A 72,089-nucleotide genomic window follows, 5' to 3' on the forward strand; every position below is an offset into this window, starting at 1 on the left:
TTTAGGTACTTCCAAATATCCACACACTCTGCTTTGTGGACGCCAAAATGTTTGGCTGAGGCAAACTTTTCCCTGCGATTCCCTCTCTATGGGGATAGACAGTTAGTCATTCCTACTCATCTCTTCCCACCAAGGCAGAGCAGTGGGAATGTGAGGGCAATTAACCATCTCCATGACAGAAGATAGACGTTGGAAAGCCAACCCAACAGACCTGGGTGCTGAAGGGACTTTGCAAAGTGACAACTCAGAAGGAATCATCCCTCCAGAAAGAGGAATTGTCATGCTCCCTACCCCCACCCCACTTATCTGCCCTCTTTCTCATACCTTTACAACAAAGGTCCGGAAGCTCTTCACACCTTCCGACTGGTCCAGAATGGTACACTGCAGGTCACAACACATTTCCTCAGGGACTTTTAATCCCTGTGGAATCCAGGAAGGCTGGGACACAATGGTGGCTCTCTGTCTGTGGGAACAAGGTTCTCTTCTGTAAAATGTGAGAGAATGCGCTGCTCTTTTGGCTTTTATACAAAGCCAATATTTACTCTTATCTATTTGTGTTTGTCCACTGTTTGTTAATTAGTTGTGTCTACTTCCTTTTGGCATCTATCTGCTCAGTGTGTCTCCCTCAGTAGAAAAGGTAGACATTCTCTGAGCGATGGTGAGTATAAAATTCCCAGAAATTAAGCCTTCACTTAGTGCTTTTTGATGACGGTGGTAATGATGGAAGATTGTAACAATGGGCTTCTATGGTTTATATACATATAAAGGTGATTTTATTTCAGAACAAGGTGTCGTTGATTTGCTTTTGTGCACTTTGTCTCTCAGTGCTAACTCCAACATGAGTAACAAGGTGACACATCAGTGTGAACAGCACAAGAGCTTTTCTTATGACACTTTATACCAAATTTAGCACTAAGATGGCTCACTGGCTAAGTGGGAAGAAAAATTACACCCAGTTCTGTTAAAAAGATCTCTATCTTCCAAGCATGTGTGAGTACTAGAAGCAGATGCAAAGTTTTCTGATACCCAATGGGAGGAGGTAACCTCACCTCAGTGCAAGGCAATGGGACTGAATAACTGAAAGATGGTTCAATTTGATTTTCATTCAGCACTTTGTAGACCGCTTAGCACATATCATGTCATCAATAAACATGTGCAATTAATCCATCTTTCTCTCTGTTGTTGCATAAGGGTTTAGTCCTTAAATGTGTCTCTGTGACTTGCCTGTACATGGTAGCCATGTCTTCCCAGGGATAAGTTCCTTAAATAAGTACCACACCCTCACATCTGCTATGATCTCCTTATAATGCTGTTTTTGAGAACATGTGATGGAAATCCCCTCAGAAAAGAAAGGACTTCTTTTTTACCCCTAAACACCATTCTGCTGACCACAGCTTTCTATCACAGAGTTCCAGAGCTATTTTCATTCCCTCCACAATAGTAACTGAGCTCTTTACATGCACTCTAGAGTCTAGACTGTGAGCTACTTAAGACAGAGACCACTTCTTATTTATCTCCTGGCTTTAGTGTTCACCACTTTGAGGACATTCGATGAACAATTGATTATGGACATATTGTTAAGGAAATCAGGTAGGATGGGAAAGGACTGAACTCATGTTTCATCAATCTAGTGACATCTATTATAAAACCTCAGGAACTCTGAGGAATAAATAGGCTGCCTTTCCTGGAAACAGGCAGGACAGAAAGATTGCCACTAGCAATGGATTCAGCAGTTATAGGGAAGATGGCTCTCCAATGTTCAATAGAGACAGTGTGAGAATAGTGGTTAGGAGTATGGACTTTAAGACCAAACACCTGAGTTTGTATGCTGGCTTATTAGTTTTATAACCTTAGAGAGGCTATGTAATCTCAGTGCACCTCAATTTTTTTATCTGTTAAGTGAGGTAATAATCATTGGGAAGAATATGTGAGTTCAAGTGAATTCTTACAGGTAAAGGGCTTAGACCATTACCTGACACACACTGAGTCTGCAAGATAATAACTAGTGTTCTTTTCACTAGGAGTGGGGCATCAACCACCATGGAGAGAATATTTTCTTAAACGTTTTGAACCGAATCCCATTTCTGGCTCTTTTCAGTTTTCTATCAGGTCTCTCTTCCTCCAGCCATGGTCTCCCCAGTACATGCTTCACAGTATTTCCAGGACTATCTTTCTAAATACAAATCTGACATATTTTCTTCAAGGACTCTTTATGGATCTCCTCCACAAGAATGTCTTTCAGCTCATAGCACATCACTCAACACCCTGCCTAGTTTGATCTCTGTCATGGCTCCACCTTTATCCTCCATCAATCCTCATCTCTCTCTCATAACAGGCTCCAGGGACACTTGGCTTTTGGTGCTTCCCATACTTGGTGCTATCTCATGCCTCACACCTACACTCCTCCTACTGTCCCTAGTGTCTTCTTCTCCACTCCTACTTTGCCTTCATCCTACTCGTGTGACTGGCAAGCTCCTATTACTCCTTCAGAGCCCAGTTGAGGTGTCACCTCATTGGTGAATCTGCCTTATACACTGTCAGGGGCTGAATTTTGTTCCCAAACTTCATATGCTGAAATATTAACTCTTAGTACCTCAAAATGTGACTCTGTTTAGACATAGGGCCTCTAAAAAGTTAAAATTTTAACTCAAGGGATCCCTGGGTGGCACAGCGGTTTGGCGCCTGCCTTTGGCCCAGGGCGCGATCCTGGAGACCCGGAATCGAATCCCATGTCGGGCTCCCGGTGCATGGAGCCTGCTTCTCCCTCTGCCTGTGTCTCTGCCTCTCTCTCTCTCTCTCTCTCTCTCTCTCTGTGACTATCATAAATAAATAAAAATTAAAAAAAAATTTAAAAAAAAATTTTAACTCAAGTTTTGATTAAGTCAAAATGGAGTCATTAAGATCAGACCTAATCCAATCTGGTGTTCTTATAAGAGAAGAAATTTGGACGTACAGAGAGACACCATGCATGTGTGCACACACAGAGGAAAGACCACGTGAAGATACAGAGTAGTGGCTGTCTGCAAGCCAAGGAGAAAGATCTCAGGAAAAACTAAACCTACCGACATCTTAATCTCAGACTTCTAGCCCTCAGAACTCAGAGAAAATGAGTTTTTGTTGTCTAAGCCACAGTCTATGATATTTTGTTATGGCCACGTGAGCAAACTAATAGGTTTAGTTTCAGTTTGGTTTTTTTAACATATGTGGCATTACACAGGCAGCTCTTGATAGGAGCTAAGAGACAGGGCTCAGAGACACTCTTTATTCTTCACTCCAAATCCCATGTGTCTACTGTAAAAATGTGTTAATAGATATTATAGTCAAGAACTTCTCAGTGTTTTTTACCAAAAGACCTGCCGGATGCACATGAGCATGCATTTATCATTGGTGCCTGGGGATATATTCTCCTCCAAAACTATATTATTTTTATATGTATATAAATGGTACCTTTTACTCTATTGAATGATTTGCTATAAAAATTCTTTAAATTTTAAATCCCTGGTCAAAATTCTCTAACTCAAGTAAAACTAGTTCTCTAAGGACATGTGTGTGCCATGGTATCAACTTAGTGCCTCCTGTTTGAGGACATGCTTTTGAGATTTTATGGACAAGTAGTCCCAGTGGGCAGGAAGAATGGAGGGGGTATATGCCAGGAACTGTTTTGGTTTTTTGATTTTTGGTGTTTGGGTTTTTTTGTTTTTGTTTTTGTTTCCTTGAGCCAGGAACTGTTTATGGACAACATAAAGTGGAAGGAGTCTAAAAACACCTGGAGACCAAGACTGATATACAGGACTATCCTGAGAAGTTGGGAAACCTGTGATTGGCAAGTACTGTGCTTGGGAATGGTTGCCAGAAAATGAAACAGAATCTTTTACAAATGGTGTCATGATACCTATGGATCTGAGGTACATATAAGCAATCTGTGACCAGGCAAAACTACATGTTGACCACTTAGAGTGAATGGCATTGCTAATCTGTAAAATGAATAAATTAATACTTATAGGGTTCTCTTAGAGTTAAGTGAAATGCATGTAAAAGGGCTTAGCACATACTAACTATGAAATAAGTAGAAATGATTAATATAAACATCATCATTATTACCCCATGAATATTCATCATTATTAACCCCACAAATACTCAGCAGGGAATTGCCCTACTTGAACTTACTGTGTTCACATATAAAGAAAAGAGAACTTACTATCTTTTAGTATCTTAGATCTTTTAAGATCTTTGGGAAAAAGAGCTTAGTATACTGAGCCCTGAATAACATGAACAGTAAATTTCCATCTTGAGCAGAAATGATTTGGGAAAGAGTGAAAGGGAAGAAAAATGGTGAAGACTGCCATCTGTGAAATGGCTTGAAATTTTCCAACACTTAGTTTCACAAATGAAATAAAAAATCCAGGTAATAACCATGGTTTTATGGGCACTTGTATTTGTCAGGCACTTTGTAAACATTTTCTTGTTCAATCACAAAACCCTATGAGGTAGGCATTACTATCCAAGAACTGTTCAGACCACATCAGAATCACTTCCTTTATCAACCCTCAGTAATTCACTCAGACTCCACCTTAGCAGCTGGACCTGGGATCCAAGCCCAACAATGGGACCCAAATTCAATAACAACCCAATAATTTCACCCCAATTTGGAGCAAAGAACCTCAGGTGGCCCACTTCCTCATCCTACTTTCTGTCACAATCCATAGAGCAATTTAGCAGAGGATGACTTAAATGACTAGGCTTTGGGTGAGACTCAGCCGGGGGTCCAGTGGCACTCTGCAATTTTGAAATAGATGGGCTACTTCATCTCTGGAAGCCTCAGTTTCCTCACAGCTAAATAAGGATGATAATAAGAGTAACTTCCACAGTTTACTTTTCTGTAGTGACATCAGACTATATAGTTGGCATATAAAATGCACTAAGAATCTTTAAGGGTAATTGTTATTATAATCTATGTGTATCCAGAATCACTTCTTCAGCATCGAGCTCTGCAATGAGCTCTCAGATCCAACGAGACAGCATTGCCAAACATCTTTGTGACTGCATGACCGTCACCACAAAGTGAGTCAGAGCTCATTTCCAGGTGGCTCCAGCTAACACCTATTTTAATTGCCTTTAGAGTAGATACCTCCCAGGTTAAAAGAGTTGCCTGAGATCCTACACAGAGTCCAGGGCCAGATATTGTTATGAAAGCCAGGTGGTGGATTACACAATTATTTTAAAATCTTGCTCACACTCCCTTTGCCTGTGGCAATGTTGAAGCTAGAAATATCACACAAGAGAACAGAAGATATTAACAAGAAGGTGTGAACCTCATGGTGACATTTCCTGTTTGTTTCTAAATTAGGGATTAAAAGCCATGCATCCATTATAGGCTTTCAGAAATTGAGAAATCCCCCTGGATATCCCTGGTACCATTACACAGCTCAATTCGCCCTGTTCCATCATTTACCATGTTATTTCTGGGCGCCTTTCTGTGTTTGTTTCCCCAGGTGCCATCTATCCAGTCAGCACACATGAGGGATCTTCAGAGGAAAGCAGGGCAAACAAAGGAAGAGAGGATGGATCCAGGGAACAAATTGACCTGTGCAAAAAGAAAGCCAAACAGAGACATATGGAGTTCATCATGGAAGAAGCAAAACTCCCCAAGCCATGTAAGTGTGTGTGAGTGCTGAGGGCACATCTGAAGCAACTGCGTTTCTGTGTGCCTTGCAAATTATTTTGTGGTTTCCGCAGACTTCCTTTTGGGTAATGGTGTTTAAGCACCACCTAAGCCCATCCCAGTTTAGCTCTTGGAAAGTGACATGGAGAGACATTTCTGCACACTGGAAGACCATCACTTCATATCAGTTTCACCCAAGAAATCAATACGGGGACAATTCTCATTGACCTGTTGCAATGAATCCCTGCACACTTGGATTGTCTCTACCGCATGGATCAGCCAGAAATTTCAGGGGGGAAAAAACCAAGCTAATAATTGGCAGTATGTAGACAAAACAGTTGATGGAGTTACTGTTTCTCTTTTTAACATCGTGTAAATCAGGTATAGTCTAAAGGCTTTTATTAAGTTGGTTCAAGTCCATTAATACTGTGCCATTGTGCCCTCAAAGAACAGACTGCAACGAAGGAGCCCCAAGTCAAGCACATGTTCACCTCACGAAGAGGGAGCAGTCGCCCTGTAATTACAAGCGTGTGTTGAGGGTGACTCTGGGAGTGACTGCTGGGCACCTTCCGTCTCCTTCCGTATATACGAATCCATCAAAAGTAATAAGAGAGGGAACACTGGCCAGCGAATGCACCAACACTCAACATTTTTCCTTTGAAGCCAGAACTCCTCTGACCTCAGGAGTCATTGATTTGCTGTCAAGCCACATAGGTGTCACACAAGGGTCAGCAGAGACGACTCCAGGGGAATGTTTTCTTACTTGGTAAATTTATCAAGACCGGGAAACTGAAACAATCCGAGAGCTCCACGTGGCCTTATGCATTCCCCTTTCACCTGCTTCCCCTTTGAAAGTAAATCTATAGCAGACATTAAATAGGTCCGTGGGTAGGGGGAGGGTTAGCCTGGGTTTCATCTCTTGGAACAGGTTTTAAGGACTTCTTAGCTAATAAAAAGGCTAAATTAGGAACCATTTTCCAGTGTAATTATAAAAGGTTCTATCAGGGTTTTGAAGCTAGGTTAGAGGCTCAGGCTGGGATACAGGTAAATATAACACAGCAAAATCTGGCCAGGAAACACACACACACACACACACACACACACACACACACACAGAACAAGTTGAAAGTGATCACATCATGGATTATCAAAGGAATCGCAGGTGAGGCAAGAACACCAAGATGCAAGCTAGCAGGAACTGCGTCACAGGAAAATGTGTGAGGAGTTGAGTAGGAAATCTCTGTGAATCCAGAACTGAAGTGCCTGAAGAAAATCCGTGCAAGTTTTGGCACTCTGACTAAGTGTTTCCAAACCTCAGATCGTAAATTGTTGTACATAGAAAACTTAAGACATGAAAAATAAGTCAGGAATGACCCAGACTAAGAACTACACACTCACTCTGCTCCCAGACCATATATAAAATTAAGCCCTATGGATTCCATTTAGTAAATCTAGAATCAAGTGCCCAGCACATGCACAAACCTATGTTACTATGGGGAACAATGGAAGAGGAGGTCTCTGACTCTCAGCCGTTTAAAATCATATCTCCACAGACTACCTAAGTGGCCATCTCAGAATAACAGATGCTGATGGAAAAGTGTTGAACAGGATTAACCTTCTAGTCTCAGAGCATCATTAAATTATTTCTGTAGCCTTAAGGTTTTAACCTTCAATATGAGAAAGTTACTCTTTAAAGGTAATAGTTCTCCCCCCCCCCCCCATCCTACTTGAGGATGTAACATCAAATTTCTAGTGTATGGGAGAGACCTGCCAACCCAGCTCTGAACTGGCATGGACTGCTCATCTGTTTAACGAAGGGGAGGCCCTGATTCCCAAGGAATGTCAATCTCTCAGCTTGAAGGGGGGGATGTTGCAAATTGGAGGAGTCATGTAACATCCTCCAGTAAAGCAACTCTTCCCAAATCATGCTCCATGGATATTTTGAAAAATCAGCATTCCATCATCAAATTTGGGAAACATGGGGTTAAATAAAGTTAAAAGTCTCTCAAGCATATGTTCTGAGTCCTTAATGGATATTGTTAATCTCCAAGCAGAGAAAGTAACATTTTTCAATCTTATTTAACCATGGAACTTTCTCCTCATAAAAATGATTTCCAAGGACAAGTGCTCCATGGAACACATTTGGGGGAATAGTGTGTTAGGGGCGCATATCCCAGCATATGCTCTCCTACAGACTTTTTGCATACATACTAAGGGTGGGCTTCAAAATGATTCCAGATGAGCCAGGCCCCTGGCAACCCTGTGCTACCATGAGTTTTCCTTATTATGAAAATGTCCGTGACTAATATTCATTATGTTTCCTCCAAATACTGTTTCTTGCAGTCACAAGATTTACTTTCTACCCAGACCTCTTGTTTGGGTGTGATGAGGAAACAGAGTTTGGTCTCCTGGGATCTGTCCCCAGTTCCATGTCGGCATGTTACTTTATGTCACGTTTAGCTGAGCTGGGAACAGTTTTTTCTTTTTCCTCTGAGGGGATGATATGGTCTGGGATGCAGATTCAGACCTTTGAAGGGCCACTATGCACAGAGAAAAACATGGCCCCAAGCCCCAGACTTCTGAACCCCCAGTTTTAAAGAGGAGGATGAGTTCCAAGGGAAAGACCACTGGTGACTCAGCCCCTCCTATCGCCACTCCTGGAGCAACTCCAAGGGCATATTCCAGACAGTGGTTCAGCATCTTCTGCGTAGGAGACAGCACATGAGGCTTAGTCAGCCTCCATCCCAAGTCTTCCTGCTGAAATGACAATGGCAATGGGAGGCAGGCACGCTTCTGGCAGAGAGCTGTGGCTCCTTCCCAGTTGGCAGCTGTGGTACTTCCATCTTCAGCAAGGTCTTTGCCAATATAAGAAATGCAGAATCAGGTCCCAAAGAGTCAGATGGGTTGACTCCTGGTTTCTATCATGCTCTTGGAAATGTGAAGGCTGGAAACCACAACCCATCTGTTTTTAAGTTTTCTTGTTTAAAACAATACCTTTTCCAAACATTAAGTGAGAAGAAAAGACAGCAACATGAATATTCTATAAGCCAGATATCTGCGAGTGGCTTGAACTCCTGTCCACCTGGAGGCCAGAAAGGGTGATCCACAGGTAAGAGAGGCCATTCCCACTGGAGCTGGGGCAGCTGCATAAACACCCTGAGTTTCTCCACAGAAACTGGTGAAAGGAAATGCATGAAGTCATGCTGGCAAGCCATGTGTCACCCTCAAGTAATTAGGACCCTTGCCCAGCCACCTCCCAGACCCAGCCTAGCACACCCACAGGTGTGTTGTCCTTCTCCAGCTGGCATAACAAGACCATGCCAGCATTGAGGCCAAAACAGCCCAGGGCCATCCAAGAGTAATATGGCCAGGCCATAGAAGCCAAGCCAGGAAGAGGAGGGAAGGCTCTCCTCTGCAAAATGAAAATAAATTGCAAAATGGCATTGTGTGTGTGGTTGCCCTGGAGAAGAAGGATCTGAAGAGAAGTAAAATTAGAAAGCTGTCAGAGCTCTTCAGTGAGGTTTCTTTCCACAAAGCCAGGTGGTCCCAAGGCACGGGACTAGTGTTAATTGCCACTGGGCTGGGATAAACAGGAGAACGAACCAGCTGCAAAGCTTGCCCAGGACCCAGACTCTTCTGTGAACTTCCAGGATGCCAGGGAGATGCTTAATGCTTTTTCCTTTTATATTATTATCTTCTTGATGAGGTAGGTCGAAGTTATTAACTCCACTTTATAGATGAAGAAACTCAAGACTGAGAAAACTATGGAATTTCGTGTTTGCTCCATCCATCACTGGGAGAGCCAGGATTCAAGTCCCTGCTTTTCTGACCACATCATTTGTGTTTTGTTCCTCTCTCAATGGCCTAAACCACAAATGCCTTCAGCTGAGCAACTTGACCTTTCCTGTTTGCAGGGGTCAGTTGGAGGAGGACAGGAATATTTTTCCCAAAAGCTGCTTAGAAGGTAGCATCTTTTGACTCATTCTGTACTTACCCCAACTGTTCATCAGTTTAGGCTCAGGGAGGACAAGGAGTATTTAATGGTACAGGAGGCCTGAGGGGGGAGAGGGGAGGTGTTCAATAGGATAGGTGGGAGCAAATGGAATTATTTCATCCCCGCGTGTTTCTGTCCCACCCTCCCCTTCATACCCTGCCCCAGTGAGTCATATTCCAAGTCATATTCCTCCAAACTCCTGAGAAAGGGATTGTGGGTACACCGTGATAAGGCCAGCCAGAACCTAAACTATATCTACATAGTCAAACCCCTCTATTCAGATCATTTTGGATGGCCAAATGGCCTGATGCTAATCATTACATGCTTGGAATGTTTTTGGTGACTTTTTTGCAAGAGAAAAGCTATAATTGTTTCTACATCCCATCTTATGCCCTTGGTGGCTCCTAACTGAGATATTGCAGAGCTTGCCAACGTTGCAAATATATCCACAGTCAATTGGCATTTGGTGATATTGAGAGCTGTTGAGGGACAGCACATGATTACCTTCTATCCCCTTGGAACACGGCTCCAGTTTGTGTTCTATGTGGTTGATGTGCCTCATTTCATGAATTGAAATCCATGGCTCCCTGCTGTAACTCCTTTGTAACTAGCTCTTTATCTCCCAAACCCCTCTCCTTTGCCCTTATCCTTTTGAATCCTTTTCTTCTGTCTTGTCGTTTCCATCCTGCCCTACTTCTGTCACGTTTACTTTCATTTAGGTACAAATGCTGTTCCTTTATTACTATTGACAGTTAATCACAGTTAGTTTCACACTACATGGAAAACAGACCAATCATGGTGCAGTAATAGAAAGTGGTAGGGTCCTTAGCTTTCAATAGCAAACAACTCAATTCAGTAAAAGTTTATTGGGTGCTCACCAGTTGCCAAGTGCCGGTGGAGGAAACAAGATAAATAAGATACAAATCCTAGCTACAAAGCATTTGAGCATCTATTGGGAGAGAGGCATCCAGTATCCCATTAGTGCTTCCCCATCCCAAGAAGGCTTAATCTTTGCATGACATATAGACAGTAGGCATGCAATACATGCTTGGATGAAATATTCTGCCTCCAATTATACTAATTTTAGACCCTAAAAATTTCCTTTAAGATGAGATGATTAAAGGACATGATTGATTGAACATAGAGAATGAGACAAAGTCCCTTAAATGAAAATAATTATAAACTTTGGACAAAAATGTTAGAACTGACATCTTCAGTATTCCACTTGCTCTAATCCCTCAGACTCAGTCTGTCTGGCTGAGGCTGGAGAGGGAGACATCTTTCCTGGAGAGAAGCAAGATTGCCTCTGGAGCTAAACCCTAGCCAGGCCATCAGACGTCCTTTCACCACCCGATACCTGGATGGGATGGACTCGTGTGTGGGGGATTAGAGAGAGGCAAAGCTCATTCAGTTACTTAAGCCACATACTCCATCCCGTAAGACATACCACATGCCAGGTAAAGGGTAAAGGACACACTGCAGCCCACAAATGATTCAAAACCTGGGGTTGAATCTTATTCTGCTCTGCCTCTAACCACTTGACTATTGACCTTGTTGTTTGTTCACCTGTTGCCATCCTTGACTCCCCACGCATTTGACGCATAGAGCCAATACCACTCCAGCCCCATAATGACTTTGCATCATTCAAGGTGATATTTGGTATTTGATATTTCACATTCTCTTTGATTAATATTCTTCACAATTCAACTCTGTTTCCTAAAACCCACTTACTTTGGTGCTCTCTCTGCAAATAATAGCCTTTCTTTCCCCCTGAGTGACCCAAATAAAACCACCCAAAGACATTAACATGTCTTTGGGCAAGGCATGTTTACAGACAGCCTCCCACACTTTAGTCAGAGGGAGTTATGGTACAATGTAAACTGCCCATGCTCTTATATTGGAATTGATAAGTGAATTATCTGAGAGGAAACAGCTCTTTCCTTTGTCTATCTGCTCATTCTTTCCTTGCATCCAGGCTATCTGGGATCTCATTCAGACAACCATACATCTCTCCTTGCATTTTGGTTAAGTCCTGGACAACCTGAGACCATTGGAGGTCAGTTGTGTAAAAGAAAGATGATCAGGAATGCAGAGAAAGATACCCAAAGGTGAGAAAGGAGAGAAAATAAATAGACTGGGAGGAGATAAGCCATAGAAATGCAAAGTAGTCAAGCCTTGGGTGTAGTCAAGGACAGCCAGCTGGGAGAATAAGAAGAAAGAATAATATGGAGCAATTAAGGGAATTAAGAGATAGCTATTGGGGATGTGATATCCCCTACTTCTACTGCCTCTCTTAGGTATCTATTTCAGGAACAGGCACACTTAGAAAAGTGGTTATTTTAAAAAGAAATTTAAAAGGGAAACCAGGGACCCAGGGGACTGGAGAGAAGAGCTATTCAGAGATCTTTCTTTCAGGTCACCTGGCACAGGAGAAAGAGAAAGGATTCCTTGAGTCACAATAAAGAACCTGGCGTTTGGTGCAACTTTGTTCATGTTTAGTCCTCAGATATTTAAAAGTCCCAAATGGAAAAAAAAACAGTATAGCCATGGTATCCAAAGGCCTTGTTGGACCCTAGAAAAAATTCTATTTCTATGATAGATACATACATCTATTTATGTGAAGCTCAAAGTATAGAAATGAGGACCAGCCTGAGCAACCTGAAACTTGGGTTTTCATTCTAGGCCTGAATGGTCCCCCTTGTGCCTCCTGAGGTACCTCTCAGGGGCTAGCTCTGATGCTAGATGCAGGAGATTCAAGGATGAACAAAATACTCTATTTCTACCTTTGAGAGCCTTATCTCTTTTTAGGCTTCCATTCTATCCTCAAGATAAGAGAAGTGGAGAGAAGATATCCAACTCTTTACAAATTCCATTTTTCTAGCCAAGGAAGAACAGCCTAGGTAAAAAATATGGAAGTAGTTTTGCTCTAGTTTCTATTTTCACTCATTAAAAAAAGACATTCAATTCATGGTCCATGGCTTCAGTTACTTGACATATAGTCATTCTTACCAAATGATGGCTTTTATCTTAAAAAAATAATACATACTAGCCATTGGAAGTTATCACATACATGAATATGTGACTTCCAAGCATTCCATAAATCTGAAAGAAACTCTTATTTTTATTGTATTGTCCTAACTAACATTAATCAAGATGTTTCCTGACCTCCCAAATTTTTGTGGCTGCTCGTTACTATTTATACTCAGTCTTACTCAGTCTAAGTTAGAATACTTTCACTGTTCTTCAAACTATTGTGAACCTTTATTTCAGACAGAGCTTGACGGTTAAGTTCATATCTCAAGCGTACTGATTTGGAGACCTAGAAAGGACTCACAAAGATTTAAACAGAAGGAGTAAACAAGAGACATATATCAAGGGCAAGACATATTTGGAGTGTGGGCAGACAATCCATCTTAACAGTAACCAAAGTAAACCAAAATCATTCACATTGAGGAATTGAACTGGTGAGACTCACATCAATTTTCAAACCCATATCAAGTCTGCAAAGGAGAGAAATAGAGATTTCTAATCTTAGTCTTCATGGCTATAGAACATGTAAAATGTAGAGGACTGAGAATAAAGGGGAAAACAAAAATCACTGATCCAGAAAGGGAGGTGGTTGGAACAGAAGTTAAGAACATTGGCTTTGTCTTCCAAGATGCTTGGGTTTGAATACTGCTCTGCCGCGTATTTGACATGTTAATGTTTATGTAGGCAACTTAAAAACTTTCGGAGCCCTATTTTCCTTAATATTTCATGGGATTGTTGTGACTATTAAATGAGACTATGTATATAAAATGCTTGCCCAGTGCCTCACAAGTAGATAGAACCTCAACACATGGTGGTGATTATCTACAAGACCTTTGCTTGATAAAGCATTTTATAATATATTATATGCATTTATATACATGTATATATATGAAATGCATTTAACTGTATTTAAAGTTTTAAAAACCTTTGACAAAAAGGTACCAACACTGAACCAATAAAGTCTAGGATCTGTTCTAATTTATAATCTGTTTCTAATTTATAGCAATGGCTTTTCTAAACAGTGAATACAATTTTTAATATACATGTTTAAAGCTGTAACTTTCTCTTTAAGCACTTCTTTAGCTGTATCACATAAATTTTTATATGTTGTCTTTTCACTTTCATTCAGTTCAAAATATTTTTTAATTTCCCTTGTGATTTCTTCTTTGATCTAGGTTACTTAAAAATGTGTTATTTAATTTTCAGATATCTGGGGATTTCTCAAATTTATGTTGTTGCTTTCTAATTTAATTTTATTGTGGTTGGAGAACATACTTCGAGTAACTTCAATCCTTTTATAGTTATGGATATTTATTTTAAGACCTATCATATGGTCTAGTCTAGAAAATGTTTCACATGCACTTGAAAGAATATATTTGCTATTGCTGGATAAAGTATTCTATAAATGTCAGTTAGGTCATGTTGGTTAACAGTGTTTTTCAAATCTTCTATATCTTTACTAATTTTACATAAATTTGCTCTATCAGAATCAAGGGACTTGAAATTTTGAACTATAATTACTAAATAGTCTACATCTCCTTTCAATTTTTCTCAGTTTTTTGCTTTTTGTATTTTAGGGTCCCATTGTTAGGTGCATACATATTTAAAAGTCATTATGTCTTCCTGGTGTATTAATCGTTTTATCATTATGAAATTTCCCTGTTTATCTCTACTAATATGTATTTTCTAAAAGTCTATTTTGTTTGATACTAAATAAGCATAGCCACTTCAGCTCTCTTTGGTTTCCTGTTTGTATAATATGTCTTTCTTATTCTTTTAATCTGGTTGTATATTTAAACTTGAAGTGTGTCTCTTGTAGTTAACACATAGTGGAATTTTTCTTTGTATCGAATCTGATAATTTTAATGTTTTCATTGAAGTATATAGTCTATTTAATGAACTACTTAATGTCATTAATGATATGATTGTATTATATCTGTCATTTTGATATTTATTGTCAATATGGCCCATGTTTTTTTGTTACTCTGTTCTTCCTTTACTGTGGTATTTTGGATTAATTCTTCTTAGTATATCATTTAATTCCTCTGTTGATATTGGGAATTTATAGTTATTTTCTTAGCATTTGCTCTAGAGATTAAAATATAAATCTTAATTTATCAATTTAACTCATGTTAATGTAATACTAAATTTCAGCAAGATATAGAACCTCTGTTCCTATATAGCTCTATTTTCTCTCCTCTTTTTTGTGCTATTACTGTTACATATATTATATCTATATTAATGTTATAAACTCAACAATATAGTGTTACAATTATTACTTTATACAATCTGATGATTTTTTTAATGGAGAGAAGAAAAAAGAAAATATATATTGATACATTTTTTTATACTTATGCACACATTACCTTTTCCAGTGCTCTTTATTTCTTCTTCCCCCCCCCCCCCCCCCCCCAGTGCTCTTCATTTCTTCCCGTGGACTTGCCTCATAGTGTTTTCTTTCATTTCCTATTTCTTATAAGGCTGGTTTGCTAAGAATAAGTTCTCTCAGTCTTTGTTTATCTGGGAAATGTTCTTTTTCTTGTAGGTTGCTATTAGTCAGAAAAAATATATATTAATGAACAAGTGTCTGTAAAAATTTTAAATCTTATCAAATGCTTTAAATACATACACACAGGGCAGCCCCGGTGATGCAGCAGTTTAGCGCCGCCAGCCCAGGGTGTGATCCTGGAGACCCGGGATGGAGTCCCACATCGAGCTCCTCGCATGGAGCCCGCTTCTCCCTCTGCCTCTGCCTGTGTCTCTGTCTCCATCTGGGTCTCTCATGAATAAATAAATAAAATATTTAAAAAAAATAAATACATACATACACACACACATCTCTTTACAGAATCTCTTTACACTCACAATTCTTTACAGAATCTTTGAACATTATCTTTTTTTTTACCTCAACGTAATGTGTAAAGATGTTTCTAGATAAAGCTTTACATGTGAAAAAAGAAAATCCATTGTCTTATACATATACACACACATAAAGACAAACATACTTATTATTTAAGAAGAACAAAAATACATGGTAAGAGTGTGAATTGGATTGGACTGAATTTCTTATAAAGCTTATATAAAAGAACACTACATGAATCTTTGTGTTACCTTAACTTTTAAAGAATAGTTTACTGGAGATAGAATTAGTGATTGACTGCTTTGTTTCATCACTCTGCCTTCTGGTCTCCATTGTTTCAGGTAAGAATTTAGCCATTAATTGGATTATTGCTCCCTCATTTGGGATGGGTTGTTTATTTCTTGCTGCATTCAAGATTTTCTATTTGTCCTTAGTGTTCAGTAATTTTACAATTTGTGTAGATGGAGATTTTTGTGTTATCTTACTTAGGGTTTTTTGAGCTTTTTTGATGTGTGGATTTATGTTTTATATTAATTTTGTGAAATCTTCATTCATTATTTCTTCAAGTATTTTTCCTGCCTCTCTTCTAGATTCTCACTACATATTAGTACCTTTTATCTTGTCTCATAGGTTTCTGAGGTTCTGTTTTTATTTCTTCAATCTCTTTTCTTCTTTATTCTTTAGATTGGCTAGTTCCTTTGATCTATCTTCAAGTTCACTGATTCTTTCTTCTGCCGTCTTAAATCTACCCATTTAGTTAAGTTTTTATTTCAGCTTCCGTGCTTTTAAATTCTAGAATTTTCATTGGTTCATTTTCTACTTTTCTGTTTCAATACTGAGAATTCTTATTTGAGGATAATTATCATCATACTTAAACTTTTTAAGTATGTCATAAGCTCCACTTTGGAGTCTTTGTGAGTAAACATAACATTTGGGTTTCCTCAGAGTCAACTTCTATGGATCTTTTTCTCTTGGGTATAAGTCACATTTTCCTATTTCTTTGAATATCCCACAATATTTTTTGAAAACTGATATTTTATATCATATATTGTAACACCTCTGGGTTTTTTCCCCCATAAGGTAACTATTGGTTATAGAAATTTACCTAGACTTAATTTGCAGAATCTGTCTCCATGAAATGTGCAGCCCCTGATATCTCTGCTGTTTTTTATTTTTAAATTATTTTATTTTTCTGCCTGGCTTCCTATAAGTGCCCTGAGTCTGCATGGCTTACTAGCAAGTCAATGATTCATAAGAGGTTGTGTTCAAGAACTTTGAGCCTATAAGGCTAACACCCTCTACTGATAGATCTGTGTGTGTGTTGAGGTAAGCATTTAAAGTTCAGGCAGCTTTCAAGTCTCCCTGAGCTTTTGCTTTACTCTGGACCTTCCTGGGTGTCCTGTAACCATGAGCATAGCTTCCCATTAAGCCAGAGAGGTAAGGAGAGCTTATCTAACCTGACCGTCTATGATTCTCTCATTTCCATCATCTCCTTGTTAAGGTTTTGGCTAGTCTTTCACTTGCCATAACTGGGGCTCAAACTCAGTTTAACAAAGCTATGAGAATTCCCCATTCACTTCCTATCACATATGCTACTTTTACTGTTAATGCTGCCAACAATGGGTTTTGACTCTCCAGCCCAAATCGAGTCAGCTTGTTTTAACAGTGAAGCTTCTGGCTTTCTGGTTTTCATAGGGTATCATGCCCTGGTAAGGCTACTTTACTGACCAAGTTTTTGGAGGGGGTATGCAGGAGGAACAGTTACAAGCAAGAAGGCTGAGGATTGTCTGCAGACTTCCACTTTTCTCATCCAAATTTCTAGCAGTTTTTCATGAATAAACACTCTCAATTTCTTTTTTTTTCTCTGGTTGATTTGCAGAGCACTGAAACAGTTGTTTTTGATCAGTTTTTTTGTTTTTTCCCATTTTATACTTGTTTTTTTTCAGAAAAAGATTTTTTGAACTCCCCATTTTGCTATAATGGAGTCCTGCGTCTGAATAAAATATTTAAGTCAATTGTTTCAACATGTATCAACAGTGTTGTTGTTTTTTTTCCCCCTATTCACCCTGTTTACTTTTCCTCAACAGATTTTTAACACATTTTTGCCAAAAAAAATAATTTTATGCTTATTTTGCTTTTTCATGGCTTTACTCTGGGAATGATGGGAATAGTCTCTTAAAGATGATTATGAAAGTATCATGACTTATGTTTCTGTTGTCTGTTTCTGACACTTTTCCTTATATCTTTATATTCACATAAAATATACAATGGTGCTGGGATGTCTGGAACTCAGAGGTATTAACCATTTGTTGTTTACTTCTTTCGTCTAAGAAAATCATGAACGTAAATGATTATTGTATGCCAAATTTCAGCTGCACACTTTGACATGTGATTTCTTCAGTATTATAAAATAGTCTATTAATTAAAGCCCTGTGTATACTGAAATAAATTTCACATAATTTGAAAACAACCTCCACCAAAAATAGAGACATGAAAATTTCTACAACATTATTAACCACTAGAGAAATATAAATACCATAGTGAGATACTACTGAATATCTGCTGGAGTACAAATCTGTGAAGCAACTGGAATTCTCACACATATCTAGTAGGAATTTAAAATGATATGACATGACCACTTTGGAAAATGGTTTGGCAGTATCTTATGGTTAAACATATTATTATCATGTCACCCACTGTTAGGTATATGCCCATAAGAAGTAAAAGCTATGTCCATACAAAAACTACTACAGCAATGTTTATAACATGTTTATTCATAATAATTTCAAACTGATAACAATTCAAAAATTTGTGACTTTTCGTTAAGTAGTATTCCATTGTGTGTATGTGTATATATATATATACATATATATATATATATATATCACAATTTGTTTATTCTCTTATTGACAAACCATTGTACAATTATATGAAGGAGTCTGAAAAACACAATGCAGAGCAAAAAAAAGCCAGATATAAAAGACTATATACTATGGGATTCTAATTATATGAAATTCTAGAATAATAATTTTTAAAAACCCTATAGTGACAGAATGGATAGCAAGTGTACCTGGGCATGAGGAGAGGAGGATTATTTGCAAAGGAGCATAAAGGAAATTTGAGGGATGAAGAAAATGGAAATGTTGTATATCTTGATTATGGTAGTGGTTATCAGGTCTATATATTTATCAATAATCATCGAACTATCCCCTTTAATATGGTTACATTTTAGTATATGTAAACTATATCTCAATAATTAGGTGCATAAAGTACTCAGTGTAGATGCTTGCACCTGGTAAACACTTCACAAATGTACTGATGTTTGTGGTAAAATAACATTAGGATGTCAGAGACTCATTCTTCTTCTTGCTTGAAGAACTGGAATTACAAATTCTCCAGTGTTTTCCCTGTCTGTTGAATATGAAGAACCAGGCTATAGGGGTACTGGTTCCACAAGGAAATGGCAGGCAGGTAGAAACTTAACAAGGATTACATTATGGTGTATTTTTGTTGTTGCTGCTGCTTTTGCATTTAAAAAAAAAATTTGTATTTAAATTTAATTTAGTTAACATACAGCGTATTATTAGTTTCAGGGGTAGAATTTAGTGATTCAATGGTTGCATATAATCCAGTGCCTTCCTTAATGTCCATCACCCAATTACCCAATCCCCACCCACCCACCTCCCCTGCAGCAAGCCTCAGTTTGCTCCCTATAGTTAAGTCTCTTACAGTTTGCCTCCCTCCCTGTTTTTATCTTATTTTATTTTTCTTCCCTTCTCGTATGTTCATCCGTTATTTTCTTAAATTCCACATGTGAGTGAAATCATAGGGTATTTGTCTTTCCCTGACTGACTTATTTCACTTAGCATAATACCCTCTAGTTCCAACCACATCATTGCAAATTGCAAGACTTCATTCTTTTTGATAGCTGAGTAATCTTCTTTAACCATTCATCTGTTGATGGATGGACATCTGGGCTTTTTCCATAGTTTGGCTATTGTGGACATTGCTGCTATAAACATTGGGGTGCAGGTGTCCTTTCAAATCACTATGTTTGTATCCCTTGAATAAATACATAATAGTACAATTACTGGGCCACAGAGTAGTTCTACTTTAAGCTTTTTGAGGAATCTTCATACTATTTTCCAGAGTAGCTGCACCAGTTTTCATTCCCACCAACAGGTTAAGAGGATTCCCCTTTCTCTGCATCCTCACCAATATCTATCGTTTCCTGAGTTGTTAATTTTAGCCATTTTGGCTGGTGTGAGTTGGTAGCTCATTGTGGTTTTGATTTGTATTTCCCTGATACCAAAAAATGTTGAATATTTTTTCATGTATTTTGTTTGTTTAATTTTGCCTTTGTGTTTTTGCTAAATTGGTGATGTTTCTTAGATCTTCAGAAAGAAGATATTATGGTCAGTGGAAAGTATGATAGCTTGGGCTCTAGTCTGTCTCTAGAATCCTGCCCAAATTCATGAACTCTGAGTTTCATTTTTGAAAAAAGTGGATTGAGTTTTATGATCCCTAAGATCTCTTCCAATTTAAAACTTCCAAGTTTCTATGAACACACATATTTGTTGCAAATAATATCTGCAAAAGTAATTCAACTTTCACATTTCTGAATCTCTCTTTTAGCGCATTGTATTTCTGGACTCTCTCTGCTATACTCCTTTTTTCTACAATTAAAATTTTAATTATGTCCCACTTCCTCAGAGTGTTGCTAGGCAATAAGAAAGAATTTATTGATCTATTACTACCTAAAAAACCACCTCAAAACTTAGTGGCTTAAAACAACAACATTTATTTTGCTCATGAATCTGCAGCTTTAGGGCTCAGCAGGGACAGCTCATCTCTGTCTCACTTGGCAGCAGCTGGGGCAGCTTAAAGGCTGGAATTCTCTGAAGGATCTTCATTCACATGCCTGGTGCCTAGACTAGGAAGTCTCAGACAGCTGAAGGCTGAAACAGCTAGAGCCCAAGCATCTTTATGTCCATGTTTTTCTCCACATGGCCTTTCCAGCATGGTAGCTTCAGAGTAGCTGAATTTCTTACATGTTGGCTCAGGATTCCAAATATGCATACAGAGAGAGAAAGAGAGAGAGAGAGAGAGAGAGAATGAGTTTTAGGCAAAAGCTGTGTTGCCTTCCCTACCCTTGTTTGAAAAGCCACACAGTGTCAGTTCTGCCTAATTGTGCTCATTTAAGTGAGTCACTAAGGCTGCCCTATATTCAAGGAAAGGAGAATTAAATCCCACTGTTTGATGGTAAGAGTATTAAAGAATTTAAGGACAAGTTTTAAAATTATGGCCAACTAGTTTGAATTAAGACGTTTATGAGTGATAAATAGCTGAGGGGATTTCCCTTTCATCTTCCATTGGCACATCAAGATCACTACTGTCCTCAGAGGGATGGTGCTTTAGGCATTATGATGGCCCACGGTGGAAGGGAGAACACTTGGAACCCCTAAGTCACAACAAAAAACTATTCCTAGTGCACCCTTCAGAAGTCAACTGGGAGGAATGGTTTGGTAATCTCAGTTCTGCTTGCAGCTGGAAAGGCAAGGCAAGCTGTCAACTATGTTTTACCTCAGTGGAGGGTCAAAGAAACACATATTTCATGCAAACTCTATCAACAAAAAAATATACTGAGTAGCAGATGAAGAGTTTTAAGTGTAGCACCTCATAGAGGGTAAAAACTGCTCATTCTGTGACTAAAACCAAATAAATAGAGGAGATGTCTGGGTAAATACAGCATATTTATGGCATAGGTCCAATAGTGACGGTAGATCTTAAAGAAAGAATAGGATTTTTAACTCCTCACCCCATGCCCAGTGAATTTGCAGAACTTCTCAGACTTCTGTGCCAGAGTACTGGAGGGGAGAAAGTCTTCATCCCCCAGCATCTGACACAGTTGCTGTTTTGTTTATCGCCAAGGAGAATATTTTTAATTTTAATTTCTAACTAGAAATATTCATGTGATATTTGTATTCTATGACATAATTTATCAGTTTATTTAAAAATAAAATAAATATGATTTTACCCAAAATTTAATAGGTGAAATTGATGCCTGAGAAGTTGATCCATGGTCTAGTCTGAGAGTATTTCTTAATCCACATTCAGGTACTGTAAGCTCCATCTGGAAATATAATTTTAAAGTTTGAGAGAATACGTTTTTATACATTCCAGCCTCACATTGACCATTTAAATTGTAAATCCTTAAGCTTTGTTTACATTCACCAAATAGAAATCAAATACTACATTAAATTATAAGGTTATTAGAATTGTAGACTTCAAAGATCTAAATAATTCCTTACATCGTCTCATGTAACCTTTTGTCAGTCAGATAAAAATCTGAGTCTGAACATATATAGCAGGTTGCTTAAATTATGCAGCTATCAAATCAAGATAAATAATAAATTATAAATAATAATAATTTAAATAATAAATTATTCTTGGCCATATGTAATTTCCTATGTAAATCCTTGTTTTTGTTTTTATTTGCTGCTTCTATTTTAAATACCACTGTTTAAGGTTACCGTTATTTTTACCCATTTTAAATATTTTAAGAATATATTTTATATATTATATAAATATGTGTGGGGGGGTGTTCTAGTTCCAACAATGGTGGAGCAGATTATACTGACTTATCTCCTTGCCAAAAGCAATGATAAACTGTAAACAATTTATAAAAACCAGTTGTTTGCAGGCTGTAGAGAACAATTGAAGCAGAGAAATGGACCTGATATTACCTTGAAAGTAAGAGAAACTCATTAGGTGAGATTTACACTTAACTTTCATTTAAGAGCTTCATTTTCTGGAAAGATGGGAGGGTAGAAAGCAAGAAATGAAACTTTTGAAAGACTTAGGAGTAGGTGGGCAGGGAACTGAGTATACTTTTAATATGAGATGAAGAGATATAATCCCTGGACTATGGCAGATTAAATATGATCCCTCCTCATCAAGAGGCAGAGTCTCCCTTCCGTTTGGGTGAGCTCTGTGCTGTTTTGACCAATAGCATACAAAGGAGTGATGATAATCCAATTTCCAAGTTAAAACTCTCCTTCTCCTCTCTTTCACTTTTCTTCTTTTGGACACTTGCTTCGAGAACCCAGTCACTCAACCATGGGGACAAATTCACATGAAAAGGAACCAAGGCCCCAGGCTGATAGCCTCAGCTGATAACTCCAATTTGCTAAGCCTGTAGCTGATGCATCTTCAAGTGAATAATATAGCCCCAGTCAAGCTGCCCCAACTGATGCCACATGGAGCAGAAATTAGGTATTCAAACTGAGTTTGGCTCAAATTGAAGATTTTTAAACAGAACTTAAAATCTGTTGTTCAAGCCACTAACTTATAGGGTTATTTTTCTTATACTGCAATAGATAACAGAACAATGGAGAGAACTTGAGCAGATATTTCACACACAGAAAAGATATAAAAATGGCCAATAAGCATAAGAAAGGACTAACAGAATTAGTCATCAGGAAAATAAACAGAAGGGACATCTGAGTGGCTCAGCGGTTGAGCATCTGCCTTTGGCTCAGGGCATGATCCTAGAGTCCTGGGATCCAGTCCTGCATCAGGCTTCCTGCATGGAGCTGCTTCTCCCTATGTCTCTGTCTCTCTCTGTATGTCTCATGAATAAATAAATAAAATCTTTTTGTAAAAAAAAGGAAAAGGAAATAAACAGAAAACCACAAAATATATTACTACATACCCATTCATATGTCTAAAATTTAAAATACTGATTCATACCAGCTGCTGAGGATGTGGAGGAACTGGGACTCTCATACTTTGATGAAAGCAAATGGTACAACCAATTTCAAAAATACTTAGGCAATCTTTTTTTATATAGACTTAAACATGTCCTATGACCCAGCAAATTCACTCCTAAATATTTACCCAAGAAAAATGAAAAGATATGTTTACCAAAAATTTGCACAAAAATATTCTTAGCAGCTTTTATCATGATAGCCCAAATGGATATAACCCAACTATCTATGAACTGGAGAATGGACCAACAAAATGTGGTATTATAGAATGGCAAATAAAATTGAATATAATACAAAAGAATAAACTGTTGATAAAAATAATAACATCAATGAACCTTAAAAATATGACATTGGGAGAAAAAGGTCAGACACATAGGGATGCTTACTCTTTTTAAAATGCACATACAAGATGTTCAAGGCTAGACAAAACAAATTCAATAAATACTTGAGCCATAACTCTGTCCCAAGCAGGCTGGTGTCTAGAGCTTGTGACCTAAACCATGATGCTGTATCTATGAATTCATAAAGTTTTTGAAGGAGATATAGAAAATGGTTTAATTGGTTACATTAATGATGAGATCCTGAAGAAGAGATAATAATTAAGAGACAACTGAGGAAGGATAAAACAGGACTCTTAGTTTTGCTCTTTATAAATTTCTATTGTATATAGAGAGAATAAGTATAAAGAAAATCATGTTAAAGCACATCATAACAAAATTGCTAAAACACAAAACTAAAAAAATTAAAGCACAAGAGATAAAATGGTATGTTATGTACAGAGTAATAAAGTCAGGCATGAGAGCAGACTTCTTATGGTAAAGTGTGCAAACCAAAAGAAAATGGAGCAACATTTTAAACTACTGAAAGAAGGAACCTATTATCAAAGAATTGTATTCCCAAGAAAATTCTCTTTCAGAAGTGAAGGCAAAAGAGAGAGTAAATTAAAAATAGAGAATAAAAGCACAGGGATCCATTAACAGACCTATACCACAAGAAATATTAAGGAGAACTTTTTACACTCTCATTAAAAATCAGAGCTTGTCAGATTGGATTTTTAAAAAGCAACACATAGGGTAGCCTGGGTGGCTCAGCAGTTGTGTGTCTGCCTTCGGCTCAGGGTGTGATCCCAGGGTCCCTGGATCGAGTCCCACATCAGGCTCCCCACAGGGAGTCTGCTTCTCCCTCTGCCAATGTCTCTGCCTCTCTCTGTGTGTGTCTCTCATGAATAAATAAATAAAATCTTTTAAAAAAAGCAACACATACCTACATTCTGCCTATAAGAAACTCTCTTTGTATAAAGATGTAGAAAAAATAGAGCTAAGAAGATGGAAAAAGAATATCATGCAAAAATTATCAAAGAAATCTGTAGTGGCTATAATTAATATCAGACTTTGTACACTTTAGAACAAGGACTATTATCTAGGATAAAGAAAGATATTACATAATAATAAAGGGGTCAATTTGTCACAAGGGCATAACAATCCTAAATGTACATACACATATACCTAACAACTTTAAGATAAATGAAACAAAAACAATTAGACAACTAGAAAACAGAAGGACAGATCATTCACAGCAATATTAGAAGTTTTAAAATCTTTTTTCTTAGTAATTGATGTACAAATAGACAGAAAATAAGCATGTGAACAAAACTATTAACCAGCTTTGACGTAACTGACAGTTACAGAAGACGTCATCCAGCAACAGCAGGATAGAAATTCTTTTCAAATGCACACACAGTATTCGCAAAGAAAGACTGTGTTCTGGGTCTCAGTATATTTAAGGTGATTTAAATCATACAAAGTATATTTTCTAATCATAACAGAATTAAAGTAGAAATCAATACCAGAGCAACTTCTGGAAAATTCCCAAACATTTAGAAAACAACATATGAATTTAAACTTAATCACTAAGAAAATTAGAAAATATTTTTAATCAAAACAAAAACATATAAACATAGGCAAAAAATAATAATAACCTATAAAAATGTCTGCAATGTAGCCAAAGCAGTACTTAGAGTAAATTTATAACTTTAAATCCATATATTTGAAAAAGAAAGGTCTCAAATCACTGAATTTTGTACTTAAATTACAAAAGAAAGGGTAAATAAATATGAAAATTATCAGTAAATCTGATAACAAATTATATGACCCTTTGTCTATTTTGGACTAATAGTTTATCTTATATTGTTGTTTTCTGCTGCTTTTCTTTTATCATAGCTATAGATTTTTGTTATAAATCATAGCCTTGTTGAAGAAAGCATACTACCATACACAAGAATATATTCAGAAAATTTTTTGAATTTTTATGGTAGAAATTGTGTCAATGAATGACCATATATTAAGCCCCTACCATCTGCCAGCCCTTGCACATATGTTGTTTCATTTAATACCAAGGCTTCAGTGGATCCTTAGGGAATTTTGATGATTTAATTTATGATCATCAGAAGCTGCCATTTAAACATCCACATCCTGCAGAATTGGTGGATTTAGTTTATTTTTTCTGTAATGTGTGAATATTAGTTTCCATCACACAAGCACCATGGTGAAAAAAGCCTCTAATAACACTTGGGTTGTATGAGATCAACTTGCTTTCATGAATTATGACATCAAGCAGAATTGGTTTAGAAAACAGCAAACACATTTAGAGAAGTGGTAAGATACAGAGCGCGGATGGAATTTATTTCAACCTATTACTTCCCACAAAACTCAAAGTCAGCCATTACATGATATCACAATAAGTGAAAAGAGGGGGGACAAAAGTTGTGAAAAGCAAAAGCAAGAGACTATTGCTCCCCTATTGTCAGCAGTCAGCATTTCTTCTTATCAGTCCCAAGATAATGCATCTCCTCACCTGATGCTTATTTATGTTCATCTGTGGTGAACTTTCTTACTGTTGGACTCCAATTTCCCTTTCTTTGGTTCTGTTTGGGGCACTGTCGCCTGGTTGCAACAGTAACCTCTTAGGGAACAGATACAGTGTTCATGTAACATTAATAAATGTCACAGATTAACATAGAGGAATTATTTGTTTACTGATAAACTGTCAGAAGATGTCATATAGCCTGAGCTCTTCCCTAAATTAAAGCTAGGTTTAAGAATTATTTTTTCAAAGGTCTATTTTGAATTATGGGGCTTAATTCCATCTTGAAGGCTATTTGTGGGTCACGCTTCACTTCTTGTGGTTTATGACTTCAACCCAGGCCCTCGATGGAATTATAACCCAACAGTCACAGAGGCTGCTATATATCGTCTGTTTATTTTACAACCAAGCACCTAGTACACTTTGGTTTTATGTTCAACAAGAACATAAGGGGAAAGGACATGATGGGAGAAGAGGAGCAGGAGAAAAAAATAATTGAACCCAAGCAACAGCTATGTCTACCTGACTTTAAAAATTTGAGATAAAACTGAAAATCAGGGGGCAGTTCAAGATGGCAGCATAAGGAAGATACTGAACTCACATCCTCACACCAAATCTACAGCTACCTCTGAACCAATTCCCTCTGAAAATAACCTGAAAACTAACTAAACAGCTCATCCATAACAAAGGGTAAAAGGGATCCTGGTAAAAGAGGCAGAGATGTTTTCTCACCAAAAATACCACCCCTGGCAGGGCAACCCACAGTCAGGAGGAAACTCACAAATATGGAGCTCTTCTCTGAGGAGAAGGAGGTTTGTGCTCCATGTCAGGCATGTCAAACCTCGAGACCTGCACCAAAGAGATAAGCTCCTGAAACATCCAGGTTTGAAAACCAACAAGGCTGATGACCAGGAGATTCAAAGTGCTATAGTGAATGAGACTTTTCTTACTCTATGCTCACACACAGACTTGCTCACCCCAGGCTCAGTACAAAAGGAGCAGTCTGAAAAGTGCCTAGACCATGTGTGAAAGAGATTCATTTGCTAATCTTAAACTATCTGCCAGAGACACAGGAGCCTGTTGGGACTCTCCAGAGATGGAGGCATTGGTGGGAACCAATTTTGGCTCCCTAGCCAGTGCTAGAAAGTGCACACAGTCACAGAGCTCTAAACACACACTCACTGCCCCCACTAAACCCAGTGAGTGCCCCCCCACCCCATGCTCTGTCACTCCCCCACTGAAACCAGTGGGTGCATCCTGGCCCTGTGCTCTCCTACTGCCTCCCTAAAACTGGCTGGCACAGGCAGCCAAACAGGAGTCAGAGCTGAATAATACAATAACTGGACTGAACTGAAAAATACACTAGTGTTTCACAGTGGATTAGATGAGGTAGAAGAAAGGATTAGTGATCAGGAAGATGAAGAAATGGAGCTCACCCAAACAGAGTAGCAAAAAGAAAGTATTTTTAAAATTAAAAAAGATATTTCATGCAAATGGAAACCAAAAGAAAACTGGGGTAGCTATACTTCTACTAGATAAAATAGATTTTATTATTTTTTTATAAAATAGATTTTAAATAAAGACTATAATAAAAGACAAAAAGTTCACTAAAAAAAAAAAGTTCACTATATACTGATAACAGGATCAATTTAAGAAGATACAGTAGACCATGTTTATCCATGGTTTTTATTTCTGTGGTTTCAGTTACCCATGGTCAATCACAGTCTAGAAGCAGATGATCTACCTTCTGTCATCAATAGTAACCTAATGCTACATCACAATGCCCATATCAGTCACCTCACTTAATTTATCATACAGGTATTTTATCATCACATCATAAGGCTGAGGTACAGTGCAATAAGGTATTTTGAGAGAGAAACCACATTCACATAATTTTTATTACAGTATATTGTTATAATTGTTTTGTTTAGTATTAGCTGTTGTTGTTAATCTCTTACTGTGCCTAATTTATGAATCAAACTGTATTATTGTTAAGTATGTATAGGAAAAAAAAAGTATATGTAGGGCTTGGTTCTATCCACAGTTTCAGGCACTCATTGGGGGTCTTGGAATATATTTTCCACAGATAAGAGGGGACTACTCTATAATATTTGCAAATATTTATATGCCCAATGTAGGAACACTCAAATATATAAGGCAAATATTAAACCTAGAGGGATAAATTGAAAGCAGTACAATAATAGGGGGGATTTTAATACACATATCAATGGATAGATCATCCACACACACACACACACAAAAAAAAAAAAAAAAAACAAAAACAAAAAGGAAACATTGGCCTTATGTGGCACATTAAAACAGGTTGACTTAATAGATACAGAGCAAACATTTTATCCAAATGCAGTGGAAAAGGCATTCTTGTTAAGTGTGTATGAAACATTCTCCAGGATATATAACATAACTACAAGCAAGTTTCAATAAATTCAAGAAGACTGAAATAAGATCAAGCATCTATTTTGACTATAATGGTATAAAACTAGAAATGAATTATAAGAATAAAACTGAAAAAGTCACAAATATGTGGAAATTAAACAACATGCTACTGAACAACTAAATGGGTCAACAAAGAAATCAAAGAAGAAACCAAAAAATACCTGGAGACAAACAAAAATGGAAGTAAATCACACAAAATCTATGGGATGCAGCAAAAGTAGTTCTAAGAGGGAAGTTTATAGCAATACTGCCTACCTCAAGATATTAGAAGAATCTCAAATAATTCAACTCTATACCTAAAGGAACTAGAAGAAAACAAACAAAACACAAAATTAGTATAAGGAAGGAAATAATATAGATCAGAGCAGAAATGAATGAAATAGAGGCTAAATCAATAATAGAAAAATCAATGAAACTAAGAGCTGGATCTTTGAAAAGATAAAAAAAAATTTGACAAGCCTTTAACTAGAGGGCTCAAATGAATAAAATTACAAAAGAGAGAGGAGAAATTATAACTGATACCAAAGAAATATGAAGAATCATAAGAAACTACTATGAATAATTACATGCCAACAAATTGGACAACCTAGAAGAAATGGATAAATTCCTAGAAACATACTACCTTCCAAGACTGAATCACAGAGGAATAGGAAATATGAATAGACTGATTATTAGTAAGGACATTGAATCAGTAATTAAAAACCTCCCAACAAATAATAATTCAGGGCCAGACATATTCATTGGTGAATTCTACCAAACATTCAAAGACTTAATATCTATTTTTTCAAACTGTCCCAAAAAATTAGAGAGGGTTTGCTTCCAAACTCATTTTACAAGGCCAGTGTTATCCTGATACCAAACCAGACAAAGATACCACAGGATAAGAAAATTACAGGCTAATATCCCTGATGAACATAGATGTAAAATTCTTCAACAAAATTTTAGCAAACCAAATTCAACAATATATTTAGAGGGGGATGCCTGGGTGGCTCAGTGGTTGAGTGTCTGTCTTCTGCTCAGGGCATGACCCCGGGGTTCCAGGATCGAGTCCCACATTGGACTCCCTGCAAGGAGCCTGCTTCTCCCTCTGCCTGTGTCTCTGCCTCTCTCTGTGTGTCTCTTATGAATAAATAAATAAAATCTTTTTAAAAACCCAATATTTTAAGAGGATTGCACACCGTTATCAGGTGAGATTTATTTCAGGGATGCAAGGATTGATCAGTATCAGCATATCAATCAATATAATATACCACATTAACAAAATTAAAGATAAAAATCACATGATCAGCTCAAATGATGCATCTGACAAAATTCAGCATTCATATATGATAAAAAACCCTCAACAACACAAATATAGATGAAATGTACCTCAACATATTATAAAGACCATATATAATAAGCTAACATCATATTCCACAGTGAAAAGCTAAAAGCTTTTCCTCTGAGATCAGAACAAAACAAGGATGTTCACTCTCGCCAGTTTTATTTAATGCTGTGTTGGAAGCATTAGCCAGAGTAATTAGGCAAGATAAAGAAAGAAAAGGCATCTAAATTTGTAAGGAAGTAATCTTTGTTACTATTGCCAGATGACAGGATTTTATATATAGAAAACCCTAAAGAATCCATCAGAAATTGTTAGAACTAATAAACAAATTCAGTAAAATTGCAGAGCACAAAATTCAGTAAAATTGCAGAGTACAAAGTCAGTGTGAAAATCTGTTGTGTTTCTATACACTAACAATTAACTGCCAGAAAGTAAAAATATTCCCATTTACTATTGCATCAAAAATAATGAAATACCTAGGAATAAACCTAACCAAGGAAGGTAAAGAACTGGGCACTGAAAACTTTAAAACATTGATGAAAGAAATTGAAGAAGATACAAATAAATGGAAAGACATTGGAAATACATGAATTAAAAGAATAAATATTGTTGAAATATCCATATTACCCAAAGTAATCTATAAATTGAGTGCAATCCTTATAAAAAAAATGCAATGACATTTCTCAAATAGAACAAATAATCTTAAATTTTGTACAGAAGCACAAAAGATCCTGAGTAGCCAAAGCAATCTTGAAAAAGAAACACAGGGCAGCCCAGATGGCTCAGTGGTTTGGCGCTGCCTTCAGCCCAGGGTGTGATCCTGGAGACCGGGGATTGAGTCCCATGTCGGTCTCCTTGCATGGAGCCAGCTTCTCCCTCTGCCTGTGTCTCTGCCTCTCTCTCTCTCTCTCCCCCTCTCTCTCTCCTCTCTGTGTATTCTCATAAATAAATAAATAAAATCTTTAAAAAAAAAAAAAAGAAAAGAAAAAGAAGCACAAAGCTGAAGGCATCATACTCCCTGACTTCAAATTATATTATAAAGCTGGATAATCAAAACAGTATGATATTGGCATAAAAACAGACCTATAAATCAAGGGAACAGGCTAGAGAGCCCAGAAATAGCCCCATGTATATATATGGTCATTAATTTACAACAAGGGAAGCAAGATTATATTGTGGAGAAACAGTCTTTTCAATAAATGATGCTTAGAAAATTAGACAGCCACAAGTAAAATAAGGAAAGTAAATTATTGTGTTACCCACTACACAAAAGTTAACTCAAAACGGATCGAGGACTTGAATATAAGACCTGAAACCATAAAAACTTATAAGAAAACATAGGGAGTGAGCTCCTTGACATTGGTCTTGACAGATGACTTTTTGAAAGGATTCCAATTTTCTTTTGGAAATCAACAAAATCAAAAATAAACAGGTGGGATTAGGTCAAACTAAAAGCTTTTGCACAGCAAAGGAAACCATCAACAAAATGAATTCAGCCTACTGAATGTGAGAAAATATTCACAAATCATATATCTGATAAGGCATTAATATCTAAAATATATAAAGAACTCATGCAACTCAATAACAAACAAACAGTCCAATTTAAAGATGGGTGGAGAAACTGAATAAATATTTTTTCCAAGAAAGATATACAGATGGCCAAAGGTGCATGAAAAGATGCTCAGCCTCTCTAATCATCCGGGAAATGCAAATCAAAAATACGATGAGATATCATCTCAACCAGTCAAAATGCCTAGTATCAAAAAGATAAGAAATAACAGATTTGGTAAGCATGAAGAAAAAGGGAACCCTATGAAGAGTTGGTTGATGGGAATATAAACTGGTGCAGCCACTACAGAAAACACTATGGAGGTTTCTCAAAAAATTAAAAATGGAAGTACCACATGATCCACCAATTCCACTTCTGGGTATTTAGCTGAAGAAAATAGACTAATTCAAAAAGATATACACACTCCTATGTTTATCGCAGCGTCGTTTTTAACAGTCAAGGTATGGAAATAACCTATTTATTGATGGATGAATGGGTGAAGAAGATGTAGTTTATATATATACAACGGAATACCACTCAGCCATAAAAAAATTAAATCTTGTCATTTATAACAACATGGATGGACCTTAAGATACTACTACACTCGATCTTAGCCAAAAGCCCGAAATGCAATTGGATGGGCCTTGAGAATATTATGCTAAGTGAGGTCAGTCAGACAGAGAAAGACTAATATTGTGTGATTGTACTAATATGTGGAATCTGAAAAACATGACAAACAAAGAAAACTCATAGATACAGAGAATAGATTAGTGGTTGCCTGAGGGAAAGGGAATCAGGGAGTAGGCAAAATGGGTGAAGGGGTACAAACTTCCCGTTATAAAATAAATAACTCACGGGAATGTAATGACCAGCATGGTGACTATTGTCAATAATATTGCATTGCATATTTGAAAGTTGCTAAGAGTAATTCTTAAAAGTTCTTGTCACAAGAAAAAAACTTTTCTAACTGTATGGAGATGATACGTATGGTAACTAGACTGATTGCAATGATTTCACAGCATATACAAATACCAAATCATTATGTTGTACACCTGAAATCAATATTATGTCATATGTCAATTATACCTCAATTTAAAAAAAATCTGTAAATCAGACAGCAGTCCAGACATGTTATCTCCATGTTAATAAACACCTGGAAATATCTTTTTTTAAATATGAAAATAAAATGTTCAGTTGATTGTTTTCTGTCTTTTCAAAAACGAACATGACTGAAACAGAAATCAGAGGGTCCAGCTGAGGGGCAGCCATCCTTCTCTTCCTCTCCTTCTTTTGTCGACTCTGTACCAATAATAAGCTCTCTGGCAGGAGGCTGCAAACCGCTGGGTCAGAGATCAGGCGGGGTCATTGCACACCCAGGCCTTGGGTTTCACCCTCTAGTCTCCACAGTGCACTGGGAGGGACACTCCTTGATCCCTCCATGCCGTCACCCGGTTCTGCAGCACAGTTGGCACCGAGCCTTTGCAAACATTCTAATTTGATGCATAATTAATATAACAGTGATTCAAGGCATAGAAGCTTCTGGGACTAATTAGTGACCTGAATCTCCATGGTAGCCTGCATTCCATTCTTATCAGTGCCGGGAAGAGCTGCACTCTTAGAAATAATCAGTCTCCCACTTATTACTATGACACAGCCAAAAGGCAAAGATCATTTTTCCATCCAGTGTGCAAAAATTCCATCGGTGTGTAATCATCTCCCATAGGGACTAAACTTCCCCTGGAAGAGTCTCACGAAATTAGTCCCTCATGAACCTTTAGGTTTCCATATGGGCCTGGGGAGATCTTATTGCAGGTGAAGAAATAAAGATAGTCAGCAAGGGCTCACTGACCATCCACAGAATGGACAGCATTGTTCTGGGTTTTGGAGCTGGTTTGAAGGAAAATAAAAGCTTCAGCTCTCTTTCCAAAGACTTTGCAATACAATAATGGAACACAGAGCGATGAGAATGAATGACTTGTGTACTGCTATTCCTAATATGCATCTGTGGATGGTTCTGAGTGTTCCAGTCAGACACAGAGGACCTGTTCAAAGTCAGAAAGAGTTCACCCAAGGAAGAGAGGTGGGATTATAGTGACCATCAAAACCCAGTCTATCTCCAGCCCACTTGCCCAGGCCCAGCATGATCTAGACCAGGATATGTATCATATGTCAAATCTGCCTGACATTCATTAAATTCATGCATATATGGCCCATGGATGCATTCATGCTGCAATGGCAAAGTTGAATTGCTGTGACAAAGATCCTATGACCCACACATTCTAAAATAGTTGCCATTTTGGGCCACCTCGGTGGCTCAGTTGGTTAAGTTTCCAACTCTTGATTTTGACTGAGTTTATAATCTCAGGGTCCTGGGATCCAGCCTGGGCTCCACACTTATCAGGGAGTTTGCTGGTCTCTCTATCCCTCTCCCCACTCATGCTCTCTCTCTCTCTCTCTCTCTTTCAAATAAATAAATTAAATCTTAAAAAAAAAATTTAACATCTTGCCCTTTGCCAAAAAGGTGTGCTGACCCCTGGTCTAGACCATCAAAAACTATCCAGCAAGTAGGTAACCTTGGCTTTAGTCTTAATTTTTTAGAATTCTTTATGGGAGAGTAGGTTATGGACAACCGCCCCATGAGCAATCTCTTCAACATGTATGACTTCCAACTTCTGTTCATGATCATGGAGATGAAGTGCTTATTATTTACCTTCCTGGGTAGGGGCCTTCATATTTCTCAAACTTTTATTTATTTAATCACCTCTTAAGTGGTACTTACTGTATGTCAAGCACTACTCTAAGTACCTAAATCATCTCATTTCATCTTAACAATCGCTCCATAAAGTAGGTATTACTATTACTCCATTTCAAAGATGAGGAAACTAAGGAGCAGAGAGGTTGAATTGCCTCAGGTTATGTAACTAGCAAGTAACACAGCCAGGATTTGAATTCAGGCAGCCTTGCTCTTCAGTCTGCCCTTAACTATGGAAATACAAACTTTTGTACCCGGTATCCATGAGAATATAGTGGGATCACCCTTATTAGCTACTTGCTACTTGCTAATTTCCCATAAATTCTTTTCAAGCTTTCAATTTAAAATACATATGAATATTGCACTATATTTATCCTATGACTTCCAGTACCCACTAGCACAGTACCGGTATTCCCTGGAATATGGGCACTCTCATTTTGAAAGGTATAGCCTAGTTTATTTTTGGAATAGACATCTGGTTTTGCCATTCCTACACTTATTTATTTGACCAAGTCTACTTTCTGTTTTCAATCAATAGGCACTTTTTAAAAGAAAATCGTATACAGAATATATCACAGATAGAGGTAATTAAGACAGAAAGCTTCTAAATATCTTCACTGAGATATTCAAGTTCTTTGAAAAACTCTGTACTCATTCATCTTTCTGGAGCAACCCAAACCAAGTCTGTTCCCTTTCTTACATGACCTTCCTTCAGATGTGCTAAGATAGTGATTGTATATCCTCTAATATCTCATATCTGAGAAAAACAAAGCCAGTTCCCAAGATCATTCCTCATAGGATGAGCTTTCATAGTCTCCCATGCACCTCAACTGAAATGGGTGCCCGCACTGGATATAACACTTCAGGATTGGGACTATTACAGAGACTATTATTTATAGAGAATTTAGTGGAAAGCATTTATTTATCAGATCTGAATATTCTACAAAGGGATTTGTGACAGATGGTATTTTCCAAAGATGGAGGCAACAGCAAGTCTCATACCATTTTCTCTTCTAGAACTTTGCCACCCTCCCAGTAAATGGTAGAGTCTAATTTTCCTTCCCTGGAATCTGGGTGGTTTTATGCCTCACTTGTAGCCAATAGAATGCTGAGGAGATAACTTTGGATAACTTCAGAGGCTAAGTCCTAGATGGCAAAGAGCAGCTTCTACCTTGTGAGTTGGAACACTGTACTAGAACACTGAGCCACCATGCAAGTGATCTGACTGCCCTGAGGCCACCATGCTGTGAGGAAGCACAAACTAGCCATGTAGAAAAACCACATGGAGAGGCCCTAAACCTATATGCAGAGAGAGAAATGCCTGGCCAGACTCCAGCTATTCTAGTCACACCCCCTCCACTGTTCCAGTTTCAACTACCATCTGATTAAAACCATATGAGTGACCCCAAGCAAGAATCACCCAGCCAAGTCCTTCCCAAATTCCTGAGCCACAGAAACCATGACAGATAATAAAATTATTGTTGTTGTTTTCAACCACTAAATTTTGACATGATTTGTTATGCATCGGTAGAGAACCGTAACAGGGTCTTAGTACTGATCTTTAATCTGAAGGGGATGAGGTTTGAAGTCAACTCCTCAGAGAATTCTGGCACTGTTTATCTCTTTTTCTTTAGAGTTAGAATCCTATCTCACCTAATAACCTACAGAGAGATTTTACAAGAGGTGATAGACTGCCGAGACAAAGCTGGAGACTTAAAGTCAATTCAATGGCTTATATCTTTTAAAACATCTATTTTAGTATTGCTCAAATGTTATATCAATAACACCTGCTTATTAGAGATACATATTGCTATACATTGAGTTGTTCTACCCAAAATTCATATGTTGAAGCCCTAACCCCCGATGTGACTTTATCTGGAAGTAGAGTCTTTAAGATGAAATTAAGTTTAAATGAGGTCAAGAGTGTGGGCCATAATCCAATAGGGACTTATAAGATCTCTCTCTCTCTTTCTCTTTCTCTCTCTTTCTCTCTCTGTCTCACTTTCAGTGAGGACACAGTGAGAAGATGACCCTCTGTAAGTCAAGAAGAGAGGTCTTACCAGAATTTGACCATGCTGCTACCCTGACCTCAAACTCTCAGTCTCCAGAATTGTGAGAAATAAGTGTATGTTGTTTAAGCCACCCAGGCTAAGACATTTTGTTCTGGCAGTCTGAGCTGGCTAACATACAAGTGTAATCTATATATTACTTATATATAATTAGATAGGCATATAGACATATACAACTAAACAATAAAGATAACTTAAATCCTAAGGGAATTAATTTGCAAAAACCCTGAAAAACAAACAATTTTACCCATATCTGTCATATAAAGTAGTTGTGCCATCTAAACTTTTCATATATGGTAACCTCCACTTATTTGCGGTTTCTGTCACCTGCAGCCAATCGCAATGCGGAAGCAGATAACCCTCCTTCTGAAGTACAACCAGAAGGTCAAAAGTGGCCTAACACAACGTGACAATGCCCATGTCATTCACCTCACTTCATCTCATCATGTGGATATTTTATCATATCACACCATCACATGAAGACGGGCAACTACAGTACAAGATATTTTGAAAGAAGAGAGAGAGAGAGAGACCACATTCAGATAACTTGTATTACAGCATATGTTCTATTTCATTATTAAGTATTGTTAATTTCTTACTGTGCCTGATTTATAAATTTAATTTTATCATAAAATTGTATGTGTAGGAAAAAAACATAGTATACTTAGGATTCAGTACTATCACAGTTTCAGGAATCTACTGAGGGTCTTGGAACATATCCCCCATGAAGAAGGGGGGTACTGCTGTATATTTTGGACATGCTTATTGTAAAACCAGTCATGGTATAACTAGCTCTATCATAATTAAAATGGATTGTAAATATAATCCCAGAAGTTTAGGTGAAAACTTAAAGTTTATTCATCTTTGCCTACTAATTAGACCCTCTTTTATCAGAGCCTCCATAGTTAGTATGGTAACAGCCAACCTGGATCCTCCTGGACTACCCAAATCTTTAGTGTTCAATATACTATTATCACTCAAAGTGGATTAAGGTGCACTGAAATGGGCACTCTGATACATTTTTACAGGCTTGTAAATTGATACAAACTCTTTGGTAGAGGATTTTATTATGTTGCTTGGTATTAAAAAGATTTATATTCCTCAAACTGTGCTTAAGTAATAACCTGACATGCAGAGAAAGGTTCCCGTGCTGTGGTATTCATTGTGGAAATATTTGTCATATGGAAAAATTAGAAACACCATAATTGTGCAACACCATAAATAATAGTAGGGACATGGTTAACTAAATTATTATTCTACAAAGCATAACTATGTAGATGTGTAAAACAAGGCTGGCAGAAACTATATAAATGCCTGTCTGTTTAATGAGTTGAATAATAACAGCAAACTCCTGAATGTTCTACTCTCTCTGGTTATCAGATTTTTACTTGGAAAAAAAAATGACCCAAATTCAGTTTGGAAAATATGGTCATTGGAGAGTCATGTGGTCATGAAGTCATGAAATCTGGAAGCAAGAACCAGTTTTATTGTTACACAGCTCTAATGGTTAAAGGAATCTGCCTTCTTGTAATTTCCACCCATGCTTACCAGGTCTGACAAGTGAGATGACCAAAACAAAAACTTTATAAACCATGTCACATGTGTAAGATGTTATGATTTTAACAGTTCCCAGATAACAAAAGGCAGTCATCATATACTAATCACTGTCATGGCTAATATCACAGATATATAAAATTATTTTTTTTAATATTTTCTATATGGGAACTTTAGGGAAGAGATTTCTAGTTGCTCCTCTCCAACCTGCCTTTTTCATCTGGAACATGGAGTTGTGGTTTAGAATTTGAAATACTGTCCAATATTTCTCACAGCTTGAGTCTAAAATATCCTTCCTCATAACTGAAGGCAAATGATTGTGTTTTCTCCCTTTTTTTTTTTTTTTTTTTGCTGAGTGTTTTTCTGGATTTTGTTTTTCACTGTTGACTGATGTTTGTCTTTGAGTTATGACAGGTGAAAGCCAAGTGTACATATTGCCAAATGAAGTGTAGTCAGGAACAGCCAGTCTACTGGCGAGTAGAAAAGGCTTGTTCCTTGGGACCACATGATGTCATGGGACTATTAGCAGAGTGATTCACATGTATTTAGTGTGGGAGCTGGAGCTAAAGGAAGACTAGAGGGATGGAATATGAGGCTGCTTGTCCATACTGGGAACTATAGACTTAGTGTGTGCTTGAGTTTTGTGATGCTGTTTTACATGATTCAATGATGGTATATGCTTTGGACACTAAAGCTTTCAGGCTTTTATGGTACATCTACTCTCAAAGTTATATATTATAATGAAAATGCCTTAGTATTTATCCTTGTGAGTATAAAATGGAACCAATACAAAGGCACACATTTAGTGTGCAATGATCAATTAGAGTCAACTATAATGAAGGTGTCTGGTTGAGTGACAGTTCATGAGAAGAAAAGTTGAAAGTTTTAGTTGGCCAAACTTTGAGAACAATTTCTGTGGAAAATGCATTCTTTTATATCCTGATAGGATCACACAGATGTATGAATTTGCCAAAACTCAGCAAACGCACAATTAAGACTGAGAACTCACTCTACATTAAAAAAAAAAATACTGTTAACAAATATTAGACTCCCATTAATATGCATGCTGAAGTACTTAGGAGGAATTATACTTACATCTTAAATTTACAAAAAATAAAATGGATTGATGGTGGACACAGGAATGGATACACATCTGATAAAACAAATACATCAAAGGTTGGTGGTAGGATCTGGATGATGGTTTTGTGAGTGGTATTCCTGAGCTGGCTCAGAGAGGCTCACAAGAGCTGATTTTGCACACACCTTCCCCAACTCATGTTGGAAGCTTGATATTGGCCATGGTGGAATATCTATGCCGCAGAAATCAGCAAACCATACAAATTAGAGCTTTTTAATTTTTTTTCACCGAGAGAGAGCTTACCAACACACCACTGAATGTGTGGGTTGTTCATAATAAACTTCCTTCAACTTTGCTGTAGGCTTGAAAATTTTCGTAATAAAATATTGGCAAAACAATATGACTCAGTGTGCTTTTCATTGATGAAAAAATAGATTAATAGTTTTTAGACTTTTGCTTCCAAGAAGAATTTAGTAGGCCTTCTTCCACTACAACAGCTAGGGAAAATAAAGACTTATTACTGAAAGGGAATATAAAGGAAGGGAGAAGAAATGTTGGGAAATATCAGGAAGGGAGACAGAACATAAAGACTCCTAACTCGGGGAAACGAACTAGGGGTGGTGGAAGGGGGGAGGAGGGCGGGTGTTGGAGGGGAATGGGTGACGGGCACTGAGGTGGACACTTGACGGGATGAGCACTGGGTGTTTTTCTGTATGTTGGTAAATTGAACACCAATAAAAATTAATTTAAAAAAAAAGACTTATTACAAAATCATATTTTTAAAAACAGTGTGGAGAACCATAGAGGCAAAGACGACCAGAAGAAGGAAATTCCAGAGGGGAAGAGCACACAGAAAATGAGCTGAAGTTGCCTACAGTTTTCTTCCTGTGGGGGCCCTGGGGTGGGGCATTTGCTGAGGCCCTGCCTGAGGATTGGGCTTAGTATGCTGAAGGGAAGATACATCAGGAGAGTTCCCACCCGACTGCCCCCCACCCCTGTAGCCTGGTAAACCAGAACAGAATTTAAAGGAGTCCCAGTCCCATGGCTGAGTTTTCCCCACAGAACAATTTCTGCATTTGGGCTGGCACAGGAGCCTGGGGGGTTGAATCATCAAGGAAGAGTGAACTCTCTCCCAGCCTCAAAGTTTATTAGTGGGAAGAGCTTACAACCATAGCTTACAACCATACCCAATGTTTGACAGATTTTGAATCTGGATGATGTGGAGGCTGAAGATTTCAACTTTCAGGTCAGAGATGACAGAGACACAACAGGATCTCAATCCAAAGCCAAAAAGGACTTTGCCCAGAAAGGGCTAAGGCCAGGAATGCAGTGTAACCTCCCTCAGTCTTAAATTTTGTAGGAGACAAAACCCCACTGGAGGCAGTAAACAGCAACAAACATGCACCCTGAGACATATGCAATTAGGTTGAACAAAGTCTAACTGCAAACAGCCATGGCCCACTTTACTTTCTCAAGGCATTGAGGTGATCAGCCCTTTATGCTGTCTGTCCAGCTGAGGAAGAGCAAACCCTTTCTGAGGGAAAATAATATTATCAGTCTTCATGGTTCTTTTATATGTTATGTCTGGCAAACAACCATAAGCAATGAGAGAAGTAGGAGAATGAGACCAATAATCAAGAAAATAAAATTGACACTAAAGCAGATCCACAAAATATCCAGAGTTTAGAGTTAGCAGAGAAGGACCTTAAAAATAACTATTGTAATTTTTTAAATAGAGAAACTAGTAGACAGAAAGATGGATGAAAGATGAAGAATTTCCACACATGATAGGGATCTATTTAAAAATAGAAGTGGACATTCTATTTTTTTAAACTACAGACTTTTTTTTAAAGATTTTATTTATTTATTAGAGACACAGAGAGAGAGACAGGCAGAGGGAGAAGCAGACTCCACACAGGGTGCCCGATGTGGGACTCAATCCTGGATCTCCAGGATCATGCCCTGGGCTGAAGGTGGCGCTAAACTGCTGAGCCACCCAGGCTGCCCCACAGAAGTGGACATTCTAGAACTGCAGTATCTGAAAGGAAGAACCCATTAGATGTATTTAACAGCAGATAAGACATAGCTGAAGTTAAGCTAGTAAACTAGAAGACATGTGGATAGAAAAAAACAAACAATCTGAAGGGCAGATGGAAGAAAGGATAAACAGAGTATCAGAGACTTGCAGAATGCAAAGAGTCTAACATATGTGCAATTGGTATCCCAGAAGGCAAGTGAAGAATTAGGAAGAAATATTTAAAGTCCAAGTCCTTACAGATTCCAGTGGAAGATGTATTATACTTGGATATTCATATCCCGGGCATCACATTTACTGATTATCTGTGACATTGAGTGACTCTCATATCTTCTCTAATCTTCCTTTTCCCTCATCGATAAAATTGAATCAACATTATTAATTACAATATTATTAATTCATAGTATTATCTATAGATGATAAAGCCATATAAGGTAATGTGAAAAAAAACCTTTAAATTATTGTTATTGTCTTCATTACTCCTTCCTCACTCAGTGGGCCGGTGTGTAATCTCTAGCACTAGCACACACCAGACTAACATTGGCAATTGACTAAAATGAAATTGGATTTCACTTAGGTTGTATCTCTCTTCATTCTAAAATATTTCTACTTTTATCACATACATCCTCATATTTTTCCAATTTATGTAACAAGCAGTATCTATTCCAGAGATCACTGAAATAGGACTTCCCTTCTGAGATTATTTCCTGGGACTGAAGTTCTTGGGTGGAGGGAGAACATGAGAGGCAGAATGGGAAATACGCCTCTAATTTGAATTAGGGAGGGTTGAATTCATCTAAATTCTTTAGTCACTTAGTCTCTAGTCACATTAGAACTGGAGTGAAAGCCCAGAATCATATCAGGAAGGGTGGACCCATAAGACTCACCAAAATAACATGTAATTGTGAGCATATATATATATTTATAGGCACATATATATTTTAAAAGCTCTAATGGAACACAAGCTTAGGAAACATGATTTCAGATGGAAGGTTTGCTACCATGGAAACCCAAACTTCCAGTTTTCTGATTCTGAGCTACTCGATAGAATTCTAAGCCACAGTCTCCAAATTAGTTTATGGTCTTCTGTCACTTTTGTTGCAGTTTTTACAAAGAAGTAAAGAAAATAAGATAATGGAAGCTGGAAATCGAGCAGAGGGAAATATATAAGAATAGGGAAAAGAAAAGAGTGGAGAAAAATATGAAAGCAGCAGGGTATTAGTCAGCTCAGGCTGCCATAACAAATACCACAGACTGGTGGCTAAAACAACAGAAATGTATTCTCTCACAGTTCTGGTGGATGGAAGTCCAAGATCAAGGTGCCAGCAGGGCTGGTTTCTTCTAACATCTCTCTCCTGGGCTTGTAGATGACTGTCTACTTGTTGTGTCCTCTCATGGCTTCTCTCTGTGCACCCGCATACCTGGTGTCTCTTAGTCTTCTAATGACACCAGTTCTGTTGAATTGGGGCCCCAAATACAGTTATATTTGGGATTAGGGCTTCAACATATGGATATTTAGGGGGGACAATTCCATTCATAACACGCAGGGAAAAAAAAGATCAGTATTAACTAATGGCTTCATAACTAAAAAATGCTTTGCCATGTCCACACCAGCACCAGCAGATCAGAAAGCTATAGACTTTTATTTCTTTTCTTTATTGAGGGTTTGGGGATGGGGTGACAGTCTATTTCGTTTGTTAGTTTAGATGTGTCAGTTTGGAGTCCTGAGTCTTTCCTATCATCACCTCTCTGATGATCTGCTCTCTGTTGTTTTCTTCAAACATCCTATCTTCTAAGAAATTGAGGCTTCTTAGTCATTCCGGGTATGTCTCCAAGATTAAGCTACCCAACTTCGGGTGACCCAAATTGTTGGAGAGGAGCCACAGAGCACCTACCTTGGAAAATCAAGTCTACCCAAGACAAACCTCACCCTTTCCTGCCAATGTATATGAAATAGTACATTGATCCAAGTCAATTCAGAAAATATTTATTGTATGGGAGGCTGTGGATACTGGGATAAAAACATCTCATGTGCTGTCCTCAGGGGCTCACAGTCAAATAAAGACAAACAATGAGGCGGAATTAAACATATCTCAATAGTCCAAGGAGCAGCACCAGTGAAAAACTCACAGATGAAAGTGATTCATTCTGCCTGGGAGAATCAGGGAATATTTCATGGAGAAGTAAGGTTTGGGAAGGACCTGGAATAATGAACAGGAATTTGGCAGGTGGAAAAATCATGGAACGTAGGATGTAGGGGATGGAGTGTGAAGAAGGCAAGTCATTCCACTCAGATAAAAAAGCATTAGCAAAGTCATGAGGGCACAAAAATAATTTAATTTAGAAAAATGCTAAATCTAGTACCACGAGAGTGGTGGTTCTCAATCTTAGAGTTCATAAGATCACCCGGGGTGGTGGGGGGCGCTGGTTAAAATATCAATTTCTGCCCTGTCCCCTCCCTCAGGAGTTTCTGACTCAGTAGGTCTGGGGTGGAGCCCAAGAATTTATGTTTCTAACAGGCTTCCAGGTGATGTTGACATACAGTTGATCCAGGGGCTGTGCTTTGAGAACAACTGGACTAAGAATAGTGAAGGAGGCAGTGGCAGATTAAGGTAGATAGTGGGTTCTATTCTTTAGACGATGGAGGGTCATTATGTTACTCAGACAACCATTTGAAGGATGAATTATAAGCTTAGGGGGAAACTTGACAGCTGCCTAGGGATGGAGGCAAGTTCTGAAGCTGTTACATGTTTTTATTTTTGTTTTTTAAGATTTATCTAAGAGAGAGAGCATGTGGGGGTTGGAGGTGGAGGAAGCGGGAGAGAGAGAGAATCTCAAGCAGACTCTACGCTGAGCATGGAATCCAATGCAGGGCTCAATCATACAACACTGGGATCATGACCTGAGATGAAATCAAGAGTCGGACGCCCAACTGACTGAGCCACCCAGATGCCCCTGAAGCTGTTTTAATTGTCCAGCTGAGAAATAATAAATAATGAGGGCCTACCTTGGAATTTTCTCATCAGAATGGATAGAAAATTAAAGATGCAAATGACATTCCAAAGCAGAATCGAATATGGAAGGAGAAGAGGAGAAGGCAAAGACCAAAAATTACCGTTTCTTTTTAGGAGAATGGACAGATTTTAAAACATTCAAGAGAAAAAGCACAGGAAGAGGAGCAGGAGGGAAAAAATAGTTCTGGTCCTTAAGACGGGTTTCAGGTGGCCAAGCTGGGGAGTTGGAAACAGGCTGGAGCTCTACAGAGACGCAGGGCTGAAGACAAAAGTTAACACAAAAGAAAATATGCCTAAAGCAGAACCCGCAGAGTGCCTATAAGAGGCCAGAAGAGGAAGGGGAACCACTGAAGCAGACTGAGGGGGAGCCAAGGGCGAAAGCTTCTGAGAAGCTCGGTGGAGACAGAAGAGGAAGCAAGTCAGCAGAAGAGGTGGTGGAGCTAGTTAGGGAGGGGTTGAGAAGCACTTTGGCAGCCGGTGCCTTGGAAGCTCCTGTTTACTCGTTCTTTGAAAAATATTTGTTGAATGCCAAAAATATACCATATGTTGTATTGAACGCTGGGAGCACAGTGGGGAGCAAGACAGCAGTCTGCCACCGTGGAGCTTGCTTGATGGGGTTGGAGCCAAGGTGTTTTTACAAGTAGAAGCATCCTGGAATCTATCACTACATGCACAAAAGGAAAAGTTCAGGAGGGAGTAAGGGGGTGAGATGGTCACACTGTGGAAACGGCACTTAAGCTTGGGCTAGACAGATGAGCTGGGCAAAAAGAGGCAAGAAAATAATGTGTATGAAGCCCTGAGACAGGTGATACACATTGTGTCCCAAGAAACTGAATGGAAACCAGGTGACAGGGACATAGAGTGTAAGTGGGAAAGCAGTTTGAGATGAGGCTGGGCAAGGTGGGCAGGACCCAAAAGTGCCAGGCTTTGCTCAAAACCTTGTTAGGATTCCCCTACTGCAGAAATGTCTTCAGCATGGGTTTGGAGCTCTTCAATACCACCACCTTGTTGCTTTACACTAACGCCAGCTTGCTTTTAAACAAAACCGAAAATTTGAAATTGATAATTCACCTCCTTCACCGAATTTGGCTCTGGATTGCCTTTGGATTTCTCTAGCATTCATAGCTAGCCTCACAGGACTAAGGCTTGCCATGATTGAAGATATATATAAAAATATATTTATGTGCCTGAGGCTCAGAAAGCAATTTCCAAAGAGAATTTCTAAAGCTGTTTTGAGCATTATATAGCCTCTTGAGATGATGGATTCTTTCCAAACACATAACAGAGCTCTATACATCCTAATGAAAGTTCACAGCAATAATATTGCTTTTTGTCCTCTGCTTGCATGCCTAGCACTTCTGGGGTCTGAGGGCACATAAAGCCATGTCAGGCCGGAGCTTTTGCTCTCATTAAGCTCGAGGTCTCCCTGAAAAATCAATCTTGCCAGAGGGAAGAGCTTGGCAGTTCCTCTATCCTATTATTAACATTTTTCTGCAACTGGATTCACAGTCTTACCTGGAGGGACAAGTGTAACGTAGTAATAAGGTGCTTGGGAGCCAAACAGACCAGGGTTTGAGTCCCATCTCTGCCCCTGGCCAGCTGTGTGACCTTGGGCAAACTGCTTTACCTCTCTGAAGCTCGCTGTTCCCTTCTGCGATGGTCATAATACCTACTTCATCATGAGGCTGTGAAGACTAAGTAAGCTATGTCTATGAAGCACTTAATATTTTACCTGGAACAAAAAAGTGGAGCTGTCATTACTACCCTGACAGACCAAATTAGGCAGAGGACACTGGTGATGGGCTCAGGCCCAGCCTGCTCCCCACCCCCAACCAGAAGAAGAGTATGGCTCCTGCGCCTTCCATACCCACCCCCCGCCCCCTCTCTGCTCATGGCTCTGCCAGATGTGGGATGACTCTTGTTCCCCGGCCACCTGCCACTTTCATAGACACTGCTTCTCTGTGCCATTTTACGAGGCAATCAGGCATTCACAGGCTGCCCCCAGGTCAGTCAACTGCTCATACAGAATTCCACTCTTGCTCCTTTCCTGACAAACCACAGACTTTTACTGCTTCACCTCAACCTGGCTGCCCCTCAGACCCTTTCACACCCCAGGAGTGTCAGGATTTAAGGCCCGCTCCTGGGTCTTCCAGAGTCACGTTTGCCTTCCTTCCATCCCACCTGGCAACTTGGCAAGGTCTGAGCGGGTAATGTTTCAGGAAACCTTTAGAGAGGTAAACTCCAGGTTCCCAATGATACATCAAAAGAGGCCAAAAGAACGTGCTGAGTTGGGGGGTCCCTGCAGCCCGTTCAGGGGTGGAGAGGAGCTGCGAGTTACTATACAAGTGTTTCCATTCAGAATGAATCACCTGCTCCTAAGTTGGCAACCCTTGGCCCCCGGAACAGCTTGCCAAATGGAAAACCAAGGGGAATGTTCATGATGTATGTTTGTACCCCCAGCACTGTGACTTAAATACCACCTTCCATACTCCTCCTTTTCCATACTGTGAACAGATGCGTGCACTGTCCCAACACCCAGCCTACCTGGGAATCTGACCATGAGGCAGGACGGGATCCCTAGGGACACCAGCCCCCTGAGCTACTCTGGGCCCTTGGGGAAAGGGTACCTGGGAGAAGGTGGGGAATTACACGGTTTCAGAAGAAGAGATGACACACAGGCCATTCCCAAAGAGGTAGACCCATGACTGTCATGCAAATATAGAATGAATACAGGTCATAGAGTTTATCCAATTCATTAATTAATGAGGGAAAGACATTAAAACTGCTACAAATGGGGATCCCCGGGTGGCTCAGTGGTTTAGTGCCTGCCTTCAGCCCAGGGCATGGTCCTGGAGTCCCGGGATCCAGTCCCACATCAGGCTCCCTACATGGAGCCTGCTTCTCCCTCTGCCTGTGTCTCTGCCTCTCTCTCTCTCTCTCTCTCTCTGTCTCTCACTGATAAATAAATAAAATCTTAAAAAAAAACTGCTACAAATGACAATTTGAAAATTTTTAAATTTTATAGGCAATTTGAAATAGAAGTTAATGTAAGATCACTATGTTAAAATCAACTGGTTAATGTCTCACAAGGTCAAAAACCATAACCTTTGGGGTCCTTCTCCTCCCTCCTCTAGGAAAGAAATTATTTTTTGCCCATTGCCAAATTTTGAGTGATTTTTCTCCAGCATGCTCCAACCTACCCTTCAACCTACCGTCTCTTGTCCTTTCACGTGGCCCAAATCTCTGTTCTGTCCAGTTTGAGACCCAGTTTAATCCTTTACTCTTTCCAGTCCAAGCTGGACTAATAGCTAATTCAGCAACTCCATATGGATTCATCTCTTCATTTATGGGAGGCCTGCATGGCAGGAACTGGGAGATACTGCAACGTCCACTGTGGACGTGATGTCTCTTAACAGCAAGCACCAGAGGGGCTCCAACTGCCCCACGTCATGGGTTGATCCACTGACTAGGATTGTGTTGAAGCCCCATCCACCAAGACTTGAGAGGCCATGTTTTAGTCTGGGTTCTGGCCGTAAAGGAGAAACAGCCTGAAATATCAAGGCAGAACTAGGAAAAATGGCCATAGAAAACCACAGAGAAATTCATCAAAAAGGGACACATAAGTTATGTGTATTTCATTTCATGCTAATAATCGTGTTACTTTGATCTCATTTTTAAAAATTAACCTAAAAAAGGAGATCACATGGAACATCATTCTTCTTATTTACACATTCAGCTGTTTACCATGCATCTATCTATGAGCCTGTACTGTACACAGGGGTGCATACAACAGAGTACCTGCCCTTCTAAAGCTTATGGTGAAGTGACTCCAGAAAATACTAATCTTCCCTTACATATTTCTTACCTTCTCAAAGGGTTTTCATGTAAAAAGCCTTCAAGCTTCAAATCCTTTCAGCCGTTCCTCTGGAATACATCCTGCCTATAACCAACTCCTCCTGCACCCTGCCTGGGGCCTTAGCCCTTCTCAATGGCGTTCCTGCATTTCTTGTCATCTCTCCCTGCCTATTCTTTTCAATATAGGCAGAGCATCTTTTAAAAACATGAGTCATATCAAGTGTCTCCATAGCTTAAAACTTCATCCACCACCTGCAAGGCCCTTGTCATCTGGTGCCTACCTTCTTCCTCATACTCACCTCTCTGTTCCTGGAATGGCACCAAACTCGCTTCTGGCTCAGGGCCTTTGCACATGCTGTTCTCTATCCTAATTCTTCTCTGACAGGCTACCTTTATCCTTCAAACCTTGGTTCAAATATAACCCTTAGAGAAATCTCTCTTCACCTCCAGTCTCGGTAATGCACCCCTGCCCCAGGTCACTCTACCGTATCTCCCAAGTAGTCCTTTCAGTAATTACCTTGTTTTTTATTTATTGATTACCTGTCTTTCTGCCCTCAATTGCAAGGTCCTTGAAAGAGGTTGTGTCTGTCTTGTTTACTGTTGAATACCCAGCACCTAAAGTAATACTTGGCCCACAGGGTGCACTGAATGCCTGAGATCATATGGTTTCCTATGAATATTTGTGGAATAAAAAAAATGAAGATGTGATGTTCTTTTTTTTAAATCAAAAATCCAAGTGTCAAAGTTTTTACACAAGGAAAAACTGGACCATTAAAAACACAGAAACAGAGTTTATTAAGTTTAGAATTAGACAGTAAGCTCTGTGAAAGGAGCTCTCATTGCTCCTGCTAACGATACACACCAGGGCTTAGAGTAGAGCTTGGCACAGAGCTGGTCCTCAGTATTTATGGAGGTTGGTGCATTTCTGGGTGGTAGGACCAGTCCAAGCAGAGTGGGGCCAGGCAAGTTGTTCTCTCCGAGCTGACAGGGAAGCCTGGGCTGGACGGGAACTGCACAGTCCTTGCCTGGCACGCATCCCTTCTAGAAAGGATTCTTGGGAAACCGGAGGTCATCCCTGCTCAGTCAGCAGCTGAATTTGAGAATGATTTTGATTGCTCTCCTCCTAAGTCCCTCTCATTGTGAAGCTCCTTGAGTGTAGATTCAGGAGTTTATCATCCTAGCATTTTTCTTTGTCTGTTTCTAACCTATAATTCCTCATTTAGAAAAATGGGGGCTCTGGAATAGATCTTTAAATTCCCTTCAGAGCCAACATTTGATGGTTTTAAGTGAAAATGTGTTCCACCTGGATCCAAGGGGTATTCAGGTCAAGCCTTTAAAGAAAACAATCCAAGCTTAACTGGAAGGACATCCAGAGTTGGTTATAGAAGCTCCCTCACAGCAGGTGTCCCAGGTAATGAGGCACTCACTCACCTGACCCCAATGTAGTATAGAACAGCATGAGATGATTATGAAGCCCATATCCTGTCCCCTCCAGGGCTTGGCATTTAGGTTCCTGGAACTTCTCCACTCTAAGCAGAGATACTATTAAAGAATGTTTTAAATTGAGGAATGAGAAACATTCTCCACATGAGTTTTTAAAGTCCACATGTGAGACTGGTGTTCTTAAGCTCAGAGTCACCTGGGGGTGCTTGTTAAAAGTATAGTCTCCGGCTCACTTCCAGCACTCTGACTTGGTGGATCTGCACTTACAGAGTTTCCAGTTGATTCTGGTGCAGATTTGTAGTGGTAAACTACCCACATCCAGCGTGACGTGGTGTGAAGGACACGGCCTTACACGGGCTCGGGGCCCTTCCCTGCCCATCTTCCTGTGGCTGCGTGATATGCATAGGGTCCCAGCAGCCTCTTCACAGGCCAACCCCAGGCCAGCAGGCTCATCACTCCCTTCAGTCACCTGAAGGGCCTGTCTGCACAATGCCAAAGAGCTGGATACTTCAAGAAGAAAAGGCCACTCATGTCCAGACATACAGGCTAAGTAAACCCAACCTCTGATAGAAGCAAGTTCTTTGTAGATCAGTGAACACATGAGTAGATTATCTTAAGGTTATCAAAATTCTAGAAAATAACATGTGATTTTCTTTTCTTTTGGCCATCTCTTGCTCCCCTGTTAAGATGACTAGAGGAACTTGAATAGCAAGCTTGATTCTGCATGAATGGTATTTTCTTCAGTCTGAAAATGCTCTGTTGCTCTACTCCTGCTTTTTAGATATGATGGCAGGGAACATCAAGCTCTTTTTACAAAGTCTCTCATCCATCATCACATACAGACCTATAAAACTAAGATTCATAGGGCATTTGTCCCCAAAGTTGGAGCATTTGACAAATATAGAGTCATTGGGGTCATATTTCCCAATGGCAGTCATCCTCTTTCACACTGTGCAGATAACCAACAACCTATAGTAATATTGAAACCCTCTACTCTGAGTAGGAGCCTGGGGGAAGGGAAGCAGCTGGGACTCACACAGGATTATTCACTATGGGTCAGAGAAATGGACCCACCCACAGAAACAACCAAGTGGTCCCTCCCAGACCTCAACCCTATGCGCCTCCCAGAACTCTACCCACACCCAGACCCAGCACCCTACCCACACCCAGACCCAGCACCCTACCCACAGGGATCTGTCTGGGGCAGATAGGAGAAAGCAGCTCTCACAGAACTTCTGTGCAGTTTTGAGTCCACTAAAGAGCCCATGAAGAAAAGAATCAAAGACTCTGGGCTGTTATCTTCATTCTGTGCCTTCACCTCCTCTGTGCTGTTGTGGTTTCACCTCCAGCCCATAAAAAATAAAAAGCTGGAGAATGAGAGAGAGAGAGCAAGGAGGCTCCTTCCTGTCGTCATCCTTCCCACACAGGCACCACAGAGTACTTCTGGGTAGCAGCCAGCAGCAGCATCTAGCATTGCGATTGAATTGACTCAAGGAGACTTGGAAAAACAAAGATCCAACCAAAAAGTACTGAGGCTCGTTACTCTTATGCCCAGACATCAGTGCCTACCCAAACTGCAAACCCGAGGTCGTGCCCATTTCAGACTTTGGAGAAAGAGCAAGGAAGACATGATACCACTATAACCAGTGGCAGGCAAGGGAGACTCCAGAGCCAGCAAGTTCTGACCTCAGGGGTATTGCTGAGAGCAATAAAGGCAACGGCTCTGTTGGATCACAAAGAAGAGGCTAGCAGACTTCTCCCATGTAAGCAGTAGAAGCATTATTGGCAAGGTAATCCTTTACTTGCTGAGTTCCAGAAGCCTTTACTACACATCATTGAGCCAAAATAACTAGAATTCTAAAGTCAGAAAGGACCCAACAGGTGTGAGGACCCAAAGGGGATATGCTCCCCGGGAAGAGAGAACACAAAAGCAAGAATGGGGGCGATGGCGCCCTGGAAGTGTAGACCCCCTGGAAAGTCGCCAGCTCCTACTCAGCCTTGCAGCTAGCCACCTGTTACCATGCAAGAAACTGGTGCCAGGTTTGTCAGAGCTAATGATTTTTCAACATAAGCCCCAAATTCCGATTTTTATGTGAAATTTCCCAATTTTAAGATGTTGGCAACCAAGTCAATGTTATTTAAAATACAACACAATATCTGCCAAACAAAACCCATGTGGATCTGGGGGAAGGGCAGGTTCAGGCTGTGGGCCTCCAGCTAATAACTTCTGAGATATATATATATAAATTAATTCATAGCCAATAATGGTAATAGCTAAGAAAAAAATTGGGTGCTTCACACACATTATTCCATTTAGTCTTCACAGTTGAGAAAGTTAAGTTTATGGAGAACAGGTAACTTCTCCGAGGTTATATAGCTACGCGCATAGCTACGTACGTAGGGGAGCCAGGATTCAAATCCAGGTCGGTCTGACATCAAGTGCTAAACTCTTCACCATTAAGTGATACTGCAATTCCAGAAGCAAACAATAGTTGCCCTTAAACCCACTTATCCCAAGGCATCTATTGAATGGGCCACTGAACAAGACAAGCAGCTGGGTTTTGTGCACATGGAGGCTTGAGGAGCCTTCAGCGGGCCCCACTGGCCCCTCTCAGAGCCGTTCTCCAGTTCACCTGGGCCTCCCATAGTTCTTACCATACTCTACATCGGACGGCCAACTTCCTAAAAGTAGAGCCTTCATCTTCCCTTTCTTTTTTGCCTCTTCCTGGGCATGGTACGCAGTCAGCTGGGCCCCATCAACCCAACCGTAGGTAAGGGAGGTGGGGTGGTTCATAAAGCACACAGCAGAAGAGCTCCTTCCCTAAAAACACAACCCTGCAAATTAGCTCAGGTACCAGACTGGCAGCAGCCCGCTCAGAAAGCAAGAGTAATGGGTATCACACTTGGGGTTCCCCAGGTAGTAGCCTGGTGCTCTAGGGATATCAGTGGTAGCTGCCCCAAGGAAGTGAATGTCCTCTATAGGCACATTCTCGACATTGCCATGAAAGAAAACCAAGATTCCAGGTGTGACCGGATGCTGGGGGGCATAGACAGGAACCCAGGACTGGGGTGCTGGTGCTCACCTGCAGGCTCTGACCGTGGCGGGCATGTCACGCAGCAGGACGCCTGGACCTCTATTCTCTGTACTGACCACAGACCTTCTTTGCTCCACGGCCTGTGAGTCCTTTCCAGAAAACGGGACAAACCCCTGTCCTGACTCTTCTGCCATTGCAGCTAAATTTTCAACTGTCCCTATGGGCTGCTTAGCCGCCGAAGAGATGCCTCATGGGAGCGCAGAGGACAAGCAGGCCTGTCGGCTCACAAGCCTGCTCATACCAACATGCCTTTCCCTGCTTGCCCAAGACACAAGGCCTCCCCAGTGACTGTGCCTTGCAGGAAAATTCTCACTGTCCCTAAGGCAGCCCAAATTCTTTAAGCACGTATGTCACCTCCAACTCCTTCTACAGCCCTCACCTGCCTCAGAGACCATAATCATTCAAGGAAAAATAAAGTAAAATTTCCCAACACCCTCCTCCTCCTCCCCACGGACCCGCTTTGTGCACACGTGCAGCTGGAAAGCAGCTCCTGGCTCTCAACCACCAAGGCTTTCCATTCCAGTTAAACTGTGATGTTGCCATGGAAACAACCAGTGAGGTGTTTCTCTGGCTGTGACCCAGGCTGAGGACCCGAGGCCCATATTGCAGACACCCTCATGGGCTGGCATCCCAGGAGCCCTATGCCACCCCCCTGCAATCCAGGGCAGTCCCCCAGACCTCTGTGGGGCTGTTGGTGTGTGTGTGTTGGTGTGTGTAGGTGCACGGGCTCACATGTTTGTTTTCTTTTCAGCCCAGCCCCTCCCAGCACACAAAAGGCACATTCTTGGGGGGGGGGGGGGGAAGAAAGAAAAAAAGAAAGAAAGAAAAGAAAAAGAAAAAATGTATTTTTTTTTTCTGCATTCCAGCTGCCTGAGCTAAGCGGAGGAATGAATGGTTTGGGAAAAATCTCACACAGGAATAAATTTACAAGGGACAGCTGAGCGGATAAATTCAGTCCCCAAAGAGGGGCATTACGAGGCCTTTTGGCAGGAGACCTGCCCCTTGTGCAAAGCTGTCTAAAAAGAAAAACAGAGCAAGAGAGGGGAGCTTTCAAACCCACCCCAAAATAAACCTTTCAGAAATCCTTTTAACTCCCTCTAGCTGTTAGCATTTCAAGACAGGAGGAGGCCCATTAACAAAGGCCAATCAGTCCGTTCTTGGTGGCCCCCCTCTGTCCCTGGGCTTGTCTGGGATGCGGCTTTCGCTCCTCCCTGGCCCAGGTAAAGGGTTCAGGCTTACCCCAGTTTTCTGGTTCGACTTGTCCACGTTCAATGACAAAAGTGGAGTTTGACCTAGTAAGAGTCTGGCAAGCAGCTAGGGATGTCTCCTGAGGCAGCCCCCTCGGCTGAAAAGTGGGCCAGACAGGATGGGGCAGACTGGACGGGCTGGGGCTGGGAGCTGGATGTAGGCCCCGCCGAGCGGGAAGAGGGGAGCGCTAGGAGAGGATGGCTCAGTGACAGGGGAGGGCGGCTGCCCCCAGGGCTGGAAGATGCTGTGTCCAAACGTGATGCTTGTTCCTTGAGCGACCATAGTTGTTTTCTACAAAGATTGGGTAAGATTAGGCCAGAATCATTTTTTGGACATTTCCCCCCAAAAAGGGTGTCGAACACTTGCCTCTCCCCTGCTTCTTTATCACTTCCTTGACTCAGCACAGCTAGCGGCCGGTTACTAGAGTCAGGAAATCCCCCTTGGTTACTCCGAGATCTGAAAACTCAGCAAACCCATGTCCTCTCCCTTTTCTCTGGAAACCAAATCCTAGAACTTTTACAGCTGGCAATGAGCTTCTTGTTCCTTGTCGTAGCTTTTCCCAGGCTCCTTCACCCCCAGGAGAGCCTGAGACTCGGAGCCGAGCCTTACGGGCTCCTCCGGGAAAGCCGAGCTGCTGGCCGTCCCCAAACACGTCCACGCGGCCTGCCTCGAGCGGTGCAGAGCTCGAGGTACATTGCCCCTTCTCCATGGTGTCCTCACTCCTGAAGTCATCGTGGGGCAGGGCCTGGGAAGCATTTACAGTGCTGTCCTGCTCTGTGTGCGCACCCGGAGACATAGAAAGATGTATCTACACACGCAGTGATTACTCCCTGCCCCCAGTGGGCCCCGAATCCTGATTAGACAATAATCACCAGTTGCTGTGTGCTGGCTGTGTGCCAGGCCCTGAGCTCTTTACTAAGTTTTTACTGTGATGACTACTTTATTTGCATTCAGTACCCAGGCTGTCCCCGCTGGCCCAAAGTGCAGTTCCTATGAAACCTTTCATGAGCTGAAATGGCCTCAAGTGAAGAAGCAATACTGTCCCGTAAAAGTGAAAATGCTCTTCAGATTCCTTTCAGTTTGCAAAAAACAGGTACCTGTGCAGGTTTTTTGTAAAAAGCGAAGCGGCATGGGATGAGCTTTTGGGTAGCAGGGAGATGGATGGTGTTCGAATGCTCAGAGGAATCCAACTGGAAGTGAATCCTGGTTTGGCCTCTTAGCTCTACGTCTTTGTGCGTTAACCTCCGAATCCATTCACAAAGGTTTTCCTCATTTGTGAAGCAGATAAGAGTATCTATTTTGCACGACGGTTGTAAGAATTCAGCGAAACCATGTTTGCAAAGCTTCAGCTCAGCGACAAGCATGCAGTGCTCGAAATGCTATTGATCAAACAGCGCTCAAAGGGCCGGACTGAGATTCTGGGTTAGTGAACACATGGTGAACAGTTCAGGGCATAGAAGCCCTGGTTCCTCCCCCATATCTTGTCTCATGCATCCCTTCCACCTGGCTATTCGTGAATTCCAGAAACACTTCCTTTATCCTCAATGGGGGAAACCAGCTACCCTTCATGTGAAAATCCTGCCAGGTTCTCAGCCAAAACAGCAACAGTCCATGGTCATTGCTTAATCCTCGCATGTTAAACAAGGACCAGAATGTGTCCTACTACAAGAGGGAAATGACAGAGAGGCGCTGCACATGGTCCTGCACCTCTTCAAAGGAAGAATGCTTCACCAGTATCTTACTTTTGTCCATGTCTTTTGAATCATATGTAAATAGAAACTGGGTGAGGTCTACCATCCATATTCAGTCTTTTTTAGCAATTAAATATTTTGCCTTAATAAGGAAAGAAAAAGAGGCACCTAAGTGGCTCAGTGGGTTAAGCATCTGCCTTCAGCTCAGGTCATGATTCTAGAGTCCTGTGATAGAGCCCCCGTATCAGGCTCCCTGCTCGGTGGAGAGTCTGCTTCTTCCTTTCCATCTGCTTCTCTCTGCACCCACTTATGCTCTCTCTCTCCCTCTCTTTCTTGCTCTATCTCCCTCTATCTCAAATAAAAAAACTAAAATCTTTAAAAAAATAAGGAAAGAAAAAAACAAGGATATTTTAATGAGTAAAAACATACTTATATACATACTCATGCAAATATATGCAAAAGTAAATTGGAAGAAGAGTCCAGACACTGATGAAAATGGTTACCTAAAGAAAGTGGGTTGAAGAAGTTATGGATAAGAGTGAAATCTTCTGAGTGTATGTTTTGCAATATTTTATATTTCAATTAAGCAGATGTTTTACATATAAAAACCACAGTTAAAGCAAACAGGAAAAGAAAACAAGTCATAAAATCAGACATAGAAAGTATAAAATAATCCAACTGCATAGCATATTAAATGATCAAAGAAATGAACAATTAGTAGTTTTATGTTACTATAATATTGACAATGCAATTCGAAGATGTTTTATAAAAATTGTAGGAAAAAGTACTAATGCTTAAGAAATAATGTTCTCACTGAAGAGATACAATTATAGAATGAAAGAGGCCAAGAGAAAACTAACATTAAATATGAAAAGGAAAAAGTGGCATTAATATTTTGAGTAATAATCAAGGGTCCAAACGGCCGCCCCTGATGTGACCATCAGCGCCTGCCAATGGTGCTCGGCTAGGACTGTCGTGTGAGAAGATAACATCTCTGCGTCGCCAGCCCTTCCCAGCTAGTAACCCTCAAAAATAGCTGCCCTCTTCCCCCAGCTGGAAAGGAACTTGGGAGAAGGCAAGAAAATGAGTGACTTCTTGGCTGCTTAGAACCTGTAGCTTTGTCCTGCAGGGACCAGCTGTGGCTCTGAGATGTTTCCTTCTGGTGGCATTTATATGACCCATGTGCGTCCCCTTTTTCTATCTTCTACTGGCTCCCTTAAGAGGCAAGAAATTAAAAAAAAAAAAAAAAAAAAAAAGAGGCAAGAAATTATAGTGAAACCAAGAAAACACATAAGAAACCCAACTTTGCCTCTTTTGAAAGTTGCCTTTTTTGAGCTTGTGTCTTTGGTTAAGTCATCCCTGCTTTCTTTCTGAGCCTCAGTTTCCTAATCTGTAAAACTGGTATACAATAATGTGCATCTTGCTAGATAGTAAAATTTAGAGATGATGTGTATAACACACTTAGTATATATAGTCAATAAATGGTTAGTATTGTCAGTATTTTTATTAACATACAAAAATGCCTCATGAGTTGCAAAATTTCATATAAATGTCAAGTATCATTAGTTATGCTTCAGTTTTATCAGAGATCATACATGACGCCTCTGGTACTGTGTAAAGAAATCACACAGAACTTAGCTCCGCCTCAGTGTGACAGCAAGTACGACACGCGGGCAGGATCCACAGCCTGCAGAAGAAAGTCAGCCAGCGGATATCTGAGTTCACCGTATGCCTTGTCATTTAGGGGCATAGGCTGGGGTATAGTTATCTTTGGGATGGAGATGCAGGAATAGCCTTAAGTGTGTTCCCTTCTTGCAATGAATAGCAGTTACTAAAACCTTTTGGAGGAGCACAAACACGGGCCATTCGGTGTTGGGTAGAAAAGGTAGAGGTGGAGGCTGGGATTGTTTTTGGTGTTCTGTGACCACACCACAGGCTACAATATGTTTTTAATAAACAATCACTAATAAATGGACAATAACTGCCTTATGAAGCCTAAATCAAATGCATGTTTGAGAGAATGAAGCACTATTGAAGAGGGAATTCACTGATATGTTCTTGTTGTAAGCTCTTGCTTTTGAAATGTCAGGGCTCCATTCTGTCCAGGAGATCTTGGCTTTCAGAGGAACTCAAAAATCCAAGCAAGAGATTCATCTATCTAAAGAGAAAATGATGGCCTTTCTGAAGGGTGTGGGTAATGGTCACAAGAATGATGACAGCCAGCTAGAAATCTCATTCTCACTAGGGCCAAAGGAAAAGGACATCCTGGGGAGGTTCTGCATCCAAACCAAACATTGTAATCATTAAGGTCTATCGTAAGCTTCCAGTCATTTGCCAGGACAACCCTGTGCAGTTTACAAACATCACCTTGTTTAATTTTGGTGACAATTCTCAGAAGGAGTTAGTATTAGTGTCACTTACTAATGGTGCTGAGAGAGATTCAGAAACATGCTTAACAGTGCACAGCTAGCATGTGGTAGAATGAGGATTCCAACCAGGTCTGGCTGCCTGGCCCCAGAGCTGACACCCCCGGCTGACTGGCTATTCCTAGGATATCACCCTATAGTGCCCATTCTTATTTTTAGGGTGTGTCCTCCAACACCTGTCTCAACGTCTTCCTCAGTAACAGAACCCCACAAAAATTAGGTGGATGTGTTGCTACTCAGAGCAAAGACACATTTCCCAGTCTCTCAGCAGCTACATGGGGCCATATGACTAAGTATTGGGCAGCAGGATAGAAGTTTGAAGCAATGTGTTCAATTTCTGGGAAGTGTCCTTAAAAGGAAGGGATGTGGGCCCTTCCCCTCCCCTTTGCTCCTTTCCTTTTCCAGCTGCTTAGAATGCAGAAGTGATGACAAAAGTTGGAGCCATCATCTTGGGCCACAAAATGGAAACTGTTTATTGAAGATGGCAGAGGAGTAGCATAGGAGTGTGGTCACTGACAGTTAAGGAGCCATAGTAACAACCCTGGTGTGGCTCTCTAGCATTCAGTGTGTGAGTCGGATAAACCTTAATATACTGATTTTGGATTTTCTGCCTCTCAACTGGATAGAATCCTATCTATGACACTGGGAAACCCCTAGTCTTACCCCATCTCTTCCTACTTAAAGTCATTGTTCTTCTCCAAATTATCTTCTTTTCCTCCCATACATTTCCTCCAAATGGATTCCAATTACTCATGTATCCTATCAAACAGTTCACCAAAAGTGACAGAAAGACAGCCTGGGACCTCTGGAGAAGGCAGGTGTGAGTTGGAACCAAGGACCGGGCTCTTAGAGGCAACGTTCTTGGGTTCGGTCAGCAGAGAGAGAGTAGTTCAAACTCACTTATTCCTGCTCACTTAGCCTCCCTGCCCATTTATGAGGCAAAGCATGAATCTTGCCAACAAAATCTTTCCAAGAAAATAAATTCAAGTCATCCTGCTTCTCTGATTTCTCTCCTGCCATCATTTCCAGAAAGATGTACATGATGTGGTTGTCATGAAACATCTGTCTATAATCTCACCCACAAGTGCCAGGTTCCAGGCAGGACAAGGCCAGACTAGACTGGACTTTCCCCTTCTGTGTGTGTCATTCTTGTTTATCTTCCAGGACAAGTCTGTCTGAGTATGGCTCCAAAGAGAAAAGATTCTTACATCTCCCATGGGAGTGGTTCAAAGAGTTCCAGCATGGATGAGACCTAAAAGTTCCCTAAATCACTGAATCTTAAAGCTGCAGAAACTATAGAGGTTACTTGGTTGAAAAAAGATGATGATCTTACAGTTGAAGGAAGCAACCTTGTCCAGGCCAAATAGTTTGTTATTAGAGAAGTGAGACCACTAATAATAATAATAACAACAACGAGAAACATTTAATCAGCTCTTGCTATGTGCCAAACTCTTTGCCAAGCACTTAACATGGACTATATAATTTAATTCTCACAACAACCCAATGAAATAGTTACCTAAACCAGAAGCTCAGAAAAACTAAATAACTTGCCTGATTTTATAAGATGATAGGATTTTGAGTTAGGATTCAAACCCAAATGTGTTTATTGCTTGAGCCTGAACTCTGCTCTTTTTATAGCCTCATTCTATCAATTCATTACTTGTTAGAGTGAGACAATGTCACCATCTCCTTCTTCACAATTAAGCCAATCCAGGCACCATGTAGTCTCACCGATTGTTGTCATCAAGATTATTCACACACGGTACTGTCCTTGGGACACCCAAAGACCTTGACACAGTCCCTCTGTGGAAGTCGAAATCTACATCTGAAGGAAGGTTGGGCTTCACATCTTCACATTCACAGGCACCAACCTAAGCAACCACTTTCAAGGTTCAGGCAAAAGCCTAATGCCAGGATCTTCCCATCCTTTCGCCCCCTCACTAGCTTATTCAGTCCTACGAGAGGTAATTATTCCGTCAAATAAGACTGTGTTCAGCATTAGGGATAAAGAATCAAACTAAGCAGACCTGGTACCTGACTTTACGGGACATTTCCGTGGGAGAGATAAACAATAAATGAATAATTTCATAAACAGTTAGTGGCAATTGTGATAAGTGCCACAAAGGAAAAGTGCACGAGTATATAAAAACAGCATACTTGGCAAGGAAATGGAATGTGAGTGAGAAGGCTCTGAGATAGACAGAAACGTGGTAAATTCCAGAACCTGGAAGAAGCCAGGGTGCTGAAGACATGAGTAGGAGCCAAACCATTTAAGACCTAAGAAGCCATGTTAGAATATTGGACTTGATCCTAGGAGTCAGGATGAGCCACAGGAGAGTTTCACACAGGCAAATAACGAAGTCTGGTTTGCACTTATAAATAATCACTTTAGCTGCTAAGTGCAGAAGACATCGATTGAAATGGAGGCAGAGAGGCCTCTCAGGCTGCCACAGTCACTCAAGTGACGGGTGGTGAGTTTGCCCAAACGAGGGAGCACAAGAGATAGACAAGTAGATGCGTTTAGGGTAGTAAACTCGACAGGCCCTATGTGTGGGAGTGAAGAGCTCAAAAGAGTAGCCTTATCTGGAGACATAGATTTCAGAGCTGTCATCTTGCAAATAGTCATTGAAGCCAGAGAGGTGGGTGAGATCTCCCCAAGGGAAGTAATGGGAGAAAAAGTGGTCTTAGGATCAAAACCTGAGAAGTTCTACAATTCAAAATCAAGCAGAAGGAAAAGATCCATCTAAGGAGACAGAGAGAATAAATGGCCAGAGAACCAGGAAGCCATCCAGGGGTGTGTGGTGTCACAGAAGGCAACAGAATGTTCCAAGAAGGAGGGAATAGTCAGTGGTGTGAACATGCCATAGTGAACAAGAAAGATGAAAAATCTTTTTGAGGGCACCTGGGTGATTTAGTTGGTTAAGCATCTGCCTTTGGCTCAGGTTGTGATCCCAGGGTCCTGGCATCAAGCCCCATGTTGGGCTCCCTGCCCAGTGGGGACTCTGCTTCTCCCTCTCCTCCTGCCCATTCTCTCTCTCTCTCACTCATTCTCTCTCTCAAATAAATAAATAGAATCCTTTTTTTTTTAAAAAAAAAAAAAAAAGAAAGAAAGAAAGAAAAATCTTTCTTCATCTTTGAAGCTTGCAGGTTGGTGAATACATAGAAGTGCTGGGAAGATGGCATGACAGAGAAGGGCCTGGAAATTCCTCCCCAATTCTTGCCCCATGCATCTCCTCAAATTATTTTGGCTGTTGCTCTATCCTTTTATAATAAACCATTAAGCCAAGCACTGGTCTAGAGACTTCTACTCGAAGCAGAAGTCCAAAAGCCAATATGTCAGTACCATTTAGAAATATGGCTATTATAGATCACCCTAAAATCTATGACAGCAGTGCTCCCAAAATATTGCTACTAAAAGTTATTTAGGGGTTGGTTAAGAAGGATAAATCAGAAGGAGAAGAAGATGTGTTCCTATAAAGGTGGTTGAGTATGTCCCAGAGCCAAAAAGCTAAAGGGTAAATTTTGAATCAGATGAGGATGATAATAGCGATTACTTGATGAACATTAGTTCTTTAAAAAGAAATGTAAGACAGTATATGTAGAAAGTTCCAAAATTCAAAAAAATAGAAGCATTGTAAACTAGTTTATAGTTAAAATATTTTTAAGTATTTCTGTTAATTAAAGACTTTGAAGGAGACTTAGAGAAACTATTGTATAAGAATTTATATTTTAGGGGCACCTGGGTGGCTCAGTGGTTGGGCGTCTGCCTTTGGCTTGGGTTGTGGTCCTGTGGGGAGCCTGCCTCTCCCACTGCCTATGTCTCTGCTTCTTTCTCTGTGTCTCTCATGAATAAATTTAATTTTTTTTAAATCTTTAAAAAAAAGAATTTATATTTTTGAATATTGTGCCTGAACATGACTTAATCACTAGAGAAACTTCCCAGCTCAAAGACATATATAATAGCGTTGCTTCTTATACATTGCTGCTTTATGATCAAAGATATATACTATGTCAGTATTTTAATGTGGTTACATTTAGCAAAATTTGAGGATAAAAGCTTATAAATATTAACCTCTTTATAATTTTAATAGTTTCCAGAAATTCTTGATTTCCTGGTTAAAGGATCTATGAGAGCAGTGTCTAAAATCAGTGGTTTTTTTTTTTTTTTTACTAAGTATGTGTTCTTTCCAATGCTTATGATAGTATCAGCCATGGAGACTGAATAGTCCAAAAATGTGAATTAAACATCCCCCAAAAAAGATAATAATGATGCCCATTGAGTAGAGCACATGTTACTGACTTTAACAAAAGCCATTTTAATAAATTGGTAAGGATCGAAGCCAAGTTGGAATGCAATCCAGAGTGAATCGGAGGGAAGGGTGTGGAGATGACCATTCTACAGACCCTTTTTCATTTTAGAGTTAGCCTGGATTAGCTCTGGCTCACAATCCTTTCAGGGTCACTCTAATTCTCGCCTCTCTCCCATAGGAGGAAGATGTTAGCAGATTGGAACCAAAACACTCTGGCTCTAGTCCAGCCCCAAGATTAAGATAATGACTGAAGAAGTAATAAAGCTCTAAGTCTAAGTTTGTATGAACTGGGTCAATATTTTTTAGAAACTTGTAATATTAAATTATCTTGTAAATGTTATATGTCGGCTTGGGGAATGATAATTTTCTAACAAGCTAGGACTTGACTACAGGATAATAAACATTATTTGATGCTAACAGAGTTGGGACTTGGAGTGTGAAGGAAATCAAGGTGTGACTAGTGGGATCAAAAAGGCAAATAGAAGAAGGACTTGCCAAAGACAAGAAGTGATTGAGTAGGAATAACATAGTCAAGGCTAGAGACTAAGGATTGGGTTAGCTGATGACACTTGACCAGATAAAGTCACCCAAGGTGGAATCCAGGGGTGTGAAAAACACACCTAAATGTTAGGTGGCAGGGCACCTGGGTAGCTCAGTTGGTTAAGTGTCCAACTCTTGATTTTGGCTCAGATCATCATCTCAGGGTTGTGAGACTGAGCCCCACGTTGGGCTCTGCGCTCACTGCAGAGTCTGCTTGAGATCCTATCCTTCTCTCTCTGTCCCTCCCCCTGTTCATGCTCTCTCTCTCTCTCTAAAATAAACTTAATCAATTAATTAAATGTTATTGGCTAGAGTGGGAGAAGTTACCACTGCTTCCAGGGGCTGGGATTTTGACTATATTAACTCAGCCTTGATATTTCTTCCACCCACCCTACGAAGTATCATTAGTCTCATTTTACATAAGACAACTTGCCTTAGGTCACATAGCCAGGGAGTGGCACACCAGGACACACTACCTTACTCTGTAATGTGTGAACCCAGCAAACCTCCCTCTCCTCCCAGTGTGACGTACCATCACTTATAGGTGGAGGATTCTTTGCTCCCGGCCTTCTACTCTAGTTTCTTAATCATACTGCTATCCATGGTTAGGGGCCAGGGGCACAAAGCAACCTTCACACGGTTACTGCAAAACTCACTCTGCCCGGCTCCTGCTTCTGATGTAGCAAGCCAGCAGAAAATTCTTCAGGTTGGCTATCCTGATGAAAAATCTCTCTCCATTATCTTAAAATCATCTCTCTGTAGGAACTGAACACACAGCTATAGCAACTCTGAAGGCAAACCAGGACTACCAGTTGATTAGCTCCTGAAATTAGATCCTGGAAACCCACCCCTCCTCCCACTTTGTGTGGCTGACAGCATCATTTTGTCCTGGATTTTGAACAACCCCACCTAGTGCAGTTTGTAGCCATGCAGAAGACCCAGGAAGGATAGCAGATATTCATCACAAGTGCTTGCAAAACATTGCCGACTGAGCAATTTTTGTCCTCATTCACTGTTCCAGACACACAGGATAGCTCCCAGGCGCTGACTGCAAACAGCTGACTCTGCACATCCTGAAAGAACACAAAGTCACCTCAAACGGTGTGTGCCTGTGCATCTGAAAGTATACATCGTTGCGTGTGCATGCATGCGTCTAAGAGAGGACTTAGATTTTCCAACCAACCGTTGAAAGCTGATTCCATCTGACCTGACCTTTTTAGGCACATGTTGGAGCTTTAGAGAGAAGTTAAGCAGGATGCAAATAAGATCATTCCCTTGAGTGTCAGGCAATGTGAAGCATGATGTTTGGGGAGCAGTTCAGTTTGTTTGTATCTTTACTTCAACTGAAGCTCTTCCGTTTCCACGTGGCCCAGGGATGAAGTGCGGAGCCCCTCTGGGGCCTGCTGGAGCTATTTTCCCAGTTGCTAAGCAATATCAGTCCCACTTCTTGCCTGGTGAGCTCATGCCTGTGCTGTGGCAGTGACTGTGGGTGATCTGGGATTAGCTTTACAACAACCAGAAAAAGTGGGGGGGGGGGGCGTGCATGTGCAAACAGAACACATGAGCACTGACAAAGTGATGAAGGATGTCTCTGATGGGAGGCCGAGAGCCACGAGGAGCAGTAAAAACAAGCAGTGCCATTCTCAGGATCTACTCTCTGCCAGGTATTAGGCTAGGCACATGAGTTCACTGAAAGAGGGAGGACACAAACAGGGGAGGCGGCCACACGAGAACAGATTCCTGCCATTCACTGTTGTATTTGCCTCACGTGGTGCCTGGCACATGCTAAGAGCTGAGAAATTATTATTCAAATAAATGAGTGAGTCACAGTATTTAAGAGCAGGAAAGAGCCACCATTGAATCCAATTCTGTCATCTACTCTACGAGACAATCTTTTGGAGGAAATCCATATAAACACCCTCGGTCTATCCCTCGTACACATCTGACTCACATTTACAAGGCCCACACAGGAAAGTTGCAAATAGGGGAGGCTCTGGCCCTCTGCTCCCCACTGCAGAGGACCCAAACAACCCTTGGCAATCAAGAAGAGAAGGTGGGAACCATGCCTGATTGCAAAGATTTGCCCTGGCCCTTCATTCCCACTCTTACCACCCACCGGCCCAAGCCCTGAGACCTCAGTGTGGGCTGCTTCAGCAGGATCCTAGCCATTTCCCCTGCCTTCTTTCTCCTACTGTTTCTCTTCCAGACCATTCTGATAACACAGCAGCAATGGTCTCTCTTTCTGGCAACTAGTTCCTTCCCAAGAGCCTACCCTGGTCTCTCCCAGGCCCTACCAAGCAGCTGTCCTTCTCCTGCAGGCTCATCCCCACCAGCTGGGTTTATCCAATCTCCTCTCTCACAGAGCATCAACTCTGTATTCTGCTCCTGCCAGACCAGGGCTCTGTGCACGCACCACACACATCTTAGCCAGACCCAACGTTGAGCCCTTTACAAACGCCCCCCACTCTTCTCTTTGTCAAACTGCAACCATTACTTCTGTAAGTCCTCCTCCTCCAGGAAGCCATCCTCCTCCATTCTCTCCAAACCTGGTCATCTTATTTTCATCTGGATTTCCAGAGACTTTTTTTTTTTTAACTGTGGTAAAATAAATAACATAAAATTTATCATTTTAACCACTTTTAAGTATACAGTTTGACAGCATTAATATATCCACGTTCCAGAATCCTTCCTAAAACTGAAACTCCATACCTATTAAATAATAATTGCCCATTTCTCCCTCTCCCCAGCCTCTGACAAGTACCATTTCTGACTTATAAATTTGTCTATTCTGGGTACCTCATATAGGTAGACTCATACGATATTTGTCATTTTGTGTCTGGCTCATTTCACTTACCATAATATCTTTAAAATTTGTTCATGTTGTATGACATTTCACATTTTCATTGCTTTTTAAGGACAAATAATATTCCATTATATTTTGTTTATCTGTTCATCTGCCAATGGATATTTGGATTGTTTCCACATGTTTGTATTTTGGCTAATATAAACAGTGCTACTATAAACATTGGTGTACAAATATCTGTTTGAGTTCTTGGTTTCAATTCTTTTGGGTATATCCTCAGGAGTGAAGATGCTGGATCATTTAGTAATGCAATGTTTAATTTTTTGAGGATTTATCATACTGCTTTCCAAAAAACTGAGCCATTTTACATTCTCATCAGCAAAGCACAGTGTGCCAATTTCTCTACATCCTTACTACACTTGTTATTTTCTGTTTTTGTTCTGTTTTTATAATAGCTATTCCAATAGATGGAAGTGTATGTCATGTGGTTTTAATTTGCAATTTCCTATGGCTAGTGATGATGAGGTCTTTTCGTGTGCTTTTTGGTTATATCTTCCTTGGAGAAATAGCTATGCAAGCTTTAACCATTTTTAAATTGGGTTGTTTTTGTTGTTGTTGAGTTACAGGCCAATTCATCTCTTCTTTCTTTTGTTGCCTTTGCTTTTCATATCATCAAAAAAAAAAAATCATTGCTAAATCTACTATCATGAAGACTTATTCCTACATATTCTTCTAAGAGCTTTATAATTTTAGCTCTTACACGATTTTTAAAATCCATTTTGAGTTAAATTTTTGCATATAACATTAGGTAAGGCTCTAATTTCATTCTTTTGCTGTGGATATGCAGTTTCCCCAAGACCATTTGTTGAAAAGATCATCCTTTCCTCTTTGATCTTGGTACTACTGTATAGAATCACTTGACCTTATACCCAAGAGTTTATATCTGGGATCTCTATTCTATTCTATTGGTTTATAGGTCTGTCCTTATGGCAATACTGTATTTTTCTGATTACTTTAGCTTTGTAGTAAGTTTTGAAATCAGGTAGAGTGAGATCTTCAACTGTTTGTTTTCATGGTGTTTGTTTTTGGGTGTTTTGTTTTTGTGGGGTTTTGTTTTGCCATTTGTGCCCCCTTGAGATTATATATGAATTTTGGGAGGGATTTTTTTCCTATTTCTGCAAAAAAATTGATATTTTGATAGGAATTGCATTTAATATGTAGATCACTTTGGGTAGTACCTTGGAAGTTTTAAAAATATTTTCTTGAGGTTATTTATTATTTTTGTGTATAAATGTCTTCTTTAGCCAACTAAATGATAGATTTCTGATCATAATAACTGTGTCTTCTGTCTTTTCTATCTCTGATTGTTTTTAGAACGATAGTGAAGACACTAAGCTATAGACAAAAGGATGAATTATTATCTTTCTAATTAGATTTCTTTAATTGAGAAAACTAGGAGCTATTAACACTATCCCCAGATTTTCTTCTAGCTTTGAATTTTTCTATTGAATGACTTGAAGCTGACCAAGAAAATAATAGGGGCCACCAATCCCTGTCATAAATGGAAGGCACACATTCCCTTCCTGGATCACCACTGAAAGCTGATACACTGACTGCAGGACACACTAGAGAAGCCAACACCTCTTCCTTCCCTGATATTTCCAGATAGTGTTACCATTTGGGTATGACTATTCATAAGAAATCCCAACAGAGGGCCACCTGGGTGGCTCAGTTGGTTAAGAGCCCCACTCTTGATTTTGGCTCCGATCATGATCTCAGGGTCATGAGATCTAACCCTGCACTGGGCTCTGCTTTGGGCACTGAGCTTGCTTAAGATTCTCTCTCCCTCTCCCTCTGCCCATTCTACCACTTTCCAACCCCCACCCCTGACTCTCTCTTAAAAAAAAAAAAGGAACCCAAACAGAAGGTGATTTTCAGACTGGGCAAGCCTCTGTTGATGTTACAGTTGTCATGTTGTGGGGGTAATGTAATTTAATTAATACCATTCATTCAGAGCTTGCTATATGTCAAATATTAAGCAATTAGTATGTTTTACATGCATTAACTTAATGCTCAGGGACAATCAGGCTAAGGGTTTTGCAAGGAAAAAGTTTGGTATCTAATTCTCGAGTGGGAGACCCTAAGGAAAGAAGTTTAGGTAGAGAGAATCCAGTGCATTGTAGCACACAGTGAGTAAAATGCTAGTTGTATACAAAATGGAGGTAATCACACATTAGAAGAGTATTTTCAGCTTGCATTTACTTTTGAGTTTGGGTTCTATCTGTAATAGGACCATAGTGCTGACCTCTGAAGAACCAACAATGAAGTCCTTCTAAACAGAGCTCTGCAGAGTTGAAAATATACAACCCAAGCAAAGGACAAAACTTGGTCTCAGCAAATCGGCCCACCAGAAAGGCCAGGCTTGGTTCCAAGAGTCAAGGCAAGAAAATCTTCCTATACCATGGCTCACCTTATGAGCTGAGCCCTCCAGGACCAATGGAAATTTCTGGCCACTGGTAGGTAGTGTTGACAAGTAATTACTAAGCCTATATAGTCTGTGGTAACTGTTGGGTTGTCCACAAGAATCATGTGGTGCCAGATGTTGCTATTGCACTGAGTGATGTGTCAGATGTGTCAGGCACTAGGACTGTGCTGATTTGTTGCCACAGCAACCGGCAACTGAGATTAAACAGTAGTTTCCCTTGAAATTAGTTGGCATCATATAGACCAAACAGTTTTCTGGTTGAGTACATTTTTAGTTTTCCATGATGTTTTGGTTCTTGTATGACCCAGTGCTGAGATCCTAATCAAGCACGGATGAAGAACCTGGGCAGCAAGCTGTTGCAGCCTATAAAACCTGAGCTTCCTGAGACCTCTCTGTGTTTTCTAGCATATCTTCATTCAGCGAGTCACCTATTCCTCTCAGAATTCCCCACTCCTCACCAGCATTTCCTGGTTAATACAGTCTGCCTGGCCTTTATGTATCCTCCCATCAGCCCTGAAAACACTATGCATTCCTTTAATTTTTATCTGATCCCCATATAAATCAAGGCAGGTGGCCCACAGACAGATGCTCATCTGATCATACACCAAACCCCAAAGTCCAACCAGTCAAGGGCCGAATATAGCAAAGAGCCTCAGAGTGGATAGAAACTAAGTTTATTCAATCCAATTTCAATACTGCAAAGTAACTTGTATTCAACACACTAGTAACATCGATCTCTAGTGTCATTTTCAATAACTGAGGCAAATATTTACATGCGTCAGGTCTTATTTGAACTGCTTATTTGTCTTTGTGGCATGTGTCATAATCCTTCAATGGCTTCTTCCTGCCAAGAATACAAAGTGCAAGCTACTTACATCAGCAGTCAAGGGCCTTCAAAGTACTCCCTGGCCTACACTCTCCAGTCTATCTTGGCTCATTTCCTTACAGCATACCCACGCATTTCTGCCTCTGTATCTTTGCTTATCATACTTTCTGCCACTGTAGTGGCCCCTATGCCTCACCATCACCAAGTTCCTGGCAACTGCCAAGTCCAGGATCAAGTTAAAGTAACTGAAAGGATTAGAAGTTAAAGTTCAAGAAATTTCCCAGAACCAAAGTTAAATAATAGAAACTAAGAGAGGAAAGGTAAGAAGTTAGAGGATGAATCCAGACAAATCTATATCCAATTTCCAGTAGAGGGAAGATATAAAGTCAAAAGGAGGGGATCCCTGGGTGGCGCAGCGGTTTAGTGCCTGCCTTTGGCCCAGGGCGCAATCCTGGAGACCCGGGATCGAATCCCATGTCGGGCTCCCGGTACATGGAGCCTGCTTCTCCCTCTGCCTATGTCTCTGCCTCTCTCTCTCTCTCTCTGTGTGACTATCATAAATAAATAAAAATTTAAAAATAAATAAATAAATAAAAATAAAATCAAAAGGAGGAAGTAATTTAAAAAATCATACAAGAAATTTTCCCCAAACAAAAATGAGTTCCTAGATTGAAGGAGCCCACCAACTTATAGAAAAATAATATCCACATACCGATATGTTACTACAAAATTTCAGAATAGGCAAATGAATGAGAAGATGCTAAAAGCTTCCAGAGAAAGAGGGGGGAAAAAAAAAGAATCAGGAATCATAATTGCATTGGACTTTCCAAGAACAAGAATAGAAACTAAAATACTGTAGAACAATGCCTTCAAAATAATGTGCAGAAAGCTTTTCCAAATAGAATGCAAAAGCCAGCCAAACTTTCAGTCAAGTGTGAGAGTAGAATAAAGACATTTTTTAAAATGTATCTCCCGTGTACTCTTTATCTCCCATGTACCCTTCTCAAGAAGCTACTGCTCCATCAAATAGAGTGGGGGAGGGGGAAAATAAAGCAAGAAAGAGGAAGATGCAGTATTCAGAAAATAAGGAATTTAAATCAGAGGAGAGCATGAGAGTAAGATAGTGGAGGGAATCCCAGGGAAAGCTGCACAGCAGGCCTGCAGATGAACCTGTGCAGTCTGAGCAAGGTGGGAAAGGGCAGCCACTGAGGGGCCTGAAAGAGGGTTGGAGGTAGACCAATAATCTGCTTGATCCTTCTGACTCTGCTGAGAGGAGCTTTATGATTCTGTAAGAGTTTGAGGAAAAATTTTGTAAGATTCATAGAAAACTTGAAAAATCACTGTGGGAAAAAAGATGTATAAAACAAAGAAATGTAATTATATTTTGTGGCTCAACATTAATAATGTTTATATAACCATAACCATGTAAAAATGTAGTATTGGCCTAAGCAAAATTGTGACATAATTGTGGAATGTAGAAAGGGAAATGCTGTGTATATTGCAAGGGCAGAGAACTAAACTATGCTAACTATGTGCACTAAGTATTGTGAGAGACCTAAAATTTTCATCTCCCATGTAGGAGGCCAATACATGATGTCTTAAGCAAAAGAAAGATCCAACAATAAAGAGAAAATTACTTAGAAACATAAAAGTAAAGCACAATTAAAAAGCCAAGAGTTGGGATCCCTGGGTGGCGCAGTGGTTTGGCGCTTGCCTTTGGCCCAGGGCGCGATCCTGGAGACCCGGGATCGAATCCCACATCAGGCTCCCGGTGCATGGAGCCTGCTTCTCCCTCTGCCTATGTCTCTGCCTCTCTCTCTCTCTCTGTTACTATCATAAATTAAAAAAAAAAAAAAAAAAGCCAAGAGTTGCAAATGACATACAGTCTCAGGGGTAGGACTTTGTTATATTCACATATTACTTGGATTGAAAAAAATAAGGCAAGAACAAGGGGGAAAAAAGTGGCATAGTAAGAATAGATCTTCGTGCCATGAAGCCTTAGAGATAAAGAAGTAGAGAGACTTTAGCATTCATTAGTCAGTGAAGCTTCACATGAAAATGGAGCAGATATAGGTGTGATGGACCAGGTGGGCTTTGACATCAAGTGAACAGTGACCACAGCAAAGACAATAAAGTCCCACATACTTGTGAGGGGGTCTAAGAAATACCTGCCTAGAAATGATGTGCCACTCAGTACAGGTGACCCAAAGCTTTTTCTACCTGGCCAGGGGACAGCATGTATCATAAAATCAGAAAGGTGGCACATTAGAGAAGCAAACACAGACAAAGTCCTCTGAATATGTCCATTATCTTCCACCTGGCAAAATGTGTTCACAACATCCCATTAAACCCCCAGTGAAGGGAGATTCTCAAGCTTTACAATCCCAGTGGCTACTGGAAATACTTTCAGCCACATTGAAGGTCATTGCCTATTAACAGACTGTCCTTAATTTAATGAATGTGAAAATTTTTTGTAAAAAACTTTCATGGATTTACTCTGGCTAAAGTCTCCATCCAAAATCTCCCCTTAAGATTTCATGTTTGTCCCCTGCAAATTTACTTACAAAGGAGTTTTTCAAAGCAAGACCATAGACACACAGTGTTGTTCACACCTCCACATTGTTCCTAAAGCCTAGAATTCCTTCTCTCTTGCCACTTTCATCTGGCTCACTGGGCCCATTATTAAGACTTCTCAGGCATTCTTTTCCTGGAAGAAGGCTTCCTGGGCCCCTTTCTGTACTGTGCTCCCCATCCAAGGTGGATAAGATGGTTTTCCTCTGTGCTTCCAGAATGTGTTGTGTATAGCTCTACTTTAAACTTAATCCACTAAAACAGAATTATCCTATGGCCACCTGTCTCCTCCAGCGGATGGGAGGATCATCTGTCTATGTCACCTGTCTCCCCTATAGGACTGTAAATCTCTGAGGTATGTAGCCATATTTGATTATTCCTGGGTTTCTAAAGCACCGGCACCAAGTTGGACCAGTGTAGAAAGTGGCAGTCACAGGTGGTGGTAAGTTAAGACCCGAAGACTGAGTGTTGCTCCCTATTGAATAAGAGCAAACGTGGATACAAATGGTTTGGCAAGCAAAGGCCTGGCTAGATTTAAATCTTTATCTACCCTACCACTCATGTAGGTAGGGTAGATAAAGACCACTCATGCCCTTGTGCAGAGTATGAGCTACACAACTTCATGCAATGTCAGTGCTTACCAGTTGTGTGACCTTGGTTACATACTCTCAATGTCAGCTTTCTCTTCAGTTAAGTGCAGAGAACAGTAAACCTCAACTGGTTAGGTCGTTCGGATAATCTTATCCAATCTCACTCAAAACTAATCTTATCAGAAGTATTGCATGAAAAA

General features: G+C 40.1%; 1 long non-coding RNA gene across 2 annotated transcripts; it reads right to left on the reverse strand.

The window, feature by feature from the left end:
• Positions 1-20,323: 20,323 nt before the first annotated feature.
• LOC121500984 lies at positions 20,324-52,630 on the reverse strand. 2 transcript variants are annotated; one of them, XR_005990463.1, is made up of 4 exons: positions 52,388-52,630; positions 51,960-52,125; positions 21,584-21,679; positions 20,324-20,604 (listed from the first exon to the last, which is right to left on the reverse strand). It is a non-coding gene; the product is annotated as an uncharacterized LOC121500984 (long non-coding RNA). The 2 variants fall into 2 exon arrangements; XR_005990464.1 differs by lacking the exon at positions 51,960-52,125.
• Positions 52,631-72,089: the final 19,459 nt, after the last annotated feature.

The sequence above is a fragment of the Vulpes lagopus genome, chromosome 10 (genome assembly GCF_018345385.1).
Source record: "Vulpes lagopus strain Blue_001 chromosome 10, ASM1834538v1, whole genome shotgun sequence".
NCBI classification, from domain to species: domain Eukaryota; kingdom Metazoa; phylum Chordata; class Mammalia; order Carnivora; family Canidae; genus Vulpes; species Vulpes lagopus.